We start from the raw sequence: 71,252 nt of genomic DNA on the forward strand, positions 1-71,252 counted from the left end.
ACTCATTATATATTGCCAGAGATCAGAGATCGATCTACCCCCCCACGTACGCACAGTCGACCTAGCCAAAATTGTTGATCCACGGAGAGGGCTATTCGATTGACGATGGGTGATCCGTCGGCGGTCCACCTTCCCGACCTCGTGCTCGCGGAGATCTTCGTGCGGCTGCCGTCCAAGGACTTCCACCGGTGCCGCTGCCTCTCCCGCGCCTGGGCAGCCGCCCTCTCCTCCGACGACCTCATCGACCGTCACCTCTCGGTGCACGGCAAGATCCGGCTGCACTACGACGACGTCATGACACACCTGGTCTTCGAGTGCTCCATTCGCCGTCGCATAGTGACAGAGCTCGAGAGCTTGGGCGACGGCGAGACGTCTTCCGAGGAGAAAGAGAGCAGCGAGCGCGACTGTGAGGCGCCAGAAGAGAACGAGAACGGTCAGGAGACTCCCAAGGAAGACGATAATGAAACAGATGATGATGATGATTTTAATTTCGAAGAAGAGTGTTGGCGAGAGGAATACCGGACCAAAGGCTATGTGGAGGCATACGAGGACTACTATACTGCGATGCCATATTTCAATGCATTGTGGGAAAAGGCAAAGGAGGAAATTCTTGGGATCAAGGCTACCGACTCCAATGACTATGACGAAGCCAGCGCCATCGAGGCCACCGACTCCAATGACTACGACGAAGCCAGCGCCATGCTCCTTAAAGCATGCACCGTTCCATACGGTGCTCTCCATCCCCGCATCCGGCAACCGTTCTTGGAAGAGGACCCTTCCATGCACCCCTTGAGCGGCCAAGGAAAATCAAAAGGGCATATTGACGCCAGGAGTATTCGTGGCCGCGAGAGGACGGAAGAGGAGGTCGACCAAGAAATCATTGCTTTTCTCAGGAGATTACGTGATATGGACCCACAAGCACCAGTAAGTGACCGATCAACTTTCTGATAGAACATCCGTTGATGTCTAAGTAGCTAATTGTATGTGGTTAGTTAAATAATTCAAATATCTACATGTATGTTGATGCAGCTTTTGAGGGAGTTTGATACCTACCAGTTGCCACCCATACCTCCGCAAGGGCAAGACGGGATGGTTTCTTTTGAGGAAGGGGTTGTGCAAGAAGATGGCTCCGACTACTCGGATAATGGGGATGTTTGCCAGCACTCTGTCGTCGACGACTCTTAGATTCAAACACAGTAATATATATGACAAGTCAATCTACCAGCCGATTTAATTTCATGATAGATGATACATTTGTGTTTTCAAAGCTATATGCCTTAGCGGGTGACATATATCTATTAATTATTTGTTATCTCAGAAATCTTGCAGTTTATATGAGTTTCGTTCTTGCCAAGACTGAACACACAAGCTATACGCCTATTCACTAGTGGTGTAATCTTATCTATGTTCCATATTTTTTTAGGTGACAAATAAAATAAGGGTTGTGCCACGAAATTAAATTCCCCACAAAATAACCGTGCAAGCTGTGCTATAGCTGCCCCGGAGCCTCTCCGCTATGCCATGGCTGCTGCTGCGAAATCCTCGACAATGCTTTCTAAATGCATGGCTCCGAGATCAGCAAAAACCTCAAGAAATCATCTCTCCCACCTGAAAAATTGCTGCGGTTGCCGCTATGACGTCGGCTATAGCTGCTGCAAAGGCAGCAATGAAATTGTTTCTCCCGGGATTTTAATCTTGCTAACAAATACTAGCAAAACTCTGTTGTTAGCTAAATTGCCTCACGAATCCTCTTGACAGAAGAGTCATCGTTGTGATCGGTGGAGCGTCGCTTATTCCCTGATTGTTGGTGGCTCCGCAGAGCATCTACGAAGGCGTGCTCGAAGTCTTGCAGCGTCGAGGGCAAAAAGGAGGCAAAGGCAACTCGGGGTGAGAGCAAGCTGGGACGGTAGCCGCTATAGACGTCCCACCGATTCTCCTCAGTTTTTTTCCAGTCGAATTCCGACTGTGCTAGGGTTGCTGGCAGCTGGATCCGATGGTCCCATTCCGAGAAACCGCCCGCTATGGCTTTATTCCCATTTGCCTTGATCTTGTACTGGTGGAGAATATCACCTAACCTATAACACAGCATGCCGTCGCCGACGTCGAACCAGGCGCCGCTCTGCGGGTCGTTGCCGTCGTCAAACCAGGCGCCGCTTGGCGGGTCGTTGCTGTCGTCGTTCACATGGAAGGTGTAGCGCAGCTCCCAGCCATGCAGCCGTTCGCCGTCGTCCCTGTGATCCTTAGGCGGCACGACAGCAGCAGCTACTGGAGCAGAGCAGCGGGTGGTGGTGCGGCATGGAGGCCGTTCGATATATTGCTCGTGGCCTCCGCTAGCTCCGTCGCTAGCTGCTACCTCTATGCCATTTCTTCTGCTCCTTGACTGCAAGTTGCCTCTGCCCCGCCGCTAGCAAGCTGGTTCTTTCCTCTGAGCTGATTCCTCTCGCTGTAGACTTCCTCCTCTAAACCAACTACTGCTGTCGCATGAAGGCATCTACTATTCAGTTTTTTCTCCTCTGATTTTCCAATCGAATCTTGGTGTTGTAGCTTCTATGGATTTGTGCGCACGAGGAAGAAAATAGAAGATAAGAGAGTAAGCACATACGGTGGTGGAAGGATAACAAGTTTGTCCTGAAGCTAGCTATGGTTGCATGGTGAAATGAAACTACACGTGGAGTGGAAAGTAAAGCATGTGTCAGTGCTCACGGATGAAAGTGCCTGAGTGGCATTTTAATTTGAGTTAAAAAATTGTTGGGGGAAATTAGTCTCGCGGTTGAAAATCTTGAGTGCCGTGCAGTTTGCTATGTGATGTTCTTACACTTCAGTTAACCTGTTTCTTTTTGTTAGAAAATAAATTAAAGAAAACAGTTCTTTTCCTGATGTGGGTAGTTTACTTGTGCATTGCCCTTGTAATTCTGCACTTAGTTGCCATGGCCTACTTGACGAGGAGGTCGATGTTGGGCGGAGGCGAGATCTTTAGCATCCCGCCGGTGACGGGGTTGCAGACGAAGACCGGCCAATCCGTGTACTTGCCCCCGGGCGCGGCGAGGAGGAGGTAGCCATTGCAGGCGTTGACGGGGCTGTAGGCGGGGGCTAGATCGGTGATGCGGCCCATGACCTTGGCCGTGGTGGGGTTGAGGACGACCATGTCCAGGCCGATGCCCCTGACGCGGATCTCCAACACCGCCAACGCCTCCGCTGGGGTGCTGCCGTGGGTGGACACGACGTGGGCGGCATGGCTGTGGAGGTAGACGAAGGATGGGTTGGTGAGGATACGGCGCCATTGCCATGAGACGCAGCGGCCTCGGGCGACGTCTCTCGTCGGCAGCCTAAAAAGGATGTCACGCAAAGTCTCCTCGGCTATAGACTCCATCGATCGTGTCGTGGAACCAACACAACGATCGACTCATACCCAGGCATGGCATATATATAGCTAGCCTCGCGTCTTGAAACGGGGTCAAAAACGAGTCGCACAGTGAACCAATCCGATTTGGACACTGAACAGTTAAGCAATCCGATTTGGTGCACCCGTCTCGTCATCATCGTGTCTATTTTCCTTCGTTAGCTAGCAAAGCAAGCACCCACGGGGGAAAAGGAATAAATTTATCTTTTAAATTTGACGGCACTTTTTGGAAAACTACAGCGTAGTGAATTTGAGTAATCTTTACCTTATTTAAATTTTCTCACATTCTTTGACCTGAACTTGTTACATTGTTTACTCCATTTATATAAATAGTTTCCCCGATTCTTTTTCCCAAATTATAAGTGCCGCACGTTAGGAATGTCGAATTTCAGCCCGAGCGCCCCCCCCCCCCCTCCCCCCCGGCCGTTGGATTGTCACACAAATCTTCCACACCGAAATCAGCCACGTCAGCGCTAAAATCCGGTCGGGTTGAATGAAAACCGTCACGAATGCCTCCCACTCACCTCATGACACCACCTCACTCCTCCCGTTCCCCATTTCCATCCCACGAACTCCACTCACCCATCACTAGACGATGAGGCAAGCGGCCGCCCACGATACCTAGCAGGTCGCTGGTGTGGGGGTTGGTGTGTGGCATGGCTGGGCCCTAGGGACGCCCGATGCCCACCTCTTCGGCCGCACGTCGTCTCCTCCAGCATCCGTCGGGATTTTCCAGCAGGTGACTCCGCTGTATCTTCCCGCCGGCAACATCCGCTCTCCCGGAAGCCTCCCTCCTTATCCGCGGTGGTGGCCGCGCTCAAGTACCAGGGGCGATGCCAAAATGGAGCACTACATCAGGTGGATCCCAGCCGACGCCGAGTGGTGGCCGGCAAGGGCCGCGACGGCGGTAAACATCAAGTGGATCAGGCCGGCAGTGAGGGATATGGCTTCCTCCGGTGACCCCCTGCGCACATCAGCACCATTTCATTCCCACGTGCAGCTACCCCATGGCCCATGAAACCTCCCCCCCCCCCCCCCCCCCGCCATACTCTTCTCTTGGATGTCGCTGCTGTAGCGCTGTCGGCATAGACGGCGCCGCCATGGAGATCGTCGGCTATCTACCCGGCTGCAACCTGCTCGCCCGCTTGTCACCTTCCAGCCCCAGGTCCTGCCCCCTCCTTCCCCATGCATTTTTGTTTCCGGCCCATTGTTTACCATTTCCTACACATTTTTAGTTCCTGCCTTGGTGTGGAAATTGTTTTTGCCAAATTTTGTAGCGAAAATGGCTAATTTTAGGCATTATCTTTTCATATGTATGTATATTTACAGAATTTTTGTAGTTGAAATGTTGTGGAAATTGGGTATTTTCTACACATTTGGCGTCTCTAAATGCATGGTAACTGAAATGTGGCGCCCCCGTTTATAATCGTGCACTAATCATACACCCAGCATGCACGATCACGAACGATGAATCACGTCAACATCACAACACAACTCCATGACAGAGATTTAAACATAAATCTTTATATTACAAGCCAGGGACACGAGGACCCATAATACATCAGTAATCAAATTAAATATTATCTAAGTACAGACATAGTTAGACAGGTTTTGCCTTAAGAAGGCTGAGCAAAACAATGACACTAGATCGAAAGGCAAGGCCTCTTGCCTGGGACCTCCGAACTACTCCTGGTCATCGATCTCCACATAGTAGGCAACATCGGGATAACCTACATCCCCGTTGCTACCAGCTGTTGTAGCAACCGGGTCGAATGATAAGGATAGCAAAGCAACGATGAGTACTCATCCAAAGTACTCGCAAGACTTACATAAGATTTGTACTACATATGCATCAGTATCAAAGGAATGTGGTAGTATTTGTGGACTAAACTGCAGAAATGTCAGAATAAGTGAGAGAAACTCATCCTATGGAAGACTACCATCATCTGCGGCCATCATCTTGCAGCAGTAGAAGAGAGTAGCGTAAATGGTATCATTGTACACATACGTATGGCAATAACCTGCCCAGAGGTCCTCTTCTCCTCTCTCCAGGGAAAGCGGTCTCCAGGGGTATCTGTCTCTTATCTGGGTGTGTTTTAACAAGTATCCAATTTTAGTTGTAAGAGGTCAGGATACTACTCCAAGTCGTCCTGTTGCCGTGGACATAACTATTCAAAAATATTACTTCCCTATAGGATTGCACCACATTACCCGGTACACTCAATTACCTCTGGTCGGACACACTTTTCTCAGTAATGCCTGGCCTCAAATCATTGACAAGCCATAGACCAACCTAGGCTCTCCAGAGAGGTCAAGACGCCGGTCTAAATCCTAAGTGCGAAAGCGTCATGGGATCATCACCCAAAGCACTACTGCACGTTGCGAGACTAGCCGGGGCCAAGGCGCACCTCTGTATATACAAGCAGGCATAACCATCCCACCCCAACATTTAGCCCGCGTCTCTGAACTATGACATCTGGATTACTTTCGGAGGGAATGTACGACACTGAGGCCCCATGAACCATTATCCCGTGCCGTGGTTAGTGCATATATGCCAAATGGCAGTCCTAGATCAAATAAAACAAACTCGTTAAGCGTGTTATTGTTATGTAACCGCGGACACTGACCAGGGACCAGGCCCACCTTTCTCCTAGGTGGTCTCTACCTGCCTTGTCGTTCCGCCAGAACGAATATCTCGTGTCGGTTGTCGGGAAGGTCCCGAGCTACCACCACATCCTGGGTGATACTGCTAACAACCAGCCGCCACAGTGAATCACTTGCGGGTGCTCTCTAAGCCGATCCGACTTCAATATGAACATGTTTCATGTATAGTGTGTGTAATATAAAGTAGCAATAGTCTTCCTCTTCATTGGCATCTCATTGCAGTCCATCTCACTCCATGCCATAGGCCACCGAAGTCCGGGGTCCATCGAAGTAACATATATGGTATGCAGTATAGGGCATATTCATGATCATCACCCAAAGGGATCGCGGTCCGATAGTATAGCATAGCAGACGGATAAGGATGTAGGGCACTGATGGGACTCTAGCATATCTATACTAAGAATATAGGATAACATGTATGGTATCAACAGTAGTAGCATAGACAAGCTATGCAACAGTATAGGATGTACCGATAAAGCAGTAACAATATCATAACTCTAATGCAAGCAATAGAGAGAAGTAATAGGTGATATCAGAATGATCAATGGGGGTTTTGCTTGCCTGGAAGCTCTATCGAGAAGGGAAGGTCGTCGTCGATGTAGTCGTACTCGGGGCCAACAACAATCTCGGAGTCTACCGGAGAAGGAGGGGGAAGAAACAATAAATATAAAACATACAAATGCATCACAAAGCATGACATGAAAAAATGTTATGCTAGGGGTGCTCTAATGCATTACTGCACAATTTAAAAGAAGTGGATAAATAATTGGTAATATTTTCCCAGCTCCCGGCATTTTCTGATAAATTGATCCACATGCAAATGTTCAAGGTTCATTATGTTAGAGGGGTCTGACAGGTATTTGGATGGCATATTTAGATTCTTTATAGTTTTCTGATTAGTGTTCATATATAAAGTATTTTCATCTGACTTATGGTTTATTTTATGAATTTCTAAAGTTTAATTTTCTGAATTTTCTGAACTTATTTTATAACTCAAATTAAATAGCAAAATGGCTATGGGTACCCAAAAGTGTACCCAGCTAGAGTGTGTATGAGGCTGACAGGTCAGGCTGGTCAACTGCTGACACAACAGTTGACTGGTCAATGTGTTGACGGGTCAAAGTGGTGACTAGGTCCACCTGTCATTGACTCATGCTTAATTAAAAGGTAAGTTACATTGTGGGTCGCGCATGTCATTTGAACAACTCCGTGTCATCATTTCACAATGAGGGGATCCTCGTGTATGTGCCAAATTAACTAGAAATTCACTATAATTCTAGTTAATTTGTACCATTAAATGCATGGCAACTAAAATCATATGTTAGACATGATGTGTTGCCATGGCAACTACTTTAGATGTCAACTCTTTTTACTGTGTTTTTTGGTCCTCGAAACTTGTTAGTTTTTGTAGCATCTTAGAGATGCCAATTTTTCATTTGAGCAACTTTCTGTCATCATTCCATCAATGAGTTGATCCTCATGTATGTGCCAAATTTTTTTCATTCCTTTTTGCTTAATAAACATGAATTTTTAGACTAGCTGCATTTTCATGATCTATATAATGGGCATGGCAACTTTGTATGTGCATAGGTGACCTTTTTTATTTTGAAAAACATGGCAATTTGTGTGCACATGAATTTGGTTTTGACCCTATATGCATATTGTCCCCATTAGTTTAGTTCAATATTTTGACATGCAAACATAGATATGTTTTTTTGCCATGACAACTACTACTTTGCTATGTTGAAAAGAAGTTTTGTAATTTTATGTTTAATGTGGATTAGATCATGTTGGCACATTCAATTTTGATAGTACCGTGGATTAGATCTGGAGTAGTTTTTTGCCATGACAACTACTATTTTGCTATGTTGAAGAGAACTTTTATAATTTTATGCTTAATGTGGGTTAGATCATGTTGACACATTCTGTTCCGACAGTAGTGTGGCATCGCAAAATTCTGGAGTAGTTGCCAGTTGCCATGGCAAAATTCTGGAGTGGTTGCCATGGCAGAATTTTTATGAGTAGTTTTCATTGATAGAATTGCTATGACTAGTTGCCATGGAAAAAGTCTAGAGTAGTTTACATGGCAAAATTCTGGAGTAGTTGCCATGAGAAAATTCATATGATTTTTTATATACCATGGGAATTTGTGTATGAAAAGTTGCCATGATAGCTTTCGTTCTACTATTTTTTTGCCATGCCAAAGTTTTATTCATTCTTTCGTAGATCACCTTGGTCTTTTTGTCAATCCACTATCTTGTCTATTTTTTCCCCATGTATTAGACTTATGTAAAAAATTTGGTGTGACAAATGTTGTATACTCTTTTTATCCTACATTTCATGAATTGGACATCATTTAGTTTCTTATACCATGGGAAATCACTATGAGTTTAAAGATCATTTTCCATGGAAAATTATCATAGATTGACATGAAAAATTTGCAATCCTTTCATAGCTACCATCTTTTCGTTTAGTAAATAGCTACCATAGCATTTTTTATATGGATTTTCCATGTTTTTCTTAAACGATGGCAAATTTCTATTCATTTTCAGAGATCGTTTTTGCCATGTCAATGTACCATGGAAAATATATCACATCGACCATGGCAAAAACAATTAGAAACCCACAACAAAATCATACTCCACATACATTGGAATTTTGTTTTATACACAATTGCCATGACCTAGAGAGCGTCTTCTGCCATGCTTTACACATAGCATGGAAATTTTTTATCATTTGTTTTCTTTCTAAATGTTCTAAAAAGTGCCATCAGATGACTATTGGCAAATTATTATTTTTTGGCAAGTTTTGCCATGGCAAGTTATGATGACAAAGAGCCAAATTCTATTGACAATGTTGTCAAAGTTGTCATTGACAAATTATTCTATTAAGCATAAGTTGACTTGGCAAAGTATTTTATAAAGTGGCAAAAAAAGATGAACAATATTTCTTTTTATTTCCATGGCAATTTTTTCCTATATTGACATAGCAAATTTACATATAACGCCCTAGCAAATTCCTTTAACTTCATCTATTTCTTTGAGTTTTTTCTTTTTGTTTTGTCATGGCAATTTGACCTTTTTAACATGGAAAAGTTACTTATATTGCCATCGTAATTTTTAACCTTTTAAAAGGCAAAAAGAAGATGCTAAATACTATGCGTCATCCAGCTGATCCTATGCATGGATCAGCTGGGTCGATGGCCATTGGACGCTATGCTTCTGGTGCTATGATCCCTGAATTACGATTCGTAAGGATTCCAAGCCACGTGGGTAGAACCCGCCCAACAAATTCGTGGACAGAAATCTCTTGCTCTTTGGTGGCTGGTTGGCTACTCACGTGCGGTAGCTGAGTGCATGGAGCCCCAGCAAAAAGTGTTTATGAGTACTAGTTCTCCTCCTACTAAATGCTACACATCCACCTCCAAGAGAAACTATCAACAAATTATATGCATATGTAACATTGTCACTCATTCTTTTATGCTATATATGTCAAAGATCTAAAATATAGAGTAAATTTTTTTAGCGTATATATTTGCAATCCTCATTAGTCGCAAAAAAATCCTTTCAAATAAATCATCGCAAAATACATGCAAACTATAAGAATAAAACCGGTTGCAACACTAAGCTAGTCCTACTACTGTGTGGGTTTATTAGTCCTATCATATTTTGAGTCAAAGTTTAACCACATATTTTACTAATAAAATGTTAGTGCATGTCATAAAAAACTATCTTTGTGTATTTTTATTTGTATGTTGTTTCAATAATATCGTGTTTGCATGTATAACTTATATATTTTTAGTTAAAATCATGATTAAAATATGACCCAATATAGGAGGCAGACTAGTAACCAATTCGTAGGTAGTATGAGGAGCAGCAAATATTTAATGGATAACGTTTCTTCATAGCAGCATTGGCCTCCGTTAGAGCACCGTGCGACTGATTTTGCAACACGATGGTCTGGATTAAAAAAAACACTATGTAATTATGTGCCTGTTACGACTCATTCAAAAGAAGAGAGTGCAGCGAACCAACCTATAATTGGATGGTTAGGAGGACAACGGTATCCCAGCCCTCCAGGGTTCAAATCCTAGACTTGACAGAGGTTCTAACATTTTCCTAGATTTATTTCAGCCTTTTCCGGCGATGTGCTATCAGTGGGAGTAGACTTTCCCAGCAGTGACATTGTCAATCTCAAGATGATGCGCCTGCTCAGTCTCTTGAAAGTGCTCATAGGGGTAGGATAGAAAAAAATAAAAATATATGTTTGTTCAATCAAAACATGTTGGCATTGAAAAAATAAACTTAAAAACATCCACAATAAGAGGATACAAAAAGCCGATGAAAAGGCCACTCCCTCCCTCGCCAAACAGGCAAACTACAACAAAAATAAAAGATAGAGAAAGCCCACCAAGCCATTACTTAGCAACCATCGCGAATAACACAGACGGCTCACCAAGCGTGAGCGGTAGATTCAATTTGCCGCCTATGAGCATCAAACTGCCGCGGCTTTCCAAAACCTGCTTTTTTGTTTGTTATCTTCTACACATTTTTCCATTTTCTTCATGTTTTTTGTTTTCCATGTTCTTTTTATTTCTCTTTTTTCTTTGCACTCTTCCTTTTCATTTCTCTGTTTAATTTTGTTTCTATTTTCATAATTTGTGAATTCATAAAAAAGTCATAATCACAAAAATTCTTTCAATTATCAAAAAATAAACTTCCATTTTTTTCATATTTTCCCTGTTCCTTGTATTTTCTTCAAATTTTCAAAAACAAATCATGATTTGATGAAACTTGAAAAAAATTAAACGCTTTGCGCTTGCGGAGATTTCGCCAGACGGTCTTTCCATTCAACAAATATTCAAATTTTAAAGTAATGTCATAAATTTTGAAAAAATGTATGTGTTTTCAAAAATACACGTTGTTCAACAATGGTTCTTGTTTTCATTAATTGTTTACAAATTCTAAAATGTGCGTGGTTTCAAATTTTCGTGGAATTTCCTCCCATTTTCAAAATATTCACATTTTTCAAAAATTCTTCATATTTTTGAAAAAATAGAAATTCGAATTAAGGCATTTTTATATTTGTTCCCTACTTAATAAAATCATTTCGAAAATTTCCTTGAGTTTTGAATATTATTAAAACAGTTTGAGTTTTTTTAAACATAAATATTTTTAAAATGATCAAATTAGACCAACCAAAAAAACTGGTTTCCAATAGTGAACTGGGAACTAACGTGCTTACCGGTCACTACAATGATTGAAATATTGTTTGAAGTTCTTCCCATTTTAAAAAATGTTCACGATTTTTTATAGATTGTTCATTTTTCAAAAAATATTGAAAATAAAAAATACATATTTTTTTAATATTTGTTCAATATTGTGAAAAAATCATGTTGAAAATTTTCTCGAGTTTCGAATTTTGTTCACCTTTAAAAAAGACAGCTCTAGTGTTTTGAAAATGCATACTTTTAGAAATGATCGAAATAAATCAACCAAGAATTCGGTTTTCAACAGTGAACTGGGACTACAGTGCCAACCATGCTGGCTTCGCTTATTTCGCTATGTCCAAAATTGGCTGGCTCAGTAGGACCGATTTTCTGTGCCAAGTGTTGTCAAATTGATGCCTGCAGGTGTCATACAGGATTTCTCGCCATGAGTGTGGTGCACGAATCTAAGTGCTGATCGATCTAAGTGCCAATTGCAATATCTGGTCTGCTATCTTTTATACAAATTTCCATATATATTTTTTTTCATTTTCTTTTTTCTTCTCTTTTTTTCCTTAGCTTTTGTTCTCTTCATTTTTCTTTTCCTGTTTAATTTTGTTTCTATTTTCATAATTTCCAATTTTTATAAAACAAATCATAGTGACAAAATTTATTTCAATTACAAAAAGTTTTAACTTCCAAATTTTCTCATATTTTTCCTAATTTTTTTATTCTTTGTATTCTTTTAAGAACTTTCAAAAAAAATAATCACTTGATCAAACCTCAAAAAATGTAAATCTCTACAAATGTTAAAATTTAAAGTAATTACATAAAGTTTCAAAAAACGTTTCTGTTTCAAAAATACGCGTTGTTTAAACAAATGTTCTGTTTTAATTGTTCAAAAATTCGAAAATGCGTTTGTTTTAAAATTTGCTTGGAAGTTTCTCCCATTTTCAAAAATGCTACCAGTTTTTTTTAAATACCTTTTTTTGAAAAAAACATAAATTCAAAGAAATGCATTTTTAAATATTAGTTCATTATTCAAAGAAATCCATGTTGAAAATTTCCTCGAATTTTGAGTATTGTTCAGTTTTTAAAACATTTTGAGTTTTTCCAAAATACATATTTTAAAAAATGATTAAATTAAACCAACCAAAAAAACTGGTTTCGAACATTGAACTGGGAATGACCGTGCTTACCGATCGCTACAGTGACTATTATATCATTGGAAGTTCTTCCCATCTTAAAAAATATTCATGTTTTCGAAAAAATTGTTCGAAAAATAAAAAAAGACATGTTTTTTTAAATATTTGTTCACTATTTAAAGAAAATCAGGTCAAAATTTTGCTTGAGTTTCAAAAAAAATTCTCCTTTAAAAAGACAGTTTGAGTGTTTCAAAAATACATATTTTTTGAAATGAGGGAATAAACCAACCAAGAAACTAGTTTCCAACAAAGAACTAAGAACTACAGTGCCTGACAGTCACTATAGTGCCAACCATGCTGGCTTCGCTTATTTCACTAAGTCCCTGTGCCAAGTTTCAACAAATTGACGCCTGCAGGTGTCATACAGGAGGTCTCGCCATGAGCGTAAGAGAATAATCTCAATAGAAAACCATATTCCAAGTTCTCTTACCCCTCTCCAAAAGATTTTTTTATGCAGTTGATCATGCAAAGAAAAAAGCTTCACTGGATCAATCACCATAAAATTCGACGGACCAATTCAATTTCTGGTTTGTTATATTTTACACATATTTCCATTTTAATCATGGTTTTTGTTTTTCATGTTCGTTTTCTTTCTCATTTTTTCTTTGCTTTCTTCCTTCTCATTTTTCTATTTTCTATTGAATTCATTTCTATTTTCAGAATGTCATAATTTTATAAAAAATTCACAATTACAAAATTTATTTCAATTATCAAATTAAGTTGAACTTCCAAATTTTGTCATATTTTCCTATTATTTTTATTATTTTTATTTTCCCAATTTTTTTAAAAAAACATGATTTGATGAAACTTCAAAAAATATAAATCTCCATAAATTTTCGTATTTTAAAGTAATTTCATAAAATTTGAAAAATAGTTTGTGTTTAGGAAAATATATGTTGTTTCAACGAATGTTCTTGTTTTCAGTAATTGTTCACAGATTCAAAAATGTGTGTGGTTTCAAATTTTTCTGGAAGTTTCTCTAATTTTCAGACATGTTCCCATTAAAAAAAATCACTTTTTGGGAAAATCGTAAATTAAAATAGTCTTTTTTCATATTTGTTCACTATTTAAAGAAAATCATGTTGAAATTTTGCTTTAATTTTGAATAATGTTCCCATTTAAAAACTATTTTACTTTTTTGAAAATACATATTTGAAAAAAAAGATCAAATAAAAGCAACCAAGAAAATTGGTTTTGAACATTGAACTGGGAACTACTGTGCTTACCGCTCACTACAGTGACTGAAATATTGTTGAAAGTTCTTCCCATTTTGAAAAATGTTCACGTTTTTCAAAAAATGGTCACTATTTCAAACAATGTTCGGAAATTGAAAAAAGGACATGTTTTAAAATATTTTTTCACTATTTAAAGAAAATCATTCCAAAATTTGGCTTGAATTTTGAATTTTGCTCACCTTTTAAAAAAGGCAGTTTGAGTTTTTTGAGAATGCATATTTTTAGAAATGTTCTATATAAACCACCTAAAAACCCGATTTCCAACAGTGAACTGGGAACTATAATCCCTATCAGTCAATACAGTACCAACCATGCTTGCTCCTTGTACCAAGTGTTGTCAAATTGACACAGGTGTCATATAGGAGGTCTCACCATGAGCGTGGTGCTCGAATCTAAGTGCTGATTGATCTAATGGTGGACAACTCCACTAAAACTTTTGCTAAATCTTAGTCGACTGAAATTTAGCAAAGCCCAATTAAGAGAATAATCTCAATAGAAAACCATATTCCAAGTTCTTTTACCCCACTCCAAAAGTTTTTTTATGCAGTTGATCATTCAAACAAAAAAGCTTCAGTGGATCAATCACCATAAAATTCGACGGACCAATTCAATTTCTGGTTTGTTATATTTTGCTCATATTTCCATTTTAATCATGGTTTTTGTTTTTCATGTTCGTTTTCTTTCTCTTTTTTTCTTTGCTTTCTTCCTTCTCATTTTTCTATTTTCTATTGAATTTCGTTTCTATTTTTAGAATGTCATAATTTTATAAAAAAATCACAATTACAAAATTTATTTCAATTATCAAATTAAGTTGAACTTCCAAATTTTGTCATATTTTCCTATTATTTTTCTTCTTTGTATTTTCCCAATTTTTTTAAAAAAACATGATTTGATGAAATTTCAAAAAATGTAAATCTCCATAAATGTTCGTATTTTAAAGCAATTTCATAAAATTTGAAAAATTGTTTGTGTTTAGGAAAATATATGTTTTTTCAATGAATGTTCTTGTTTTCAATAATTGTTCACAGATTCAAAAATGTGCGTGGTTTCAAGTTTTGTTGGAAGTTTCTCTAATTTTCAAACATGTTCCCATTTTTAAAAAAAAATCACTTTTTGGGAAAATCGTAAATTAAAATAAAGTCTTTTTTCATATTTGTTCACTATTTAAAGAAAATCATGTTGAAATTTTGCTTTAATTTTGAATAATGTTCCCATTTAAAAACTATTTGACTTTTTTGAAAATACATATTTAAAAGAAGATCAAATAAAACCAACCAAAAACATTGGTTTTGAACATTGAACTGGGAACTACTATGCTTACTGGTCGCTACAGGGACTGAAATATTGTTGGAAGTTCTTCCCATTTTGAAAATTGTTCACATTTTTCAAAAAACTGGTCACTATTTCAAACAATGTTCGGAAATTCAAAAAAGGACATGTTTTAAAGTATTTGTTCACTATTTAAAGAAAACCATTTCAAAAATTTGCTTCAATTTTGTTCACCTTTTAAAAAAGACAGTTTGAGTTTGTTGAGAATGCATATTTTCAGAAATGATCGATATAAACTGACTAAAAAAACCGGTTTGCAACAGTGAAGTGGGAACTATAATCCCTATCAGTCACTACAATACTAACCATGATGTTTCCCTGTACCAAGTGTTAAATTGACACCTGCAGGTGTCATGTAGGAGGTCTCACCATGAGTGTGGTGCTCGAATCTAAGTGCCGATTGATCTAATGGTGGACAACTCCACTAAAACTTTTGTTAAATCTCAGTCGACTGAAATTTAGCAAAGCCCAATTAAGAGAATAATCTCAATAGAAAACCACATATTCCAAGTTCTTTTACCCCACCCCAAAAGAACTTTTGATGCGGTTGATCATGCGAACCATAACATTCGACGGAGCAATTCAATTTCACACATCTCACGAATTACATTAAACACTAAGTGACCTCTCCAACATTTGAATAATATGCAGCTTCAGTTAGTAACTAAGATCGTAATCGAATCATTCATTACGTCACGTTCATGGCGTCACGAACAAGCAGTGTGGGTGGAAAGGAGTGGATCGGCGATCAGCCTGTGGTGGTGGTGTTGGTGGCGGCGCACGGGGTGAAGTCGCATGGCAGCTTGGTCCGGCCGGCAGGTCCCCCGCCGCCGGTGTTGGCGCGGCGGAAGCGGGCGCCCTCGATGAGCACGCGCTGGGCGGAGCTGAGGAGCGCGCCGTTGAGGTGGTCGAGGACGCTGGCGGTGGTGGGGTAGAGGAAGGGCGACCCCGGCGCGTTGTAGTAGGCGTTGAGCAGCGCCGCCGTGGCCTCCCGGAGCAGCGTGCGGTAGGGGTCGCCGCGGCCGTCGAGCGCCTCCCGCAGCGTCATGTCCGGCCCGTACCGCTGCGCCGCCAGCGGGCCGAACGCCATGGCCACCGTCGTGTTGGGCGTCACCACCTTCCAGTGGCACCGGTGCTCCGGCAACGTCCACTGGTCGTACGCGCACGCGGAGCCGGAGCTTGAGCCGGAGCCCGAGCCATCGGCCGGCGTTTCGCTTGAGGAAGGCGCGGGCGGCGAGGGGATAGCCTCCGGCTCTGGCTGCTGCGGCACCGTCGGCGGGCGGCGCCAGACGGGAGGCAGGAGCCGCGGCCTGCGGCGCCAGAAGATCGGCACCGGGGAATACACCGGGCCCGGCGCCACCGTCAGGGGAGGCGATGGCGTAGCAGCCGCGGCCGCCGGGTCGTGCGGAGGAACGAGGCCGGCACGGGGGCAGAAGTCCATGGGCTGCTCCGGCTGCGAGAGCAGCGGCAGCACGGTGTAGAGGGCGAGGCCGAGCATGCGGAAGGCGAGCGTGAGCTCGCGCGGCTCGGCGGTGGCGGCGGCGGAGCAGTGGCCGGTGGCGTGGACGACGCGCGCCGTGCAGCGGTTCATGTCCGGCGACCCCTCCATGCGCACGGAGAAGCCGCCGAACCAGTTGGTGTTGCACTCCCGCACCGTGATCGGCGTGTCGCCGCCGCCGCACTGGATGGACACCCGCGCCCCTGCACCCATCCGACCGCCATGCACGCACGTACACGCATGCGCGTTGCATGTTGGGTTGGTTAGTAGGTGGGCGGCCATGGAGGCGTGCGTGCGTGAGTAGGAGCGAGGTGGGTTACGTACCGTAGAGCGGGTAGTCGAAGAGGCCGCGGGCGCCGTCCCTGCACTGGTCGCAGAACACCATGCCGGCGACCACCGTGCTGCTGGTCGCCGCGTCCGCCGCGGACGCGGCCAGCAGCAGCAGCAGCGCGGCCACCGCCGCCACGCTCCTCGCGGCGCTGTTGACAGGACCCGCCATGGCGTAGCGATGCGCGCTCTGACGGTGGATGGTGGAGGTTAGGGATGTGCAGCGCGCCGGCGGCGATGGATTTATAGCCGGCCAGCTGCCGCGTGCGCCGGCCCCCGCGTGGGTACTACGTGCAGCTTTGTGTGATGGGTGTGCAGCTAGCTAGAAGCAAATGGGCTTTGCGTGCCCACCGGTTAAAAACCTAGCTTTTAGCTACCAATTATAAATATCTACACTTGGATGAATGTACGTACGAAGCACATCGGAGCAAAAGGTTGTGAGCTGAGCGATCGGTCTTCACTCCGATGCCATTCCTAATTGTTTGTGCACGTTCTCCTGCTAGTTATTTTTAATATTCTTGTTCGCTCTTTTTGGAAAAAATAATATATATCTGAATTCTTAGCGAAAAGACTATTAGCACAAGACCAATCTTACATACATTTTAAATTTCAGTGTTTCAATCATATCTCAGTAAACTAAAACATGTGTTTAGTGTTTCATAAAATAACTGAAATATGTGATGCTCACTCCATTCCAGTAACATTTCGAGCATTCCAGTAACATTTCAGAAGTATGGTTTCATGAATTTCATTCGCAGGATAAACAATGTATTTACCACCACACACAATTTATGTAACATGGTTATGTTTTTATCACAATTTCATTCGCGGGATAGACAATATATTTACCACCACATACAATTAATGTAACCTGGCTAGATTCTTTCACAACTTTTATAAATCCTAATAGCACGTCAGTCCCAATTCACAAGTATAGTTTCACAAATAACATTTTCCGCCAGAACAAAGTGTAACATTTCACACAAATGGGATAACATTTGTTTTCACTTTTCAGTTACAATTCAGAAGTATCACACATAAATTTAAATTATTATTTCTAATATTTCACTCTTATTAATTAACACACATTTGACTTCGGACTTTATAAACTTCTCTACAAGTTTTATAAAAAGAAACATTGTTGAAATATTGATATTGGTGTGAAATGTTTCTAAAATTGATTCACAAATGACTGGAATAATTGTTTTCTCTGTTGTTTTATGAATATTATTTGTAAACTTTTTGAAACACTAAAATGTACAAAACAGTAAAAGTGAAATGAATATGAAACAATTGTCATAGGTGGCAATGCTACAATTGAAGTAACTAGAATATTTGAGAAAATTGTTAACATAAGTGAAATAAAACAACAAAAGTACCTTAAACCAAAAAGGCTAAAATCTGATTTGTCAACATATATTCAGGTTTGGTCTTATTTTTAAGGTCTTGGTTCAACACCAATCAGATTAATGGTTCAAAAGATGTGAATATAAAAAAATAACTGATAATGTTTTAGCACACATTTAGGGATGTCAAAGAATGAAAGTTGTACATCAGCATTCAAATAAGGGCATCTTTATCCAATCCCCTTAATTTTAGAGGTGTAAACGGCCGAGTAAACCTTAGTAGAGTATTTTTACTCCTTTATGTTTTGATTATTTCCAACCGATCCCCTAAATTTTGCAGGGTAAAACTTTGTTTTTGCTAACTTATTCCAATTCTAGTTATATTGTACACATACAAAAACCAAACATAATAATTAAGGTTCACACAATTCATGAATATTACAAATTAATTGTTTACAAACCAAATCATTCATATTCAAACACACCATATGGTTCAATAGCATGATAAAAACACACTACGAAGTGCTATGGCGATGCCACTGATGCTCAGCAAGATCATCTTGGAGCTGGGTATGAACTTCTCGGTTCTCGATCCTGCGATGCGCTTTGAAAATCTCTGGATCCTATTTGCATCATGCTTTGGCTCAAATTGATTACCATTGGTGATGTACCAAAATTTCTCAGACATGTTTTTCACCTCTTCAATGGTCATGTTATGCAAGATGATGCAGTAAGTCATGATTTGCAATGGAACTTTGGAGTTTCAATACACGATAGGGCCACGAGCGACTATAAAACTATTCTAAAGCACACTGAAAGCTCTCTCCACATCCTTCCTAGTCTACCCTTGACGTGTTGCAAGTGAGATTGTTTGTTACATTCCTACGAGGCTTTCCGGCAATGTTCCTTCCATGGAATGAGACATTCCCGTTGACTACGAGGCGCCTGGGATGACTTTGTCAATCTACATAGGTTTCGCAAGCTCACTATCTCAGGGGTACTCATAGGGTAGGGGTGTGTTCGTGCGTCCATACGGGGTATTGTATGTCCATGTATGTGAGCATCTGCAACTGTACAATATTTTTCGATAAAGGGTGGATTTTATTGACTCAAAATGAAGCATAAATAAGATACAAGCACTATGAGCACACACCCGGCCACTGCATAACTAGGAAGACAACAATATATTTATATCCGACATGGTCCACCGTTATGGTGTTCCCCATAGTATAATAACAGATAACAGATCCAACTTCATGACCCAGGAAGTAAAGGACTGGTGCGCTAACTTGGGCATTAAGCTCGACTATGCCTCCGTATATCACCCACAGTCCAAATGGACAAGTCAAATGAGCTAATGGATTAATCCTAAGTGGCATTAAGACCCGACTGGTTCGTTCCTTGAAAGAGGCTGATTGCCACTGGGTGGAGGAGCTCGACTCCATATTATGGGGCCTACGCACCACCCCTAATCGATCCACGGGATATACATTGTTCTTTATGGTGTATGGGGTGGAGGCGGTCCTCTCCAGCGACCTTATCCATGATGCACCTAGATGACCTAGACGCCTTGGAACAGGAGCGTGACATACTTCGGGCTCGCGCTACCTTTTACCAACAGCAGGCCCTGCGCTACCGGAGTAGGGAGGTTCGAGCGAAAGCATATAATATGGGCGAACTCGTCGTATGCCTTCTAGGGAAGCAGGAGAATAAGCTCTCACCCAAGTGGGAGGGTCCCTTCATAATCGATCAGGTGCTTATAGGAGGAGCGTACCATCTCCGCAACCCAACGGACAATCGCCTCGAACCAAACCCATGGAACGCAACTCAACTTCGGTGCTTCTACGGCTAGACCAGTGTCATCACCCTCCCTAGTCTTTCCTTCTTGCATTTATCTTCTTCTTTCTTATTCGGCCAAGTTTTCTCAGGTTGTGTTCGGTTAAGCTGGGTTACATTAAAGTTATTCGGCCAGGGGCTTCTTTTACGAAGCCGATAAATATATCTTCTGTGCACTCATTAAGATTTATCATGTTTTGCACCCTTTCAGTATCGTTTTAAAGCCACTATATGCATCAATTTGACTTAGGATTTTGCCAAGCTGGGTTGCCTTGCTCCTGTGCTTAACCCCTACATTCCCGATTGTTCGGCTAGTGAGTAAAGCTTGCACCTCTGGGATACGACTGGGTTACCCGAGTATGCACCTCAGACGGTTGTAGGCGAAGGCTAGCGTTCTTTAGAACATAATTGGTTGGCCACGATGGAAGTGAAAATAATTGGTAGTTATCACCAAATTCCGGGGTTATTTTCCCGAAGTAACCATTGCCCGTACCTTTCGCGTATTCGGTTTAAACACCAATGGTTAACATGACAACCCGAGGAAAGGAACCCATTGAGGAACTATTTTCTTCGGAAGACGTTTCTTACATTAAAAAGTAATATAACATAATTCCCCGAGCGTATTTTGTCTGTTTGCACTACATGAACGGATTGCCTAGTTCTTTGAACTGATTTTCCATTGAATTCGGATCACATAGTAGGAAAACAATCCCTGGCCGATTGTGAGGGAGGCCAAAGCCGATGGCCGGTCAAGACAACGTTTACAGCATAGTTCGGAGAAAGTTTGATGTAAAGTACATAGCTACATAGAATCAAACACCATGCTCTCGGTCCAATCCATCTATTATGGTATTCAGGGAACAATCTTCTTGGGAAATCCGAGCAGCATACGCCAGTTGGTCATACACAAAATGTAGTGACACTTCCTGCCCATCTGGCCCTATAGGCCCAATCCGAGGTAAACGCTCCGGATTAAGCTTGGTAAAGTGGGTCTTCACCATTGCCCAAGCCTCCCGGGCTCCCTTTCGACAGGCTGATGATATCTTCCACAACCCAAAGCGGCGTCGAGCTCCTTTAAAATGGTTAGCCAGCTCGACCATTCCTTTTGGAGCCGCCTCGTCTAGCCATAACACCTTGACCACGCTATACATGGCTTTGCGAGCTCGCTCATGTATGACGGATAGTTTCTTTAGTAGGTTCCCGCCAAATGAACCGATCTCCTCTTCGGGACGCCGATAAGGAGAACTAACAAGAGATGCGGCACTGTTAATTCATTTGCACGATGTGTTGCAACGGAAGTGAAACTGGCGTGTCCATTGAAACAACCATCAACATCGTGACGATAGCATCCAAAAGGTGCCACCCGGCTGTGACGAGGATACATACATCAACGTATAGAATAAATGCATATCTGTCGCACAATAAACATGAAATGATTCGTAACACGGGCGGTAAGGAACACCGATGATCATCCTAAATGGGCCGGCCGATGGAGAATACCTGTATATATGGAGTCTTTCTCCAAACTATTATTAAACGTTGCATGTGGACTGACTACTGCGGATAGCTCTCGCACAACGGTCCTGTGTTGACTAGGATTTTTCATGCCTTGTCTTGTACTCCAAGTTGATAATGTACTCATATATATATGCCCACAAGGCTCAAGCAATATAACAACGATTCCACCAATCATCTCTCTCCCTTCTAACAAATAGGCCCCCAAAGAGCATAAACTAATCAGTTTGTTCGATATATATATTCGTGGACGGACGAAAATTATATGTGAAAGGACTAGAAAAACAGAGAACCTAAGCGGGACGAAATCAAGAATATCATCTTACTTTTATAGTAGATACAGATATAGATCTTTATTACTGACAAAAGACAATGTTTATTTCCCTGATAACAAAAAATTATGAATTGTGTTACCAAATAGCAGTAGAACTGTCCTGGTTTGTTGGCCGATCATATGTTGTCGGCTGGCAATTCCTCGTGGTGAAGTTGTTGCTGCGTTTGTTGTTGGCATCGCAGAGCACATAGCAAGGCATGGTTCAATTGTCCTCGACCACTATCATCTTGCTGCAGTGACGGAGCGGTGTTGAAGGCGAGGCGAGGCGAGAGTAGGCTGGGACGGTAGCCACCGTAGACGTTCCACCGATGTTTGTAATAGTCGATTTCCTCCCAACAAGATTCCGGTGGCGCCATAGTTGCCGACAGGTGGATCTGATGGTCCCACTCCAAGACACTATCGGCGGTCAATTGTTGAACCTTCTTACTGGTGTCGTACTTGTAGAGATCGTCGCCCGACCAGTAGTGTTAGGCCTAAAACCTTTCAGATTAACATTATTTGATATTAATCTCGTGATTAGAACACCTACATGAGCGGAAGCGTGAGTACTTACAGGAGCGAAGTCCCCGTGCCTGCTAGATGGCGTGTAGCCCGTGGCTGCTTCCTTGATCCTCCGGCACCGATGAGATGGCCGAGGAAGAAGTACAGCAGCAATCGACTAGCGCCGCTGGCTTGACCATCATGGCATCCGTTGCAGACGCAACAGTTGGTCAGAGTAGACACGCCACCGGCACTGCCCTAGTGGTGGCCGACGGAGGTAGTCGGTCTTCGTCTCCTTGAGCACCTCTTTTGGATCGGTTGTTGAAGAGAGGACGTGGCCTACCCCTATGTAAGACCGTTAGTTTTCAACGGGAGGGGCCCTTTCCTTTTGGTATTAGGTGCCAGGAGGTGGGACCGAGACCAAGTCGTTGGTTTGATGCCCCCGATCAAGGCATGTACATGGGAGGTTTAGCTCCCCCTTATCTCTCAGTTTGTTACAATTGAAGATTAATTCCAACATTCTCCCCCTTAATCGTAAGGTTAACAAACATCATAAGCCCACACTCGATAGAAATAACACACCAAAATAAAGTGTTACAATGGCCAATGAGATGCCACTGAACCTCATTACCTATAGTACATCATTCTATCACGAAATGGAAAACATAATACTTTATGGGAGTTGGTTTATAAGATGGTCCTAATTTCCAGGATAAAAAAGCTTTCCTAACCCATGCCGGCAACATAATCATAAATATGGGTGGTGAGCCTTTGGTAAACGGATCTGTAATACATACAAATCATTTTTATATGCTTAACATCATTAGCTTGATCCTGGATTCTATCTTTCACAACATGAAATGTATTGTCAATGGCCTTGGCACACCATTTGACTTGCTGTTACTCGCATAGAAAATTGCGTGTTCATAATGCAGTAGGTGGTTTTTTTATAAATGTTGTCTACCACCTTAATTTCGGGAATAGAACTTCTTTGACATACAACCTGCCCAATAGCCTCTTAACAGGCCACATCGTAAATTGCATTATTTCTAATGCAATCAATGTCATTATGGAGCTTTTCCACGATGTAGCTCCATATGCGAGAGTGAGGATGTAACATAACGTGGAAACTTTAATATCCACACACCTCGTAGAAACAATGTCTAAATAACCGAGGATATCGAGGTTATCAGACTTCTTATCAGTGAGCATGTAAACTTCTATTGCCTCGCATATCTACAAGACTTTTCGTGGCTTCTCTAGTGGTCCATTTCTGGACTTGTATATTTGCCAATTATCCCGATCATAAATAGGCCAAGTTCATATTTGAATACTTACATTGCTTCTGACAGCTGAAGCATAAGGAACTAACATTACCTGATCAGTTCATAATGGTTCCTTGGACACTAAACTGTCTACCTTTATTGCCTTGGACTTTAGTAGCAGGTGCGATAGAGTACTACCATGTAATATTTTCTTCCGTACTCTATCAACGCATGTCATCATAAACTTATACTCCTTTTGGACCTATATCTTGGCGAAACTCCATACAAGCAAAGTATAAGGCATCACCAAGATCCTTCATATTACAAATAGAAGATAGAAATTACTTGGCTCGCCAAAATATTCTATCTCCACAAGGTAGTGACCTTACTCCCCCTCGTATTATAGTATGAGTGTCACAACGCTTGTATTATCTCATAATTGTATTTCTTTAGATAACATGACTTATGTCAACTTCACCCATGACAAAACCGTACAGTTGAGTCATACATACATTATCAACTAAGTCAACACAAGAGCATGTCATAGTAATAACACAAACGTCACAACAACTCACCGATGAAATTCTATGGAGTTACATACCTCATTAAAGCTCATAATATTCACCCTATATGGCAACAAGCCACTAAGATGAACATTCACACACATTATTGATCATAGGGAAATTGTTGAGTCTCAACAATAAGTGTTGCATTAGAGATAAATAAATTCCCCTCAATTTACCTGATGCATATGAACAAAGATCTAATGGAGTTATCCTTAAGATTAATGTTCATACGCTCCAGGTTCCCTGATGATCGCTTTACTTAGAAAATGGAAAATATATCCAAAATTTTTGATGACAATCATCTCAGCTCTAAACCACAACACCGTTGGGCCGAAGATGGAAAAGAACTTAATGAACTGTGACAAATGATTATAAACAACGTTAGTCAGAAATATAACCACAAGCCACATGATACTGACAAACTTGCCACTTGAGTGAAGTGTCACATGTGATTATAGACGACGTTGGTCCTATATAATCAACATGTTACATCATGATGGTCATTAGACTAGCAAGCTTGCCACTTTAGCATTCATGCGTGCTTTGTAATGCTCATAAGGGACTAAGTACACACTAACATGATAAAGGAGTCATTTTTCCTTCATTCTACTAAATAAGACTTGTTGCATCTTAATTAGAGAACCAACATTAGAATGTGCTTTTCATACATTCTCCAACCAAGACTTCTCGTTGGTTCCATCTTAATTAGAGAATTGAAATACATAGTTTACTTAATTGTACATGCTATGATCTAAGTAGGAGAAGTGAACGCGATATCTCATATTAAATGAGACTTCCATTCTCCCCCTCGAAATGTGGTCTAAAAACACAATTTTGATGAGGTCTCATTAATCACACTTCTATTAATTACATCTTCAATGGTAACATAGCATATAATCTTTACAAAAGATTCATTTAGTGAAAACATAACTCGTCTCACCATAGGTGGGACTAACATTACATAATTTGAGTTGACTTACTAACATATAAAATCACGTAATCTATTCGAGAGACGAAATTAAGGTTGTCCAATAACTAGGAGCGTGAACAAAACATCATCAATAAGCTGAATAATTAAGTCGTCTCCAAAAGCTAGTGGAATAAATCCAATAGTTTTGACTTTAATATCCTTTGCATTAGTGATGTGCATGATGGCACATGCGTCCTCTCCCAATGTCTGCCTTATCATCATAATTAACATCCTTCAACCTTAGTGGCAGAAAAACGTTCGGAGATTCCTTACATGAGACAATGATCTCCACTCTCCATGTGGGAAAGTTATTTACATAAGGTTCTTCTATGCCAAACAAAAGTTTGACATCATTATTATTGCTGGAAAGAGGAGACAACTTTATGATCATCATAACAAAAAAAACAAGCATGAACTAACCATGCAATGCCATGAAAAAGGTGCTTAATGTTTATTCTAATCCGTATCACCGTTAGGCAGATAACGAAAAAGATCCTTACTCATTCGTAAATGACACATGAAAAACATAATCAATGTTAGTCAGAATATCATCATATGCCATTAGAACATTTGCTCATTAATTTCTCTAATCAAAACTTCTCGTTGGTTCCATTTTGACAGAGATATGTAAAATCTCGTAATGACCAGCAAGAACTACGACTAAATTAATTGCCATCATTAACATAAAGCAACATCATAATATAATCATGTGTGCCATGAGGCACAGTAATGCCTTTTGACACTAAATCTCACAACGATAATACAAAATATTGAACTTAAGTGTCAAAATTATCATTAGAATTCTCAATGACATACAATGAAAATGACATTGGAATTAACATATAACTATAAATGCCACTCCCACCGAGTATATATTAAAGAGGACATTCAAAGAGAAAATGCATTAATATGATCGTCAGGATATCATAACATGTCCCAAAATTTTAAATTGGGACATGATTTTTTTATAAGGATTCACAAAATAACAATATTTGGCAAATGAGAGTTGTCAACCAAATGACAACATGTACTTTCAAAAGCAAATTTTGTTTAGGGGATTGATCATAACTTCATAAATATTATTTTGAGTCTTTATGCATATTTCAGTGGTGTATATCATAATAAAATGACACAAAAGCACCAACCAAAAACTTTATTTTTCCCAATAGACGTATTGCCCCAATATTATTATGACGCATAGTGCGACGCGGAAGACCGAACAATGCAACCATCACATTCTCCTTGAACTGGCCTCAGCCCATTAGAAATGATCACATCATAAAGAAATGCCATTAGGATGGCATCACCATAAACCTAAAACTCAAATAAAGTTTCCATATAAAATATTTGAAACATTAGGGAATGAAACATTATAGATTGTGATCAAGATAATTACCATTTTACAATGTTAACATTTAAACTTTAAAACGATACAATTAAAATATCACCGCTAAAAATGCCATCAATGGCATTTACATTATACCACATTAATATTTTCCAAGAAAAATTTCTTATCGGTCCATTTTACTCAAAAAATTCAAACATTATGTTTAGCATAATTTTAGGTAATCAAGACATATTGACGGTGCATAAACATTATCACCAATATTAACAACATGAATCAAATGCACCAAAAACAATTGCCTAAAATACATAATTTGGCCGTTAGGAAACCACAACAACCCATTAAAAACATTATCATTATTAACATTACGTCTTACACCTTTTTTTGGCATATTGTTTCTTAATAAAACAGTGCATAACTCGTTATCAGAAAACTTGAAACACCCCCCTTTTTTTAGTCTACTTGGAACAAATCAAATGCACTGAAAATAAACAAAAACGATTCAATACTTATTTTAGGCCTAAAACCAATGGCAAACCATAAAAAGAACGATCCTGCAGCTAAAAACGTTAAAATAAGAAAACATTTACTCGGCCAACACAACCTGGGCCTCAACCCACGGCTGAAAGTGGCTCGTTATTTGCCCAAGGCCCAGCAGCAGGTCACGGGCTGATTTCAGCCCTTTGATTCAACTGACGGTCAGGATCGACCGCAGGCTGAACAAAACTGTCGCTGGTGAAACCCTAAGCCTCATGTGCCCCCGGCGCCTCCCGATTCTCCCGGAGCGGCGATGCAGAGGCGCCCGCGTCGGCAGCCCAAGGCACGTAGGCCATGGCGGCGCGGTGGCTGCCCTCGCCGGAAGAGCGTGCAGTGGACCAAGTCTGGCGCGCTCCTCCGTCGAGAGTAGCTTCCAGCGACGCGCACATTGCCCGTTAAGCGGCGTCGTATGGGGAGGCATTTCGCCGGCGGCTACCGGCGCAAACATTGGCGGCGACGCGCGCATACATTAGCACAGCAGTGGCGGCTGCTTCCTTTCACCGCGATGTCCCAAGAGACGGCGGCGTTCCGGCCACGGAGTGCACGCACGGCGGCGGCCGTGCGAACCGCGAAGGCCGGCGTCATCTAGGTGAGCCCCAAATCAATTCCTTTTCTAAACTCGCTTTCAACATTTTGGGCTTGAAAATTTTGGGGATTTGAATTTGGGGCCAAACTTTGGGAAAAAATTGCCATTAGGATTATTCTTTTGACTTTCAATTCCCCTCCTAATTGCTGAACGTGACTTGATTACCACTTGAACTTTGAGGAGGTTGGTTGGCATACGACCGAAAGGCATTAGGAGGTGAGAAGACAAGATCACGGGGTGTGCATAACAACGTCAGATCTTAAAGATGAATAATTAAGACCAGAACAAGAGCAACTAGACCAGGAACTGAGTGATTAACAGTAAAACGGGGTCTAATTGGGGTTCCAAACGAGATTAACCTTGCTCTAGATACCAATGTTAGGCCTAAAACCTTTCGGATTAACATTATTTGATATTAATCTCGTGATTAGAACACTTACATGAGCGGAAGCGTGAGTACTTACAGGAGCGAAGTCCCCGTGCCTGCTAGATGGCGTGTAGCCCGTGGCTGCTTCCTTGATCCTCCGGCACCGATGAGATGGCCGGGGAAGAAGTACAGCAGCAATCGAGTAGCGCCGCTGGCTTGACCATCGTGGCATCCGTTGCAGACGCAACAGTTGGTCAGAGTAGACACGCCACCGGCACTGCCCTGGTGGTGGCCGGCGGAGGTAGTCGGTCTTCGTCTCCTTGAGCACCTCTTTTGGATCGGTTGTTGAAGAGAGGACGTGGCCTACCCCTATGTAAGATCGTTAGTTTTCAACGGGAGGGGCCCTTTCCTTTTGGTATTAGGTGCCAGGAGGCGGGACCGAGACCAAGTCGTTAGTTTGATGCCCCCGATCAGGGCATGTACGTGGGAGGTTTAGCTCCCCCTTATCTCTCAGTTTGTTACAACTGAAGATTAATTCCAACAAGTAGCACAACATCCCATTACTGTTGTCATGCCAGACACCCCTTAGCTCATCGAGGTCGCCGTTATCCACGTAGAAGGTGTAGTGCAGTTCCCACATGGCCAGGTGATCATCAAAGTCGGTGAGCAGATTGCTTTGCATCGGCACCGGCCGCATGAACCAGAAATAGAGCCGTTGGTCGCCGAGTCCGCGCACGGCGACGCAGAGCCGCCTGCGCATCTCGAAGGGGTACACTTCCTTAGGGTAGTGCTCAGGGGGGACGGGATATGTGCAGTATTCCTCGGTGGCGACGTCGATCGCTAGCATCATATTACGCTTGGGCGCCACCACATACAACTTGCCATCCATGAGCACCGGCGGCGACGAGTGGAGGCTGTCCCCCATGTGGTACGAGATGGCATGCGGGTGCTGGCGCCACGCATTGCCATCGCCCAACGTGAGCACGTGCATGTCACTCTCGAACGCCGTCGACCACTCATTAGGCTGCGAAAAGGAGAAGCAAAAGAGTTTGTAATGGTGGGAGGACGGGCTGAACCCCATGGCATACATGCGCCGGTATTGGGAGTGACATGGCGGTGCCCGGACCTTGAGGTTCTCACCGGCACCAGAGATAGGATTGCACACAAAGACAGGCCAACCGTCCTTCATGCGGGAGTGGGGTGCGAGGAGGAGGAAGCCGTTACAGGCGGCCAGGTCGGATACCTTGCACATGGGGTTCACCGAGGCAAGGTTGAGAACGACCATCTCGAGGCCGATTCCCCGCCTGCGAGTCTCCGAGACGGCCAACGCCTCTGTTGCAGCTCCGTCAGCGCCGGGCGTGTCATGGTTGGCGTGGGCATTGTTAGAATTAATCTTGATATTATTGTATCAACATTTAGTTTGTTTTTTGTTATGCATGTAACTTAGAGGGTCTAGGAGTAGCTAGTCGTCGAAACTTTGGTTGAGCGTGCGAAGAAGGCGAGATGCCGGGATGCCATGCAATGCGGCGAGTATGGTGAGATGCCGAGGCGGCGTGAAACCGTGGTGCTGCGTGAAGTGGCAAGGCAAGGCTGAAGTGTGATGGGCTAAAGTATGACCAAGTAAGCCAGGTGATCTGGCAAGTTCTCGGCTGCTGTGTTGATCAAGTGGCCGATGCATGCATAGGTGATTAGCTGCATGGTGAGTGAAGTCTGAAATAAACCTTGAATTTGTATGCCTCGTCCAAATTGAACCCTCGCATTCGAATCCCTGAAATCTGTACCCTGTACTCTTTAATCCTGGTCACTTCTAACCCTGTACCCGTTTGGCGCACCGGGAAAAGGTCATTCCCGACCAGAATCACATGATTCTCTCACTGACATGCATACCCCACTGTCATATTCATTTTCATCCTTTTTTTAGTTGTATTCATCTTCATCCTTAGTCCATACTAGAGTTTCGCTGACCTTAAAAAAAGGAAAAATCTTTTGAAATATTTTATGGATTTGCTCCTGTATATAGCTTTAGCCGGGACACACGTAGTAACCAGGGACGGAGCTGCTTGGTAAGCATTGGGGTCAATTGACCCCAATGAAATTAGGCAATCCTTCATTAGTTTAGTACTAATGACTATTCATTTATGGAAGATGACCCCACTGTCATAGACATGACCCCAGTAGACTTTTTTTCTAACTTCGTCCCTGGTAGTAACAAAGAAAACGTAAAAAAAATAATTCAGGCATGCTTTCTTCTTCCTCTGGTTTCCTCTGTCAGCCTTCCCTACCCAATACTGAATATCTGATCCATCAAATCCATGGTCAAAGACGGTGGATCTGTATGCTGCTTGGCAAAAATGAGATCTCCATACTCTCTTGTGATCATACATCCCGTTTTCCCCTTCGAGTAGGTCTTCTAATGTTCCAATTTCTAAGCTCAGATCTTGATGGGTAAGATAAAAGGAGAGACAAGAATCGTGGAGTCCACTTTGCCTTCAGCTTGCAGGGGATGGAACTCTCACCCGTCTACCCAGGGCGCCGGCACCGCAAAGAACAAATGGTCATCCCGGTGGGGATTGGCTTTTCCCCGTGCAACAGACTGGTCTAAACTGCTATAGGTTTGAGCTTGACCGGGATCAGAGAGCACAGGGTATGAATTTCAGAGATTCAAAGATGAGGGTTTAATTTCGACAGGTAGTATGAGTTTAGGGTTTATTTTAGACTTCACTCGCTGCATGGTAGTGGTAGGCCACGTTGAGACGTGGAATTGGTTTTAGATATGGCCGAGTCTTGTGGCTGCTGGAGTGATTCTAGCTAGGAGTAGAATAAGGCAGTTAGTACGTGCATGTAGATAGGACTAGTTGGTGCATGGAGGACGTGCTGTTAGTGGCCGATTATAATGACCGGTTAATTAGTGTCGGATGTGATGGCTGGCTGTTATATATATATATATATATATATATATATATATATATATATATATATATATTTCTTCCTTGGCTGTGTGCGTGTGTGTTTTCTGAGTTTCATCATGTGGGTGTGTGTTCTTGTGTGAGACAAAGAGAATTGAGCTGTGTGAGTCAGCAAGAGGTAGAAGAAGAAGCGGCGCTGCAAGGAGGCGGCGAGCGCTGCGAGAGGGCGGCGCCAACAGGCATGGAGGTCGACGAAAGATGGGTCACTGAGGAGGCCACACCATTGCCGGCAGACGCTGCGGCCGCATACGACGCCCCTCGTCGGCAGCCTCAGGAGGATTTCACGCAGAATCTCCTCCGCTATAGACTCCATTATTTGGTCGTATTGATTGGTTTCAAACATCACGTGCAAATTAATCTCCGGGTCGGACAGCAACCAATCGAACTGAGGACCAATCTGAATCGAGTTCTATATCACCACAGGTCTACGACGTGCGGACGAGGGACTCTTGCTGTCCGGATTTTACCGCCAAAATCCTTATTGGTCTGGGTTCGTGGAGACAGACGTGCAAGGTATAGTTTTTTCCTTAATATAAAGGGGACTTCTATGCGTCCACCGACTGATCTTTTTAAAAGATCGGCCGGCTCCCGAGCCGTGAGATCTGGCGCATTGGCGCCGTCCATCATTGCAACATAAGTCTAGTTGCGGAAAATTTATACAACAGAGGTCTTGTTGCATTTTTTTTGCAACAGTGGTTTTATTGCAGTTTTTTTTGCAACACAGGCTTCGTTGCAGAATTTCTTTTTTTTGTCTTCATCTTTTTGCAAATTTTTTTGTAACTGATGTTTTGTTGCAAATTTGTTTTGCAACATAGGCTTTGTTGTACGACTTTTTTCCGTCTTCATCTTTTTTGCAACATAGCTAATGTTACAAAAGAAACTTATGCAACATTGGTGACGGGATTGCGAAAGGACTTCTGTAACATCAATGATGTTGCACAAATTAAAGGTAGAACGTCGTGTAGAACGGGAGTTTGGGACGAACAGGGGAGGCGACTGCCCACAAAGGAGCCAGATCCAGATCCTGCAAACATACGAGTTGTTGCGGCAGGCAAACCGCAACAAGCATTCAGTTGCAAAACTGTAAGTGATAATGTTAGGTGGTCCCTCGCACGGACGATGCGGCGGAGGTCCGCGTGCGATGCACCGGCTGAAGCTGAGCGTTTCCCTAATATAAATGCTTGACTTACGAAATTGTTTCCCAAATAGTTTCTAATTAAGGACTTGTTAACAAGCGTACTAATGTCAAATAGTTTCCCACTGATTTTTGAATAACTTATATTTCTGGAGCAAAGACATTAATCATTACGAAATATGTATCTGGCACACGGAAGATTTTCTGCAAAACTACCTACCGCATCCAGCGCCGTACGATTTGCATCAAGCGATCAACGCTTTTTTTTTCCGCAAACGCCCGCGCGTGGGCTGCGCGCTGCTCCTTCCCCTTCCGCACAAGACGCGCGTGGACTTTTCTGCTGCTGCTCCATGTGCAGCTCCTCCCGTGCATGGGCTCCATGCGCTTGGCTTTTTTTTAGGGTGCTCCATGCGCTTGCTGCTATTTGTTGTTCCTGCCATTGTTCCATATGCGATCTGCTGCTGTTTACTAGCTAGGTTAGGCTAGCTAGGCTAGCTGTTGTCTGCTAATTAGGCTAGTTACTAGGTAGCAGCGAGTGCTGCTGCTATTTCATGCTAGTAGCCGATGCATTCTACTAGCTTCTATGCACTTTTCTTCCATTTTTTGTGGTAAATTAAAAGAAAAAAAGCTACAAAAAGAATGATGTTTTTGTCAGATACACATCTCTCTTGCAGTAAACTGTCTTTCGACGATGTTTTCTACTTTGATCCTGACAACTTCGATACCACCAAGGTATTAATTTTGACCCAGAAAAAAGGTTGTTTGATCTAGAGAAAAAAGTTTTTGAAACATACTTCGATAAATTTTGTGTAAACAACATGGTATTTTAAGCACCGCGGACCTGATGACTTACCTACAAACACACATATTAAGTTTCTCAAAAAGATACCCCGGTAACTTTATGTGAAAATAACAAGGTGATATACAAAACGCATATCCGATAATTTACATACAAACATTGCGGTAAGATTTACCGGGGGAGGGGGGCTGTTCAAACATACCCCCGATAATTCTGTTTAAATAACATGGTAATAAGCACCATACAAACATCATGGCAACTTTTGCACCGGAAACAAAAGTTATTGAAAATATATCATCGATATATTATGTGAAAATAGCACGGTAATATATGAACCATATACCCGATAACTTCTGTACAAACACCATGGTAACTTTAACTAAGGGGGCAATTTTTTGAAAAACATACCCTCTCGGTCATGGTAATATATGTATCACATACCAGATAATTTACCACGCGGTAACTTTTCACTAAGGGGAGAAAGTTGTTGAAGAACATACCCCGGTAACTTATGTGAAAATAACACGGTAATATGTGAACCGCATACCCGATAATTTATGTACAAACGCCGCGATAACTTTCACCAAAGAGGGGACAAAGTCATTGAAAAGTATACCCTCGATAACTTATGTGAAAATAGCACAGTAATATATGAATCACATACTCGATAACTTACGTACAAACACCGCGGTAACTTTGACAAGGCAGAAAAATATATTGAAAACTATACCACCGGTAACTTATGTGAAACGAATAATGTATGGGCACACCAAATGGTTTTTGCAAAATGACCAAACGCACTGGCTGTTGGCTGATTGACGATCGTACATACAACAATCCCCGTTGCTAATTTCGACGGCTCGCCCTCACGAATCCATAAATACGGCAAAAAACGAGCAAAACAGGAGTCAAACCCCGCACTCACGGGTTGTGGGCTAACTGAGACAACCATCTAGGCATGCACTATGTTGTGATTGGGTATTGTTTTATGTAGTTTTTGTAAGTAAGGACCGAGAGCCTGAGATGGTAATATACGCACCATGGTAACTTTGACTAAGGAATAAAAGTTGTTGAAATACCCCCAATAACTTCTGTGTCAATAGTATGGTAATATACGCATCACACACATGATAACTTAGGTACAAAACACGTGGTAACATTTGACCCTGGGGAAAAAATGTGGAAAATATTCATCGGTTATTCTTGTGTAGATGACATGATAATATATGCACCGGAGACCTGATAATTTACATGTGGTAACTTTTTAACATAGAAAAAAAATTGTTGGAAGCAAACCCTTGAACAACTACTGTGTAAATGTCATGATAATAATATGCACCAGCGGTGAAGTAGTATAATTCTTTAGAATGTGAACAGAAACTATGTGTTGGCTAGTTGGTTATTGGGCTTTGTGTAAGCCCGGCGGCATCAAACAAGGAGGGCTTGAGTACGAACCTAATCAGCATCCTTTTCCCTCAATTTTTTACCCTACTTTTGTTTCTGAAAAAAAGGTAAGAAAAAACTAACTGGGAAAAACATGGGGAAGTGGGAGGCTAATGGGACGAGAGAGAAAAAATTGGGAACGCGAAAAAAACGGGGGAAAAAAAATACTGGCCGAGAGAACGTGCGAGGGCAACGAGGACGAGAGAAAATTTTGAATCGAACGCACTCGGGCCTCCTTAGACGGATCGAGCGAGCTGGGCCTCGCTGGCAGGATCGGTTGGTATTTTTACAATCTGTCACACAGTTGACAAATATCACAGTCCTAATCATTATTTCTTTAAAAAGAGTTTTGCTTAATACGGCAATATTTTTTTATTAAAAAATCTAATATATATTTGAGTGAAAATATTTACAGCAATAAGAGAAATTCATTCCAACATATATCCACCATCATGGAACCCATTGTCACGTAAAAATTATTGTCCAAAAAATTCAAATAAAAATTGTTTTACTTTGCGTGTGCAAAGCATAAGCCTCAAGACTTCCAGGATGTAGTGAGTTGATTTAGTATTATTTGCCAATGTGTGACTTTTTCATGTATGAGGTATACACATCTTTGCATAATAAAGAGAACATTGGAGCTTGGGCGACCATGGGGCGATCACATCCAGCCGCCGCAGGAGCCCCGATCAACTTCTTTCCTCCTCGCTGCTGCATGAGGCTAGCATCGGGCAAGCCCGAGAGGCAGCCAGGAATTGCGGCGATGGGGCCCTGTGGTGGCAGATGGCCATGGATCCGGGGCAAGCCCAAGACGTAGCCAACGCTCAGGTCAGGGTGGCGGGTCCGCACCGGCTGGATCTACGGCAGTGGCGCGGGGCGGCGGTGACTAGGTTTGGCAAGCAGGCGGCGGCTTACGGTGAGATGTCCAGTGGCGACGGCTAGGGCGCCCGCTCTTGTCCTAGATGGGCTTCGGCGAGCTACGCATGCTATTGTCCTGTATCTTTCCTGCTCCGTCAACGGCATAATGTTTCTTGGCTCGACCCGCAACGCGAGGACGTTCGGGGCTCTGGCCCTAGGCGCAGTGGTGTCCACCTTCTTGGCTGGAGGTGGTCGGCCTGAATCTGGGTGGTTGGATCTTGAGATCCGTCATCTAGTCCTGGCTGCGAGTTAGGGAGACATAATTGCAGGTAAAACCGAGCCGGCGGCGGGCGGTAGCGGCGTTCTGTGTTGCTACTTTGATGAAGGCATCGTCGTGTAACTACTGTGGACCCACTCATGCTGCTCTAGGGAAACCCTTGGATTTGGTCTTCCAAATCGGACGATGGCGACACTGCACTGTCGTTTCTCTTCTGGGAGCATCGTTTGTGGAGCAACGCTGGATGACGGAGGCAGGAGGTGGAGCGGTAATACGTCTCCAAGTATCTATAAATTTTTATTTTTCCATGCTATTATATTATTCATCTTGGAAGTTTTATATGCAATATTATGTTATTTTATACTCCCTCTGTTCATTTTTGTAAGACCGTTTAGACATTTAAGACAACATTCAAAACAGTTTAATTTCTGCTGTCTAAAACGTCTTATAAAAATGAACAGAGGGAGTATTATTTTTTGGAACTAACCTACTAATCTTGTGCCCAGTGCCAGTTTGGTTTTTTTTTATTGTTTTTGTCTTTTACAGAAAATCAATACCAAAGGAGTCAAAACGGAACAGCATTTTTAATGATTTTTCTTGGACTAGAAGACACCTAGGAACCTTTGGAAGGGTGTCAGAGGGTCACCAGTTTTCATGCTTTTAGTTTTCAGTCACCACTTGGTCTGGTATGGGAGCGACAAAAGCGGTGCATCGGCTCCTTCTGGGAGCGCTAGTTGATTTTATAGTTTAAGAATGTTGATGTAAGTTGCAGTATGCTCATATTGTTTTGTACTTCATCTGTCCCAAAATTCTTATCTTAAATTTTTCTAAATACGGATGTATCAAGTCACGTTTTAGTATTAGATACATTCATATCTAGACTAATTTAAAACAAGAATTTTGGGACGGAGGTAGTACTTGGGTTCAACTCTTATTCTCCCTCCTATCCATATATATTACTTGTTGCCCATTTAGTACAACTGTGTATTAGAGTCATACTAAATGAGCGGCAAGTAATATTGATGGCAGGTAGTAATAGAATTGAGTCCTTTTAAAAAAACGACATACGCATTTGTGCTCGGCCAAGAAAAAGGTGCATCACATGGAAGGGGCGGTCATCCTTGGGAAGTGATGGTCCATCTTGGCGAAAGGAAAACATAAGTTGGGCAGACTTGGCTGAGGAGGAGGAGAAGGGTCAGGAGGTCACCAGCCCGTTGAAGAAGAAGGAGAGTAAGAGAACCGGAAGCAACCCGAAGCAGCTTGTGTTTCCATCGGAGGGGATCACTAAGGCGAAGGTGGATGGTAAACCACAGGAGGGGAATGGGGATGGGGCGGTACCCGCCCACGGAGACGCCAAAAATGGCTCAGTGCATGTGGAGGCTCGATCACCAATCTTGTCATGCAAATCAGCAGAGGGAAGCACACCCGCAGAGGGAGGCCAGGGTGGTGGTGCAGCCCGGGTGACTTCCGAGGCCATGCAAACTGATCCCATGCAGATGCATGTGAACGGGACGAAGGAGGCCCCTTCGAGTCAACTGAAACTTGCAAACGACAGTTAGAAGCAAGGGAAGGCTACAGGCACATTCAAGCGTCTGAAGGGGAGAGACAAGAAGGAAAGGGATAGTTCGGGCAGCACATCACAGGCTGAGCCAACAACGGGGGGCAAGAGAGGTTGGGAGGATGTGGAAATGACTGGAGAGGGAGTACAGAAAAAGCTGTGCGTTGAGCGGAAGGAGGAACAGGCGACAGGGTTTTCAGAAAAAGCGGGGCTGCCGGTACAGCCCTGCGTCCCCCAATGAAGATTGTTGCATGGAACTGCCGGGGTATGGGGAACGGGCCGGCAGTTCGTGGCCTTCTGGATATCCAGAAGAAGGAGGTCCCCGACATTCTCTTCTTGTCTTAGACCAAGCTCACCGAGAAGGGTTTAGAAAAGTTCAGAATAAAACTTGGTTTGATGCATATGGTGGCGAGGGATTGTGATGGCAAGAGTGGTGGTATTGCTCTTTTTTGGCCGGCGCGGGATAGATCTGAGTCTGCGGTGGAAGGGAAGGATGCATATTGATGCTACCGTAACTGAGGAGGATGGCTTCATTTGGAGACTGACAGGGATCTATGGGGACCCGAAGAAGAAAACGGAAACATGGCGCCTGCTGCGGACCCTCCATAACCAAGTAAAGCTCTCGTGGCTGTGTATCGGAGACTTCAATGAGATTATGTTTAATTATGAAAAGGAGGGTGGTGTACCCCGTAGTCATTCATGTATGCAGCAATTTCGTGATGCTTTAGCTTTTTGTGACCTAAAAGACCTTGGTTTTGAGGGAGATGTTTTCACTTGGAGGAATAACAACTACCGAGTTGAGGGTTACATTTGTGAGCGGCTCGATCGAGCTGTGGCTACACCTGAATGGCGTGAACGGTTCCCGGGTTACAAAGTGGTAAACGGCGACCCGCGTAAGTCCGATCATAGGCCGATCTGTCTGGACCTCGTCGGGCGAACACCAGGTCAACAACAGAAGAATTTTAACGTCTTCAAACGATTTGAAGCACGCTAGCTTTTGGAGGATGAGTGCGATATCCGTGTGCATAATGCTTGGGACCTGGCCAAGGCATCTGGTAATGGGACGGTCCAAAACTGTCTGAAATCGGTCATGTCAGACCTAAGCGACTGGAGCAGGAACATTTTGGGAGACTTGGCGTAACGGATAAAGAAAATCAAGGGCGAGCTTGAGGCGTGCAGAAGGCGTGCGCTCTCCCAAGCGTTTGTGCACCAAGAGCAGGTTTTACGGTTCAAGCTTGAAAGGTTGGAGGAACAGCATGACTTGATGTTTAGACAGAGAGCTCATGTGGATTGGATGACCTATGGGGACCGAAACACAAAATTCTTCCAAGCTTATGCAAGTGAAAGGAAACGAATCAACGCAATCTCACAGTTGAAAAAGGATAATGGTGAAGTGGTACAAGGAGAAGAGGGCTTAAGGACCATGGTTGCAGACTATTTCTCATCCCTTTTTACCTCTCTGACAGGTCCCCCGGCTGGTGATTTCCTCAATAACATTAACCCGAAGGTTACAGCGCAAATGAATTCGTTTCTCATGGCTGAGTTCACGGCCGACGAGGTGAAGAAGGCTTTGGACAACATCGGTGACTTGAAAGCGCCTGGTGCAGATGGCATGCCGGCGATCTTCTATAAGAAATATTGGCAGCTAGTTGGTGACAGCGTGGTACAGGAGGTGTTACACGTGTTGCAGGGCGGCAGTGTTCCTGAGGGATGGAATGATACCCTTGTGGTACTTATCCCAAAAGTGAAGAATCCAGAACGGCTAAAAGACCTACGCCCTATTAGCCTCTGCAACATTGTGTACAAACTCGTGTCGAAGGTCATCGCCAATAGGCTCAAATGCATATTGGGGGAGATCATTTCTGACAATCAAAGTGCTTTCGTCCCGGGCAGGCTGATCTCAGATAACACGCTGTTGGCCTACGAGATGTCACACTTTCTGAAGCGTAAGAGGTCTGGAGCTACTGGTTTTGCGGCTCTAAAGCCGGACATGAGCAAAGCTTACAACCGGGTTGACTGGAATTTTCTGGAGAGAATCATGGACCGGCTAGGCTTCTGTGAGGGTTTCGTTCAGCTCATATCAAAGTGCATCAGATCCGTCTCGTACAAAATTAAGATAAACTCGTCATACACCGACACCATTGTCCCAGGCAAAGGGCTCCGGCAAGGAGACCCCATCTCCCCCTACCTTTTCCTCATTTGTGCGGAGGGCTTCTCGGCGTTGCTCCAACAGGCCGAGAGGGCTGGTAGGCTGAAAGGTATCCAGGTGGCACCGGGGGCTCCAACTGTGTCACACTTACTATTTGCAGATGATTCCCTTCTCCTCTTCGAGGCCACTGAGGATGGGGCGCCGGAGATAAACCGGATTCTGCAGGTCTACGAGGCTGGGTCGGGTCAAATGGTTAACCGGGAGAAATCTTCCATCATGTTCAGCCGGAATACAAAAGCATCGGTCAAGGGTGCGCTGATGAATATCTTGGGTCTGCAACAAGAAACAACGAACGGCAAGTATCTGGGTCTCCCACTATATGTTGGTCGGTCAGTAAAGCAATGTTTTGAATATATAAAGGACCGGCTATGGGCTAGGATCCAGGGGTGGCTGGAACGTTTCCTCTCAATGCAAGGAAAGGAAATACTAGTGAAAGCGGTGGCCCATGCGATCCCAACGTATGCTATGGGCTGCTTCGATCTGACCAAAGGACTATGCGAAGAACTGAGTAACATGATCTGCAAGTACTGGTGGTCGCAGCAGAAGGATGAGAGGAAGATGCACTGGGTGAGTTGGGAGAAGATTAAGCTACCCAAGGAGGATGGAGAACTGGCTTTAAAGACCTACACTCTTTCAACCTGGCAATGCTCTCACGACAAGCTTGGCGTCTTCTCCAAGCCCCAGACTCCCTGTGTGCCCGAGTGCTGCAAGCAAAGTACTACCCCGACGGAAACATTCTTTCTGCTGTGCCAACGACGGGTATGAGCTATACTTGGCGCAGTATTCTCAAGGGTTTGGAAATCATAAAAGAAGGGTATATCTGGCGGGTGGGTTCGGGGGAAAATATCAGGATATGGGACGACCCGTGGCTCCCTCGTGATCTGGCAAGATACCCAAGCACTGGGCAAGGGCAAAATATACTCACCAAGGTTTGCGAGTTGATCGACCCGGCGCTGAACTCATGGGACGAGGCGCTCGTGCGACAGACTTTCAACCAAGAAGATGCAGAATCTATACTTTCCGTACCAGTCTTTGATCAGCACGAAGATTTCATTGCTTGGCACTTTGATGCAAAGGGCCTTTTCTCTGTCAAATCGGCCTACAGAGTGCATGTAAGCATGGTGAATGACGAGAATCAGATGCAACATGGTGAGGGTTCATCAAACGCAGGCTGGCGGAAGGCGGTATGGAGAGCCGTTTGGAAAATCAGCTGTCCGGGGAAGGTCCACCACTTCCTTTGGCGGTTTGGGCACAACAGCCACCCCCTACACATGAACATCGCGAGACGAGGAATTGAACTAGATACACGTTGTGCGGTATGTGGACGGCTGTTTGAAGACGTAGGGCACTTTTTCTTTCGATGCAAAGGGGTCAAGCAAGTTTGGACGGCGGCTGGTCTCGACAATGTCAGACAGGAACTAATGGCAGCTTCTTCACCTTTAGAAGTATTGGAGAAGGTTTTTGGCCTGCCAAATATGACGAAGCTCAGGGTTATCTGCCTGCTGTGGAGATGGTGGAGTGAAAGGAACATGATTCGCCACGGTGAACGGAGGACTCCTCGGAAGTGTTTGCCAGCCAAATGATGATCATTACCGCGGAATGGAACGAGTTCCATGTGAGTCCACCAAAGGCGTCGTCTCTGGACCAAGGTAGATGGAAGCCGCCACCTCAGGACTGGATTATGATCAACCTGGATGCCTCTTTTCTAGCCGTTAACGGACAGGGGGGTTGGGGCTGCATAGCCAGGGACATGCTTGGGGATGTCCTGTTCGCTGCAGCGGGACATCTTGCTAACCTATCCACGGCTACACATGCTGAAGCTTTGGCCCTCATGAAAGCCATTAACTTGGCAGAAAGCTTTGGTATGGGATGGGTAATTTTCATGACGGACTGTCTCCCCCTGAAGCAAGCGATGGAAGCCAACTTGTCTGATCGAAGCAACCTCGGGTGCCTCTTCCGTGAGCCCAAGTATCTACTGCAGATGGGTTTTATTGAGTATAAGATCTTGTTCGAAGGTCGCTCGTGTAATAAGCCAGCCCATCTGTTGGCTGGCCGTGGTGGTAGCATGGGCATTGGTAGTGACCAAGTGTGGCTCACGAACCTCCCCTCTGATGTAATGTGTGCTATGGCCGACGATTTGGTCGAGCCCACTAGCTAATGGAATGCATGGTGTTCCAGCTCAAAAAAAAGGTGCATCACTTTTAGCGATCGCTTGTCTCTTTTTTTTTTTGAGGCAACATCACGAAGCTTTTATTAAGTCGTCATAATGTTTACAGGGACGGATGGTAAATTCCCGGGATGACCTAACCAAACATGGCGGCCACCACCGAGAGATAAAGCATGCTTCGCTAAGTTGTGAGCTTCAAAATTCGAGCTCCTAAACTCATGACTGAAATCACAGAAATCAAAAGCTAAAGAATGTTCAACTATCTCATGAATGACTGCTCCGTAGCTTGCCAAATTCTCCTTGTGTATGTCCTGCACCACCGTTTTGCAGTCCGACGCTGCGATCGCTTGTCTCTTATCCTTTCGCCACGTACGCATACCAACAGAGATATTTTTCTTCCGGTAGTAGTAGGTTTTTTAAGGAATTCCGGCAAAGTTCCTCACGGACTGGGCTAGTTTTCTGCGCTCAAGGCCCACGAGCTCCTCTCGAACCCTAACCCTAAGCGATACATAGGAGTCGTATCATGCAAGATGAACAGCGCCGACAGGCCTGGTATAGAATATTTTGTTATTGTAGTCTCGGACTTGTGCTCCTGTGCTACTACTAGATCGGATCACGGTGCTATTCGAATCTTGACATGGCCCATCTTCTTGTGAGACAGTTCTATCTAGGTAGGATGGTTCCGAAAAAGAGAAAAAGCAAAACCCTAACCTGCCCGACCGCGCCTTCGTCTTCGCGCCGTCGCCGCGACGAGGACCGTGTTACCTCGCCGGACGAGTGGAGGGACTGGGCGTCGTTGCCCGGCGACGTCCTATGCATCATCCTCAGCCAACTCCAGCAGACCGACGTCCTCCGCTGCACAGCGCTCACGTGCTCACCCTGGAGGCGGCTAGCCCTGAACGAGCTCCTGCTGTGGCGGAGCATCAATCTTGTTGATAGGCGGCGGGACGAACGACCTCCGGCTGGATGGAAGGCCATGGCGCATGCCGCAGTGGAGCGCAGCGCCGGCCGGTGCGAGTCATTCACCGGCCACGTCGACGTCGATGTCCTAGTCCACCTCGCTAACAGGCACATACTACTCTCCAACCTCCCCATCTCGTGGCGTTCCTTTCATGCGTCAGTTCTTGACTGCCTCTCCTAATCGGCCTGCATGCAGAGCGCCTTTGCTGAGGAACCATGTTGTCGCATACTGGCCCAACATTCATGAAGAAAATCTCATCACAAGGATGATCAAGAAGCTCCCCTTGCTGGAGCGCCTCGAGCTGGGGAGCGGCTTTTTCCAGGAAGAGCTACTTGTCGCCCTCCTCGACCACTGCCCACGCCTTGAGCTGCTCCATGCCACTCAGTGTCAGCCCACGTTCAGGGTCTACGGAAATCGCCCGCGCCTCGGTGATGAGCATATTAGCAAGAGGATAGAGAGATGCACCATCAAAGACCTGCGGCTACCCATCATACGTTTGAAGTAGTGCAATGCATGACAGAGACAGCGCTTGACCTGCTCATACAGGTGACACTGGATGCTTTTCTAGCATTCACTGGAATTCTAAATTCATGTTTCGATTGCTCAGTACTGTTCTTCGAGAAAATGATAATCTTGACGACCCGCTACTAAAATCATGCAGTTAAATTCTGAATTCAAGCTATCTGGGATGACAGAACGGAATAACAAGAGAGTTTTTCATATATATGCTGTATAGTTTTTTTTGTGTGTACTTGTCTAGATGCCCAGTGTTCTTCATCTCTTTCTGGGTTGCCTTCCGTGTGGGTGTGTGCGCCCGAGCACACGACTCAGGGTGTCAGTGTTGCATTGCCGGCCATGCCTTTTCATGTGGGTGTGTGCTAGGGGCATTTCTGGTTGGCCTTGCTTGCGTGCTTTTCTTGCCTACACGATTCGTCACGTGAAGTTCCTTCCATCCACGTCCTACATGTTGTTCTCTTAGCAATTTTGCTGAGTTTTTAATGTTTTTATATCCGGTACAGCTAAAATTGTCTCATCGAAAAAGCACACCCGGCCGACGGGTTTCTCATGATAAGACTTCTCGTGATTAAAAGTATCTACAGTCAGAATCCCCAAATGCTTCATATACATCCGAGCAGACGGCCCGGTCAGTGACCGTTCATAAAATCGCGACCCATCTGAACTCCTCAAACCAGTTCAATACGTCCCGGCTGACCGGCACCTCTCATATCGAGCACATATCTGGGACGGATATGAGAAGGTTCGAGCGCATCCGCCACATGGGGCCAACAAGCGGGACCCACATGAACACACCTGTGAACACAGCGGTCCGGTGAGGACGCACTCATGCCGTCACTCCTGCACACCTGCCGAGGTACCAACTCCGGCTATTTAAGCCGGACGGTGACCCCTCTACCCTAGCCGCGAGTATTCAAATCGAAGCCTTTGGAGAACCGAGGATCCGGGACTTGTACTTCATCGTTTTGGAAAAACAATTACACTGCTTAATTTCTGAAACTCCCTAAAACTTGGTGTACTGCTATTATTGCAGAACACCATTGTTCTACATTTATTTTGATACAGTTGTAAAAAACATGGCTCTGAGTACAATTACTACTAATTGAAACGATACATATAACTTTTACTATTGCAGGATGCCAGGATCATGTATTATACCAGCTTGTTTATTCAACAATGTTCTGAATTTCTTGAGTCGAGACTTCTCTTTCTGCTCCACACTCCCCTATAAACTTGAGGTATGCATCTCTGATTGCGTGCATTTCTGTCGCTGCATCTCTCGTCAATGCCCGGTCCCGAGGCTGTTGCTTTGAGCAGGATATGCCAAGTCTGAATACTGAAGCCAATAACTCATGGATTCTAATACTTGTAGTGTCATCATGTTGTCCTCTGTGCAGCCACATTGTCGGATCAGCTATCTCTAGGGCTCTATCCGGAAGAGCATCCTCGGCAAACTTATGCAGATCCAACGAATCCCTGAAAGTGACTTCTGTTGGGCTCCTCCCGGTAAACATCTCAAGCAACAATATGCCAAGACTATAAATGTCACTGGCTGCTGAAACCGCGGAGCCTTCTCCGTACTCTGCAATTATGCAAAGTTTCTTGGTTAGCATGTCATATTCAAGCGAAGAGTGAAATATAAAATTAGAAGAGTTTCGTTCACCTGGAGCAACATAGCCTATGGTTCCTCTAATTCGAGTTGAGCTATATGAAGTTTGCATCCCCTTGCTTGTCTTTTCTTCAAAGATCCTTGATATGCCAAAGTCTCCAACTCGTGCGCTCATGTCTTCCGCAAGAAGAATGTTGCTAGGCTTAAGATCGCAATGGATTACCAATGGTTGGCAGTAGTTGTGCAGATATTCTATTGCGTCCACAATATCTACAGCAATATCAAGCCTCTGGGAAAGGTTGAGTGTGTTGTTTCTTGTGGGCTCTTGCGATTTTTTATGAAGCCATCCATCCAAGTTACCATTGGGCATGAACTCAAAAACCAATGCCTTGAACTCTTGACCTTGGTGATTGACGCTCGAACAAGAAGTAATGATCTTAATGATACAACGGTGTCGTATCCTTCTCATGGCCTCACATTCAGCCTCAAAACTCTTGGAATACCTAGCAAATACTTTGACAGCAAATGTTCTTTCTTCAGTGTCCAAAACACACTTATAAACCACACCATAACTTCCTCTGCCAAGCAAGTTAACTTCTGAAAATCCGTTAGTTCCTCTCATTAATGCCTGATAGGGGATTCTCTCATAATGGTCATCAGCAATTGAATTGTGTGCTAATGTATTCTGGCTTGGTTTGAGCTTCTTGGAAAGTATCCAAACAATAAGAATAACTGAAAATAAGAACAAGATTGCTCCAGCTATAGCTAGGAAAATTACAAGAGACATTGGCATCTTTTTTTTTTGTTCTTGCTTAAGGGGCTTTTGGAGCATGGAGCCAAATAAAGTTGAGGTGTACCACCACACAAATTGATATTCCCAACAACCGCTAAGTAGGTGATGTTTCTAAAAACACCTTCACTTGGCACCTCACCTTGCAAATTATTGAAGGATATATCCAGTTCAGACAATCTTGTCAAATCCTGTAGAACTGATGTTATTGACCCTGACAAGTTGTTGTGTGCTAGGTACAGTTCTTGCAGGTTTCCAATACTGCCAAGGGCCTCAGGAATATTACCAGAGAAATTATTCATGGTCAGGTTCAGTGTACGGAGCCCCTTTATATTCTTCAATGACTTAGGTATGCTTCCCTCAAATGAATTACTGTCTAATAATAAGCATTCCAATACCACACAATTCTGAATACTGTCAGGTATCTTTCCAGACAACTGGTTTCCTGATAGAACTAATTCGTTAAGATTTGCTAAACTACCAACTTCATTAGGAATGGGTCCAGAAAGGGAATTGTATGACAAGTTCAAATACCAAGAAAGGCCGGGTAATTTGAAAATCTCTCTGGGTACCGAACCGTTAAGATGGTAATTGTTGGACAAATCTAGTACAAAGAGGTTTTTCAACTCCCCTAGGCTTACCGGAATTGGCCCCTCCAAGTTGCCTTCACTTGCATCAAGCTTATTCAACCGCGAAAGGTTTCCTAGCGATGATGGTATGAGCCCAGACAAGCTATTGTTGCACAAGACAAGCTCGATCAAGTTCGCTAGCTTGCCAATGCTCTCTGGAATCACTCCGTACATGCCAGTATATCCTATCGCAAGTCTTTCCAGCCCAATCAAATTACCGATATCTGCAGGGATACTCCCAGAGATCCTATTATCCATCAAGTTTAACTGCTGGAGAGTTGTTGAGAGGTTCACAATTGAACCCGGTAGTTGTCCTCCGAAAGAATTCGTGTAGAATACCAAAAAACGCAGTTGGCTGCAGTTTGCCAAAGATGCGACGAATTCCCAACCCCTGTTGTCATTCGCTTCAAGATTATTCTCACCCAAGTTGATAGATTGGAGAGCTTTGAGCCCCCCCAATGTGGGAGGCACATACCCACTAAATCTGTTGTCCACGAGGTCAAGTAATATGAGGGAAGATATGTTGGATATTGAGGAAGGGATGATTCCTGTGAAGTGATTACTACCCAAAGCAAGATATTTCAACTTGGGAAACTTGCTTGCAATGTCATCCGGAATGCTTCCGTCTAGCATATTCCCCCCTACACTAAATACTTCCAGCGATGACCAATTGTAGAGAGAATGTGGAATCATACCAGTAACGAGGTTAACTGCGACACTGAAATATATCATGCTCTGGATGCTTCCGAGGCCTGATGGGATTGAGCCCACGAGCTGGTTGGTGGTGAGATCGAGGAGTTGTAGATGGGACATATTGCCAAGTGACGCGGGGATGAGCCCTGTGAAGCTGTTCTGTCTCAGTGAGAGGTACGTGAGCTTCTCGCCGAGCTCAGCCGGGATGCGCCCGCCAAGGGTGTTGTTGTCCAGATTCATTTCGGTGATGCTAACGCAGGAGCTCAGGTTCACTGGCAATGTGCCTGAGAAGGAGTTGTCGTATAAGATGAGCTTCTGCAGGCGCCGGAGGCGGCCGAGGCTCGCTGGAATGTCCCCGTGGAAAGAGTTGGAGCTCAGATCGAGCGTCCGCAGGAACGAGAGGTTCCCGATGGCTGGGGAGAGCGTTCCAGCGAGACCGGTGCTGGACAATCTCAGTGCCACCACCCGTGCTGGCGTGCGGTGGCACGTCACGCCTTCCCAGCTGCAGAAGCCGGCGGTGCTGTTCCAGGAGGCCAGCGAGCCGCCATGGCTGAGCTGAGCTTTGAAAGCAAGCAACACGGCCTCATCGTCCGCGCTCACAGCTACGATCAGCAGGAGGGTGACAAGTGAGCATAGGAAGCTCATGGCGATGCGATGACCCCTATTGTTGTGTCCCTCTTGCCCTCTTGGTTTGGTTTCCAAGTAGCATTTGCCTGTCCCATTCCATATATATACTAGCTGAGCTTAGTTTGTCATGTGGGTGTTGCAAGTGCTGTGCTAATACTATTTCCATCGGTCGTCATCACAGCACTCAAAATCTTCACCTTGATGCAGAGTCTTCGACCATCTGTCAGCCAAGCAAAGCAAACAGGCTGTTAATTACAATGGTTCAGCAAAGACTTGATCCCTTCAAAAAGGTCGGTATGACCATAAGTCAGGTCTAATCTTCCAGTTTCGGATCTTATAATTAACCTTGGACATATTGGATCATGCAAGTCCCTGATGGACATGTTTCCGGCAGAGTCTGGGTGAAATAAAATAATGGCCGGCGCTGATGGGCATGTTGCACTTGATAAACGGAGGTGAAGAGCATGTTGCCAGCCGCGCTCGTCGCGACTGCAAGCATCTCATCTTCGCCGTGCATCAACTTGTACAAAAATAATGGTGCAAGAAAATAAACAAGCAACAGATGGATGCATGCGTTAACAACAACGCTACAAGCATCAAACTGTATGTACTCCCTCCGTAAACTAATATAAGAGCATTCAGAATATTAAAGTAGTGATCTAAACGTTTTTATATTAGTTTACAGAGGGAATAGAAAATAAAGTCTCCACCTCTCCGGACTTAATCGCTTCGAAAAGTTAGTGCGGCCATAAGTCAGTAAGTGTAACCTTCCAGCCTCTGATGGCTTATACGTAGTTTACATTGGGTCACAGGAGGCCGGCACCGTTGCAGTGTGGGATAAAATACAAAATAAGAATAATGGCTGTGTGGCCGGCCCTGATGGGCATGTTGCACTTGATAGACGAAGGAGGCTGTGAAGATCAGGCTGCCGGCCGCGCATCTCGTCATCGCCGTGCATCAACTTGTATACAAAATAATGATGTTGCATGCAAACAAAGAAGCAAGAGCTGGATGCAGAAATTAACAAGAACGCTAAAAGCATCAACCTGCAGGCCGGAGACGACGCACATAAGAAAAGTTCATGCATTTACTTGCAGAGGCTTGCTTCGGTAGACCCCCCCTCCCAACAAAACGTAGAAGGGCAGATTGGTCATACGAAAAAAAGGTATGCCCATCTCGTATTATACGGATGTAACTGGCGTACGTAGACCGCGCGCATGAAAAAAAAACAAAAAAACTGCCCGCACGATCTACCCGCCCACCCCATCTACTCGCCCGTCCACCCCGTCTACTCGGCCGCCCCATACGATCGCCGCCGCCGCGGATCACCGCCCTCCGACCCCGTCCGACGCCGCCGTCCGAGCCCGTCCGACGCCGCCGTGGCCGTCCCAACGGCGTGCGTCCAAGCACCCCGTCTACTCGCCCGCCCACCTCGTGTACTCACCCGCCACATCCGATCGCCGGCCCCGCGGATCGCCGCCCTCCCACCCCGTCCGACGCCGCCGTCCGACCCCGTCAGACACCGCCGTCGCCGTCCCAACGGCGTGCGTCGCCGCATCTCACCGTCATCATCCACCCCCCGGACGTGAAGGGCCTGACGTGCCACGCCGCCTCCGCACCACTCTCCCCACCCCCCGTCGCGGATCCTGCCAAACATCCGGCCGGTGGCTCGTCGTGCACGTCGCCGGCTGCTAGATTCAAGGTGGGGACAGCTGCCGTCGTCGAACGCCGGCGACGCCTACACCGCGGGGCAAGGTTTGTCATCTAAACCTAGCGGGCATGATGGATATAAGTTAGGGCTAGTTAAGTGATGAATCTAGAATGTAAATGGAGGCCAGACTTAATTTAAGGAACGCTTATTTATGTCATGACGACATCACACAATATGCACACACCGATGGGCAACCTCAACTATTTGTTTCACACAAGACAAAAAAGTGTTGTTTGAACCATTGCTTTAAGAAAAAATTCATGGTAGCTGCTGGGTTCATGGATTACACGTCTTTCTATTTTTTTGCAAACCAACATGAGTTTTTGTCCTTGTTGTAATCAACACTTCAAATGGTTTGCAGTTCTGTGAGTTTGGCGTGTTGACATGGACGAAGAATCCGCATTCGGGAGGGACGAGAATGGTACTGATAAGGTGACTAAGACCGATAACGATAATTTGAACGAAGATGATGACAGCAGCGACAACGATTCCGTCTCGTCATATGATATCTTACCTCCGGAGGATTTTGATAATAATGAACATGGCGCAAATAGCGAGAACGTAAGTGGCGTATATTTTGTTTTTATTTTTGAATTTGCAAAGTATGGCATGGCTAACTATATATCTTTGTGTACAAATTTACAGGAAGATATGGATGTTGACAATGTGCAACATAGTTGGCAGGAATCATTTGCAGATAACTTGAGCCAGGTTAGTTGTTAGATGTTGTACGTCGATCAATAGTATGATTTAAATGATAGTAATTGACATATATATTTTCAAATGAATGTTGTAGGAGGAGTCAGATGGTCTTGTACTTGATCACGATGAGGGAGAGATTGATATTGAGGAGGCTCAAAGGGAGCAGAAGATGCTTGAGACACATTGGAAGGTTATGGCTATGACCTTTCGGTCGCAAGGGGATGCATACATATTCTACAACAATCACGCCAGAGAGCACGGGTTTAGTATCAGGAAACAGAAGGTGAAACGAGGTGCTTCGGGAATGATACGGTACCGGCGGTTTCTTTGCTCCAGGGCAGGGAGAAGGCAGAGCAAGTTCATAACCATGGAGGGCCGCAAGCGCAGGCTTAGACCAGAGACCGTTGTGACTGCGGTGCACATATGGTGGTGAAGCTGGACAGAGAACGTGGCGTTTGGTTCGTCGCATCATTCGTGGATGATCACAACCACGCGATGGCTCGGCCCGACGAGGTTTGTTTTTTGTGGTCACACAGACGGATTGGAGATGGCCAGAGGGCGGAGATATTGGCGATGGAAGCGGCCGGGATAAGAAAGCATATTATAATGGACAACTTCATCAGCAGATACGGTTCGTACGATAAGTGCGGGCTTATCAGGAGGGACATTTACAATCTTTGTTGCAGAGAAAAAACGAAGCTCATTGCAAAGGGAGATGCAGAGACGGCAGTTGGCATTATGAGGAGCAGGAAGGAGAAGGACCCTGAGTTTTTTTTTGAGTATGTGCGTGACAAGGAAGGGCGATTGAAGAGTATGTTCTGGTGCGATGCACAGTCGCGGAGGGACTATCAGGACTACGGAGATGTGGTCGTGTTTGATAGCACGTATAAGATGAACAGATACGGTATGCCGTTCGTCCCCTTTGTCGGAGTTAACAACCACCGTTGCACCACAGTGTTTGGTTGTGCCATCATTGCTGACGAGACGGAAGGGACATACGTGTGGCTGCTGCAGACATTTATGAAGGCAAACTGTCAGGTGAAGCCAAAGTCAATAATCACAGACGGTGACGCTGCAATGATCCGGGCTATTCGGACTGTCCTTTCAGATGTTTTCCATCGTCTTTACTCCTGGCATATCGAGAAAAATATGCAAAGGCACCTGCATTACAAGTCACTGGATGAGTTCAGATCGCTCCTGTACTATGCCACCTCTCAAGCGAACTTTGAGAAGAGATGGAAAGCTTTCTATGATAAGTGGAAGACGGATAGAACCGAAGAGTGGCTTGACAGGATGTACAGGAAGAGGAGACTTTGGGCAGCTTCATATCTTTCTGATGGTTTTTTCCTTGGTATGCGAAGTAACCAGAGGAGTGAAAGCCTCAACTCCTGCCTTCACCTTCACCTGGACTACGGTATGACAATTGTTGATTTGGTGGTGCATTATGAGAATTGTATAGTTCGCCTGCGTGAGAACGAGGCGTACGATGACTGCGAGGCATTCCAGAAGGAACCACCGTCGGTTACTGAATATAAGGCCCTTGAGGAGCATGCCGCCAAAGTATTCACACCTGCTAATTTCTACATCCTGCAAGATGATTTGCATAAGATGGGTCAGCTGGAGATATTTGAGACGCTCGTGGGAATTGGGCGTCAAACATTCATGGTGACATGGAAGGATAACCACAAGTTCACGTACAATGTTGTTTATGAACCAGGTAACTCAGAACAAACTATTACATGCAGTTGTCTTAGGATGGTTCGGAAAGGGCTGCCATGCAAACACATTCTGTTTGTTCTCCATCATCTGAACTTAACTGAAATACCAAAGTGTTGTGTCATGCATCGGTTGTCCAAACATGCGAGAGATGGGTTGCCTGTGCAGCGGAAGAGTGATATGTTTGGATGGGGTTGGTCAGGGCCATTGGAGAGAGAACGGTATAGTGCAATAACCATTAAAACCGCAGAAGCTGCTCATGTTGCAGCAAATGATCCCTTCTTGTACGACGAGTTGATGAAATGTCTGGACAACATAATAGCGCAGAAAAAGATTTCAGAGGAGGAACTTGTAGGAAGTAGAAGGTATGCTATGCTGAAGAAGGAGGCAAGTCAAGCGCAACAAGTTGAGCCTGGTATTGGTGATCCTCAGAAAGTTTCGACGAAGGGTGCACCTAAGAAGGGGCGATCGAAGGGGGGCCCCGACGTTACAAAGAATGATAGGCCAAAAGATTTTACAGAGAAGAAAAGTGGTCCTTTGTGCAGTCTGTGTGGTCTCCCAGGTCATAACAAGGCTACATGCAGTAAGAACGAGAAGTGAGTTGCAACCTTTTTATTTTTGTTATGTTGCTACTTTGATTTTACCAACTATATTTGCTCATCCATTTCTCTATGTTTTGTTCAGGAACTGGGCGTAGAGACGCAGCTTGGTTTGTAGGAAGAATAAAAGTGATCGCACGAGTCATGTCTGGATAACGCTATTTTTATTCGCACGTGTGTGCCAGAAAACTTGATTTGTACTGTTACGTGATGATTTGTACTGTTATGTCTGAATAACCTATGCTATTTTTATTTGCACATGTGTGCCAGAAAACTTGATTTGTACTGTTACGTGATGATTTGTACTATTTCTATATGAAGTTTCGAAATTCTGTTTATTTATACTGTTTCAAAATTCTGTTTATTTGTACTGCCAGAAAAAAAATATGCCTACTGTTTCAAAATTCTGTTTATTTGTACTGCCAGAAAAAAAATATGCCCAACCACCGCAGCCGGGCCCATAGTGGGGAACAAATCATACACCCAAATCAAGCCCGAAAGGGGCGACTCGGGCGGCTGATAGAGCCCACTAATGGGCCCGGCAACGGGGTCCAACGGGGCTGCGGGCAGTGTGATAAGAGAGGAGTTCGAAAGAGGGGGCGGAGGCAGCTATTTAAGTCGCTCCTCGCGCCCCTCCGCTTCCGAGGTGGGACTAAACTGGCGTGAGGCAGCGCGCGGGGGAGGGGCGTCGGCCGTGGGCCGTGGGAGGGGGCGAGTGGCGCCATGCCTCTATGGGCCGAACTGGGCCGGCCGATGACAGCGCCGAAAACGGCCTCATGAGCCCTGCGGCGCGTGCACTGAGGGAGGGGAGTGTGCGTGGGCCGGGGGAGGGGCCGAGTGGCGGCGTGCTTTCATTGGGCTGAACTGGGCCGGCCCGAGACAATAGGCCTCCTGAGCCTTGCGGCGACCACGTGCAGTGTGGGGCGCGACGGGGACGCTATTTTTAGTCCCACCTCGGAAGCCGGGGGGCGCGAGGAGCGGCTTAAATAGCTGCCTCCGCCCCCTCCACCGAGCTCCCCTCTTATCACATTGCCCGCAGCCCCGTTGGACCCCGTTGCCGGGCCCATTAGTGGGCTCTATCAGCCGCTCGAGTCGCCCCCTTTGGGCTTGATTTGGGTATGATCTGTTCCCCATTATGGGCCCAGCTGCGGTGGTTGGGCATTTTTTTTCTGAATATTTTTAAAAAATATTATATTACTATTACGAAAGTGCAGAACAAATATACTCATTTAAAAAAATAACATCACCCACAATGATGCAAATAAGAGTGTCACCGACAATGATGCAAATAAAAGTGACATTGAAAAATAGATATTGTAGCAAATACCGACCACGGCACATTTTAGTTGCGGAACATGCTAAACCATGCCACATTACAATATAGAGGTGATGTCTTAATATGAAAATTGTATCAAGTACCGACAACGACACATTTATTTAGTGGAGATAATAGCCAACACCCCATCCTCCGACTCATTTCTTCTCCATGATCTTGAGGATCTTCTCTTTCACTTCTTCCTTCGTGTTGCATTCTGAAAAAAGTATTTCAGCTAGAATGCGTCCCCTTGAAGCATTAACCTCATCTTGATCGAACTCAAATGTCCAATCATCTCCGTCCCAGCTTTGAACGCATTTCACCACGAAAAGACCACAAGAGACTCTGCAAGAAACCACAAGTCAATTATTGATGGATCATACAAGTACATACTAATTCAACATTTGCAACATACCCGTCTGTTTGTGATGGCATATCATACTCCCTTATTGGCCAGGAAGATACGCCAGGATGTTTCGTTCCAATAAGAGCATTCACCTCGTTTGTATCATTAGCTATTTCTGCCCTCTGAAATAAAAATGAAAAATCCATATGAAGTACGTTTCGAATAACTATATATTGTTTTATGTATCGTTGTAAGCTTACCAGATTAGCAATCTTTGCAAGAACTCTTTTGTTGCATTTACCAGTAGAGTTTAAAACTTGAAACTCTTTTTTCTTGTTGTGCATAAGAACTGTTACCCAATGACTTTCGTCCACATGAAAAGGAAAGTATGCCTACAACAAAGTTTATTCATGTTGGTGTACACACAGATATACTACGAATGATCATACTAAACTGAAGTACCTTATCTTTGATGAAATACTCTTCAGTAACTCTAGACACCATTTTAGTTTGGTTTGTGAAATGATCCATAAAATGCCTCTTTGAGTTGTTAACCTTTCCATCACCACGAAGAATAAGCCAGTGGGACACCCAAGATGATAATATGTGACGGTCAGCACGAGGATTATGGGTCTGCATATGGTTGCAATAACTATTGATGACCTACAAAATAACATAACAGCAATACGCCTATTAGATAATTTATGTAAATGACATGTACAACTTAATAACTTAGTGCTAATACTTACACCGCCATGCAACCACTTTTTTGAAATGATGGCTTCAAGCATATCAGGTGTACATGTTTCCCCACCAATTCCCGTCATGTGCACAACAGTTTTTCTGCAAAGCTTCTCCGACTCTGCCAGTGTCCGGATATAAACCTTCGCGGCCTCTATGTGAACCTCATTAATGTAATCAGTACTAATCATAGCAGCTCTTATACCAAATAGACCTAAAATAGTAAGAAACAATGAGTTAATAAAGTGTGCATGCAAGGACAGAAGTATGTTGCAAGAATAAATTACCTAGCACTTACTTTTCTTTGCACGTTTACGTCCACCGTTCTGAAGAAAAGGTGAAAGACAATATTTTGACCGTTTCCTCTTGCGTTTCCCATCATTCTCCTTCCCATCATTCTCCTTTTCATCATTCTCCTTTTCATCATTCTCCTTTTCATCATTCTCCTTTTCATCATTCTCCTTCCCATCATTCTCCTTAGTGCCATTTTCTTTCGCATTTTTAATACGGGTGTTCAGACTATCCATACTAAATTCCTCAGATTTATCGGTGCTAGACCCGTCTGACACTTCATTCATATTCTTGGGGGTTGAAGTAATAGCTGGAAAGTCATTCGTGTCTACCGTCGCAAGAGATGGGTTGGGAGAATTACCATTATCCTCAATAACGAAGGGGTCGCCTTCATCTCCTGTACCAGGTGTGTTGTGATGCACACCTTTCTCACGCGCCAATTTATTCCCGTTCCCAGTGGTGAAGGATGCGTCCACCCTGTTGTCCATATCTTCTTTTGCGGGAGTTGATTGTACATCTGGCCAATATTTTGATGGACCATACTTCCCCACCCAGTCTTCACTATGCTCCACATACTCAATGTCATCATCAGACCCCTTGTTTGGCTTGAAGACAAGACCTTTCTTCTCCAGCTTCTCCACTACTATCTGCAATGACACATTAATTGCATTAACTACATGCATAAATTATGAATAATCCAATGTAAACTGAAGTACACATCACTCATATTACCTCAGCGCATTTTTGAGGGAGAAGTCTAATTTCTTTTTGCATATCTTTGATGCATTTCATCACCTGATCTAATGTACTATCCCTGCTCGATGAAGCCTCATCTCTATTATCTTTCTTTTTTTGGACACGATCTTCCTGCTCTAATTCTTGCTGTAATTCTTCCTCCGCCTTTCTTCCTTGTTGAGCAATTAATGTCTGCATGTACTTCTCACTTATCACGTCATCAATCTGTAACAGGTAAAATCAATTAAAATTTCTCAACATATAAATAGTAACTTAAGTGCATGTAGTACGAAATAGTAACACATAAATAGTAACTTACCGTCCCATTACCACGGCCGTATGCCGTGTCGTATGCGTCACGCTTCTTAGCCTCATCTTCTGACCAATTAAGCATCATGGATACTCATTAGCTAATGGATCAAATGCCTCATCATCCAGTGGCTGCACTTTCTCCCAAAACATGTACTGCATGAACAGGAAGTATATTAGCAAACAAAATTCACAAACTATAGTTCGAAAGAAACATATATAACATAAGATTTACCTGTAGGAGCGCAAGGTTTCGGATCGGCCAAGTAAATTTTGTAAGATCTGATAAGGTCTTTGTGATGCCTTCCACGCAAACGCGTAACGTAAACGCATTCTAATTATATGCTTTGATGGCCTCCACATCGTGCACTAACTTGTAATAAGCATTAGGAACTTCTATCGTGGACTGCGGTGCAAGAACCGTGCCTAGAAGAAGCAGAACAATTCTACGGAGGAAATCATCATCGTATGTGCCACTGGCAACGATGTTCTCAATCAGGTCGTCTATCATCATTTCCCCCGTATTGGAATCTAAAAAGCGACTAGGCACCTTCACCTTCGCCTTTAACCCCCCTTTTCCTAGCGCTTTCATGACATCTTTGCCCTTGTTCTGTAGCCCGAAAATGTCAAACACATCTTCGGTGCGCAATGATATCGCACCATTTTTTGATGGCATGATGAACCTTTTTCTGTCCAACGAATACGATTTAATAATGAACTGGAGCAAACATTTGCGAGCACACGAGGTATCATCAGCATTTTTCCAAGACTAGTGCTTGCAAAACGCTTTTTCTGCCTAGAGTTTAGTTTGTTGACCAACAGACACCACTTCTCAACCGAACAAAAAATCTCTCCATACTCCACCGTCGCTAGGAATAGGAGCAAAAGAAATATTAGCTACTTTATATGGGCACATGATAAACATGATGAATGAATAGTACCTCGTGCCATGGGATCAGGGCCGGCCCTGGGGACGACGGCGCGGTGGCGTTGGTGGCAGATGGCGTCGGTCTCCACCTGTAAATAATTTTAAAGTTTTTTTAAAAACACTATGATTTCTGAAAAAATCTTTGGTATGTATTTACGCAGTACTTAGATCGTGGCAACGGGGGCGATGGCGTCAGCCGCAGATGGCGTCGGTGGAAGATGGCCTCAGGGCCGTCGCGGGCGTTGGGGCGGCGTCGGCGTGAGCTGGCGTCGGTGGCAGATGGCCTCAGGGCCGTCGCGCGTGTTGGGGCGGCGTCGGCGTGACTTGGCGTCGGGGGCGGCGGTGGCCGCAGATGGCGTCGGGGGAGGCGATCGTGGAGGCGGTGTGAGGTGGCGTCGGGGCTGCGTTTGCCCTAGATGGCGTCGCGAGAGGCGCTCGTGGAGGCGGCATGGACTGGCCAACATCGTGGAGGCGTGGAGGGCCTTTGACCCCCGATGGATATGCATGTACGCGGGCTTTATTAGTTGCGTCTGTTTTTTGTAAGAACCCATTTATTAGTTTTTTTGTAAGAACCTATTTATTAGTTTTTTCCCAATCATTAGTTGCGTCTGTTTTTTAAAACAACCATTATCGAAAATACATTGATTGATAGATAATTTTTTTTGGACTCCGCCAAATGGCACGAAACTTTTTCCACACGTTGGCATCACCCTCGACAGCACCCACGCCAGTTTGCATATTTTTCCGACGCTCGATGCATTTCCTAGGATTTTCCCCGTGAAAATGCCGTAAAACACTGGCCGGACGTGACGCAACGTTTGTTTTGTGTCCGTTTTCGTTCCAACCTTGCGTGGGGCCCTATGTAGGCCGAGCCCGCATGTACGCACACTTTGATGCAATTGCATGCATGCGATCACGTAACCCCAGTGCAACCAGCTACTTCTCGGTCTGCCGGGGAGGGGGTTCCCAACTACGGTTTTTTTCTGCTCCGTCAAACGTCACGACACTTTTTCCACATGTTGCCATCACCATCCACAGCACACACGCCAATTCTCGTATTTTTCTGGCGCTCGGCGCATTTTCTAGGGTTTTCCAGGTCGAAAATCGCAAAAACACTGCCCGGAAGTGATGCAACGTCCGTTTTGTGTCCGTTTTCGTTCCAACCTTGAATGGGGGGCTACGTTGGCCGTGCCCACCTGTACGCCCACTTTGGTGCAATTGCATGCATGCGATCACGTAGCCCCAGTGCAACCAGCTACTTCTCGGTCTGCCGGGGAGGGGGTTCCCAACTACGGTTTTTTTCTGCTCCGTCAAACGTGACGACACTTTTTCCACATGTTGCCATCACCATCCACAGCACATACGCCAATTCTCGTATTTTTCTGGCACTCGGCGCATTTTCTAGGGTTTTCCAGGTCGAAAATCGCAAAAACACTGCCCGGAAGTGATGCAACGTCCGTTTTGTGTCCGTTTTTGTTCCAACCTTGCGTGGGGGCCTACGTTGGCCGTGCCCACATGTACGCACACTTTGTTGCAATTGCATGCATGCGATCACGTAGCCCCAGTGCAACCAGCTACTTCTCGGTCTGCCGGGGAGGGGGTTCCCAACTACGGTTTTTTTTCTGCTCCGTCAAACGTCACGACACTTTTTCCACATGTTGCCATCACCATCCACAGCACATACGCCAATTCTCGTATTTTTCTGGCGCTCGGCGCATTTTCTAGGGTTTTCCAGGTCGAAAATCGCAAAAACACTGCCCGGAAGTGATGCAACGTCCGTTTTGTGTCCGTTTTCGTTCCAACCTTGCGTGGGGCCTACGTTGGCCGTGCCCACATGTACGCACACTTTGGTGCAATTGCATGCATGCGATCACGTAGCCCCAGTGCAACCAGCTACTTCTCGTTCTGCCGGGGAGGGGGTTCCCAACTACGGTTTTTTTTCTACTCCGTCAAACGTCACGACACTTTTTACATACGTTGTCATCACCATCCAAAGCACACACGCCAATTTTTGTATTTTTCTGGCGCTCGGCGCATTTTCTAGGGTTTTCTAGGTCGAAAATCGCAAAAACACTGCTCGGACGTGACGCAACGTCTGTTTTGTGTCCGTTTTCGTTCCAACCTTGCATGGGGGGCTACGTTGGCCGTGCCCACCTGTACGCACACTTTGGTGCAATTGCATGCATGCGATCACGTAGCCCCAGTGCAACCAGCTACTTCTCGGTCTGCCGGGGAGGGGGTTCCCAACTACGGGTTTTTTTCTACTCTGTCAAACGTCACGACACTTTTTTCACACGTTGCCATCACCATCCACAGCACCCACGCCAATTCTCGCAAATTTTTAACCCTCGACGCATTTTCTAGGGTTTCCTAGGCTAAAGTACCCTACACCGATGTCCGGACACACACTGAGCTACGTGTGTTTCCTGTCTGATTTCGTTCATATCGTGCGTGTAGGACTACATTCGGGATGCACACACACTCGCAAAATTTTGTTCTGTTACATGCATGCAATCACGTACTTTAGCGTCCTTACTATTTTATTATGTTTTACCATATTTTCGTGTACAAATTCATCATCAAATCAAAACTCTTGAATGAAAAGGACAAAAGAAATTTCACTTAAATTTCATTCAACATAGATAAAATATTTTACATAGTCGAGCGAACTCGATGATTACAAGTTCATACATAAAGTCTACTACTTAGGCTTACAACGACATAACCAAATTAAATAAAAAACACAGTAAAAAAACTACTCGTTGTCGCTATCAACGAGGTCAATCACGGCCGGGCCGTCGCCGCCGTCATCATCGCTGCTGGACCGGTTGGCGAGGTTGTCCCAGTCCACCGGATCGTCGTCGGAATCCTCCTCCTCCGCCGGCGCCTGCTGCCACTCTACCGGTGCCTGCTCCCACTCCTGCTGCCACTCCGGCAGCACCTGCTGCCACTCCGGCGCCGCCATCGCCGCCTGCTGCGCCGCCATCGCCGCCTGCTGTGCCGCCTCGGCCGCCTGGATTGCGGCTGTGATCTCGGCGGCCTCCATCGCCTCCGCCGCCGCCGCTGCAGCCTCCGACGCCCGTACGGCCACGTGGTACCCCGGCGTGTCATCCGGGTCGCCGTCCTCGCGGAGGATGACCTGCTCCGGCGGCAAGTCTATCCCCGGCGGCGAGGGAGCGGCGGCCGGCGCGGGCGCCGGTGCCGGGTGCACACCGTGGCCGCCACCATGTCTGTGGCGATCGTGCAGTGGAGGCGGTGCGCGAAGACGGCCGCTGCGGCCCGTCAGGTCGGGGATCTCGCCGGCCGCCGCAAGGCGGAAGGCGGCCATGACCTCCCAATAGTCCTTCCCGCACCAAAACCGCTTCCGGCCTTCGATATTGTGCCGGCCGCCGCTGTGGTTGCGGAGCTCCTCCTCCGTCGCGCCGGGACCCGGCGTCGCGTAGCTGTCGGCGTCGATCTTCTAGTTGCGTGGAAGACGGCAGCCCGGCGGCACAAGGAGGCAGTAGCGGTGGAGCTCCACCGTCTCCGGCACACCGATGCTCGTCGGCCATGCGCCGGGGACGTAATCGTCGGCGGCGCCGCCGCCGGTGCTGCTGCTGCCGCGGAAGAACGGCATCGGGTGCGGGCAGGCGGCGACGGGCGTCGGTGGGACGGGTGTGGGCGGGGGCGGGGGAGGAGGCGGGTAGGCGACAGCACGATGGGACGGGCGTCGGCGGGGCGTCGCCGTTTTATAGCGGGGCGGGGCGGGGCGGGGGAGGAGGCGGGCGGGCGGCAGCGCGGCTATTAACGCCGGCGCGTTAATGACCGCGCGGCAGGCGAGGCGATGTTTGACCGTCGGGCGCCGCGAACGGCGCGTCCGGAGGGGGCAGGCCAGGCGGCGGGCCGGTCGGGTGGCAGGCCAGGCGACAGCGGCAGCGGCGGCGCGGCAGGCGAGGAGCCGACAGCGACGGCAGGCGGCAGCGGTGGCGTCCGGCAGGCGCGGCGGCAGGCGGCAGCGGAGGCGTCCGGCAGGCGCGGCGGCAGGCGGCAGCGGAGGCGTCCGGCAGGCGGCACGCGCGTGCAACCGCCTACGTGCAGGCGCGCCTCGGGCGCCGTGATTGGCGGACGGGTGCGGGCTGGCGTGCGGTCGGGGGACGTGGGCGGGTGGGGCCGCGACGGGTGCGGCGCGACGCGTTGACTGCGGGGACTGCCGCCGTGATCGCGGGCGGGCACGTCTGCATGCCTGCCACGTCACCAGGCGCGTGCGGTCGGCCGGTTTAATTTTTTTTCTTTCCCGGGCGGGCGGGCTGTATTCATATACGTATTGTTTCGCCTGTAGTGTTTTTTTTTGCGGGCGCTCGGGCCGGCGGGGGAAGCTTTTTCAAAATATGCCCATCCTGCCCTTTGTTATGAAGGGGTATTGGACAATCTCGGCCGTCCTTGTGTTTACAGGGGTCTACCGAAACGGAAGTGTTACTTGCAATGGGATGCATGGGATAGAGTTTGCCACCCCAACAACTATGTCGGCTATAGCACCCAGTCAAAGAAATCGATCATCGCTTACCAAGCTTGATGGATTTCTCGAAATCCATCATCGCACCCAATCAAGAGATGTTCATCAATCAAAATATGGATCGGGAAAGATGCTAGGCTTGGCTTGGCATCGTTCAACAATCAATAATACATGGATGAATGCATCAACCCATATAGAGGGCGGGGGTTGATCCTCCTTTTTGGAATCTTTTTTATATAAGGGTTAACCGGCTATGCATCCTGCGATCTAATAGCAAGTACCGTGAAGTAGACTGGTACTACAATTTAGCTTTGATTTTTTTTTTTGCGGTGGAAATTTTTCTTTGATTTGTAGCATTTGCTAGACTGATGTACTGCAATTTAGCTAAATTCTTGTGTACACCATGAGAAATTAATCACAGGTAGATTGTATTACCTGTATTCTACTAGTATCTGTATTAGTTCTTGTGTCAGATACATATTATCCCTCCGTCCCGAAATTCTTTTCGCACTGGCGTTTTTGTAATTTAGTCCTCGTCATTTTCCTGACCAAACTCGCGGTCCTCGTCGTTCTCCTTACTCTCCTCTGACGCCGGCCGATTTGCTCCCCCCCCCCCCCCCCCCTCCCTCAGCGCCGCCCCCACCGCCTTGCTCCCCAACCCACGCAGCCGCCGACCCACACCGTCGCCGCCTTGCTTCCGCCCCACTTTGTGGAGGCGACCGCCCTACGCCCGTTCTCTTTCCGCATGTGCCCGTCGTCGACCACGAATGCCGTCGACATGAGCACTGGGAAGCACGGGTGCCCCTTTTCCACTCCCAAGGTGAAGCACGGGTGCCGCTTTTCATCTAGCCGGACCACTACATGGCTGCACCAAGAAACCCGCCTAAGTCAAAGGTCTCCTTTTCCCCCTTCTCATCCCTTCGATCTCTTGCAATTTCTTCTTCATCTTCTTGGATTGGTCAACTAGAAATAGAACACAACCAAACGGTAGGTGATTTCTATCAAATCCCCATTTATTGACAATTTCTTCTTCACTGATTTCAATCTAGGGTTGCATGGTGGCGTTCGAGGCGAGGGACAAGTCATCAGGTTAGAGTGTCTCTATTCTCTAGGAGGGCCTGCACCATGTTAAACCTCAACTTGCAGACTTGTTTCCAGTTAACTGAGATTTCATCAAAGAATTTCAGTCAAAAGATGTCCTCTTGCCTGAAACTGAACTGAAGCTGTCCCGCTAAAGATGTTTTACCATACTCTAAACCTAAACTGATCCTGAACGAAAACTGATGAATGTTTAGCATTTTCTGCTGCATGATTGGCTAAAATAGTGCTGAGATGGATGGAAGAACCCTTAAGTTTGTTGTTCCTCTTTTATTAAAGAAAAAGATTGTTCCTGCACACAACGGCTAGGCAGGGTCAGGGTGTGATAAATCCCTTTGTCAATTCCACGTGTTCATCAAGTATGGATGGATGGATAGATTGTGTGAGATGATGAATACCGACGATTGCGCGTGTGTGGTGGCCGTGTTTGTGCTCGGAAAGGCGGACAGTTCAAGGACTGGCCCTTCAAGGATCAAGTGGACACTTGCCTGTTTGTGTTGCAATCATTTTAAAATAGACTATCATTTTAAACTGAATGTTCAATCATCTCTGAATGTTGAATATTTTGGTCAATGTCATGCTGCTCCATTTCTTGATTTACATTGACAGAGTAGAGTGGATCTTTGAGCATATTTTAACTGAATTTTGACAGTGGACATAGACAGTTACAAAATCTGACCATTTACAAAATCTAACTGAACTTTCCTCTAACTGAACCAGATCATATTCTCAAACTGTAGTCCATTAATTTACACAATACTCCAGTGAACCAGATATGATTCCTCTTGATACATTTTTCTTTTGCGGAAGTTGCTTTCGTAATTTGCTTTCATAAGTTGCAAACAGTACTCCAAACTGGCGGTACCAAACTGAATTATGTTCATTCACTATCATAATTTGTGGAGTACTCCAAACTAGGGTAATTCCACCAGTATTCCAAACTGAAGTACTACAAACTGGACATGTTCAGTGACTTAACAATTTGACGGTCAGCAAAGTACAATGATTGCATATGTTCAAAATTGGATGATTTGCTCTAATTCCACAATGTTAGCAATAATTGATCTAGACAAACATTCAATTTCACCATATGAAATTCAAACTTTCAGTACCTATCCCAGTAGCAGCGGGAAAGGCGGGGCTCTAGAGGAAACCAAGGTCGCCGGTCTGGCAGACAGAAGCAGACGCGGATGAAGACAACAGCAGCGGAAGACGCGGGAGCCGCCGGAATTATCCACGGCACCGGCGGCCGTAGCGGACGAAGTGTCTACGGCGGTCGTGGTCGCCTCCGTGGGCGCAGGTGGGCCGCGGCCGCCGCCTCCGTGGCAGTGCCGCAGGTGGGACGTGGCGTTGGGCCGTACGGTGGATGAGCTGGTCGCATCAGTGGGCGGCTGTGGGCGATGTGGGGTGGCGGCGGTCGAGCTGCACAAGTGGGCAGAGATGGCTGCCTCCTTGGCAGCGGCGCAGCTGGGCGTCGGCGGCGGACATCTCAGGTGGTGCGCGGTGCAGGTGGCTCGCGACGGTGGCTCGTGCCGGCGTCTCGCGTGGGAGGAAGGAAGGAGAAGGGGTTGTGTGCAACGGATTTAAACGCATAGGGTTTTTTTGCAAAAAAAATTGAACTAGCTCACGACATGAATTTCAGGACGGAGGGAGTATGCATTTGATATGGATTTAACACATGTGTAATACTTCCTATGTAAACAAATATAAGAGCGTTTAGATCACTACTTTAGTTACCTAAATGCTCTTATATTTCTTTACGGAGGGAGTAATGTTTATACCTACATACCTAATTATGGTGCGTGCAGAGTATGGTCAGTTCCCGAAAGAAAAAGGCAAGCAACCCGTGACATGAAAGAGGGCTTCCAGCATAACCTGATGTGGAAACTCTATATGAATGCCTCTGACAGTGTACCAGGATGTGGAATGATCTAGTGTAGCATATATGAAAACATATATCGGTGGTTGTGCCACATGAATATCATTCCAGCTTTATATGGTCATGTAAAGCAAAATGACAGTGAAGGATCACATCTCTAGTCATGAAAATGTAATGTAAATGATGATGGAAGTTGCATGAAAATATATCTTAGAATGACTATGAGAATGCCATGATAGGTAGAACCATGGAATCAAGTACCCCTCAGGAAGATTTATGAAAACATGTGTAGGGAGATATATGAAAACTAATATCGGTGACTGTTTGAGGAAGATATATGTGCTTGCGTGTAGACGAACATGAGGAAGTCCTCCCACGAAATTTGGATGTTTCGGCGAAGTATGCACCAAGTACCAATGTGAGAGCGAGCAATACAAGATACCGAAGAGGCTATCAATAAAGATGAAATGAAAGTGTAGAAAGCTTTCAAACTTACATTAATAAAAAAGAACTTAAGATACAACAAGTGCTTTGTGGCATTAACACGGAACCATGAAATCAAGTACCCCGAGGGGTAGTTCGATAGGAGTTAGCCACCTTGCATCCCGGCCTAAACCAAAGTCATTTGTTTACTTACAACGCCGGTTCAGCACTTTGATCTACTCTAGTTTTCACTTAAGTTCCCTAGTTTTAGTTCATTAGTTGAAAGAAAGGCTCAGCTTTAATCAACTTTAACACAGTAACCACTTCTATTGCGAGTTCATCCATCATAATGCACATATATTATTATCTAATTATCTCAAAATAATTTTCTCGAGTTTATAACTTCCAGAGATTGTTCATGCAAATTTTTGTTTATACCACCCATATATACATATCATTTCATACCAACATATTAATGTCATGCCAACTACCAAATGCAATTTCAACTCTTGAACAAATATAAGTGAAGCATGAAGATTTTTCTGATTTTCTGCCGACCACAAGTATCCAATATGATTGGTGGTTCTTGCTGCATAGTATTGTTGCTACTCCTGTTAATGGACATGTATCTGACAAAAAACCTGCAAAGTGCTTGAAACACGCCTGTTGAGTAAATGCATCCACAGTCATGCCATGTGCTCCCTACTCAATCGGCCGAACATGTATTATATTTTTCACCATTGTTTAGCTTTAAAGATTACTTTACGGAACTCACCATCCTTTTACCATATAAGCATGGATGACTAGCATAGTTGATTGTTAGTTACTTATTTTTCATACGAAAAGGAGCATCAATGGCTTTACGCATGCTTCCCGTTGCTTGGGCACTTAGAGCCTAATTGGTTTGGTGCCAATAATTGGCATGCCAATTGTTGGCAAGTCTAAAAATTTAGCGCTCAATTGGTTGGCTACCAATTGGATCTTGCCCGCCTCTCAAAAAGTTGCCAATTTTTGGCAACATTTGGTTTTGCTAAATGCTGGCTTGCCAAATGTTGGCAATGCCAAACTTTGGCAGTGAACCAATTAGCCTCTTATGTCTCTGGTATTATTCTTCCAGATAAGCTTCATCCAAGTTGCTACTCATGTCACACTGTCTATAATACAGAACACATAAGTTAAATCACACTTAAATCCATTGATTTTCTTCTTTTGGCCAGAGTCAAGACATCAAGATTTTTCCACTTCTTAATCTTCCGCAAATTTACCGAACAGCTAACGGATACTTGCACCGGTGCAAGGGAGAATCAACAATGTCCATGTATAACGATGCAAACTTTATTGGATTTCCTGGCATACATTATTTGAACACTTTAATAAATAGTCTATAATTATCTCATTTTGTTGCTACTGTTCTTCTCAACTCTGGGTGCATCTGCATTGTCACAGTTTTCCTATGCTATTGCTGATAGCTTATACACTGTTGTTTAGTTTCGTGGGAAGTAAAGGATGCCAATTGGAAAAGTTATTCGCTATTCTTTGTCTATTTCCCGTTTGCTCATAAACCATTTACTTGCAATTTATGTTTAGTTGATTGCTACATTTTGAATCAAAGGAGTAACATCCCACAATTAACTACTTCATCTCATTCAAGCCTTAGTGATGTTTACAATTGAGATACCCAGTCTGTTGATGCAGCGGAGTGGAAGGTGTAATGATGGCAGTTCCAATTAGATTGGGCGGCCTCCTTCGTCCATGAGGCAGCCAAGCGACATGGCACACTGTTGGCACATCTCTCCCATCCTCGAAATTCTTCATCAGTTGCTCATAAACCCACTAAATAGGAAGGTACTATATATCTTAGAATTCCCCGCCTCACATGATGTATATCCATGCATCATCTCTAATACCCTGTCCCAATGAGATAGCCACACCCGCATTGGGTATTGGGCAGTTTTCCAGAAACATAATTTTAACATGGCATCAGACTAGGGTTACGGTCGTACGCTTCGGCCTCGTCCCTCGTTCTGATCGCAGCCATGGCCTCTGCCCCGGCGGCTGCTGTCCTCGCCGGCGCCACCCCGACCGCTGTCGCCCAGCGCACCGCTGCCTCCCCGTATCTGGCGTTCCATCCGCTTGCCTCGATGGCTGGCGCATCCATGGCTGCGGCCATCGCTGCCGCAGCGCTGGCCACTGCCACCCAGGGCGTTGCTCCTCTGTCGCCTGCTGGTTTACATGACGCCACACAACGCTGCATGCCCCCGATACATTGATGCATGTAGTCGACGCCAACCCATCTGTTGGCGTAGCCCCAACTAGCTCTCTCTTTCTCTCACGTAGCTGGAGGTAGAAAAAAGAGGAGCACAATACACCGGAGTTTCACCCGGCTGCACACACAGCTTCGTTACTATTCTAAAAACACCAAACTCATACAACTGACACATGCATCGCACTCCAAACACGAGCACACCAGCCTGCTTTGTAGCCGGCAGAGACGCAGCGCCCACACTTCCATCACGCATGCATCCACGTCCACGTTCGGCTCTGCAATGGCCACTTGACCCGATCATGCATGCAGCTAACAACCTGATGCAAACTAACTCCTCTAGACTCGGCTAGCACACCGGTCACCGAACGCTCCGACGTCCACTGCTGCTTATATGACCTAGACTCTAGACTACAGGGTGGACACCAACGTGAGTACGGACTCGCACGCCACCGGGACACACACGCTACACACATGCACACTCGCCATGCTTCCGCTGCGTCCCGTACGTTCCACGCGCACCCGACGTACATGACGAGCATGATCATACCACACGCCGTGGCTTATTTCAACACACACCCCCTAAGCCACGGCCTAGAGGAGTCCATCGTCGTCAACGTTGGCGTCAGCCAGGAGAGCCTGCTCCGCCGCCGGTCATTTCTGCAGCTGCGGGCACTCGCGCCGGAAGTGCCCGTGCTCCCCGCATTTGTAGCCGCGTCCACGGTGTTTCCCTCCGTTGCCCGACGATGTGCTTGCCACGCTGTCGTTGTCGTGGTCGCCGAAGCCACGTCCGCCTTCCCGTCGCTCCCGAGCCACCCACTGTGTCGCCGTCATCATCAGCTGCCCGTCCGCGCACTTGCCGCCGGCCCGTGCGCGCCGCCGCGTCCTCTCCTCGAACGCCTTGAGCTGCCCGAACGCCTCCTCGAACGCCATCTCCTCCACGTTGCAGAATTGCTCGATTCCAGCCACCGCGGCGTACAAGCAGTCCGGCACGGTGTCGAGCAACTTCTTCACCATGGCGCTGTCGTCAAGCGTCGACCCGAGCATCGCGTACCTTGCCGCCATGCCGCTGACCTTCCTGGCGTACTCGTCTAGCTCATCGTCGCCTTCCATTTCGTAGGCGCTCGAACTCGTCGTGCAGCGTCCCGAGCCTCGCAACCCGCACATGATTGGCGCCGACGAAGCGAACCTTGAGGGAGTCTCATACCTCCGTCGCAGTTGGCTTCATCGCCACCTACATCAGCAAGTCCTCCGAAAGCGCGCCCAGCATCACCGCCCGCACCGTCTTGCTCTTCCTGGCGTCGACCGCCGCACCCTCCGTCGGAGCCACCGCACTCCACAGCCCCTGGGCGTCAAGGATAGCCTCCGCCTTGATCGCCCAAGCGGTGTAGTTCATCGTCGTCAGTGGCTGTAGCTGCAACGCCATCACCCCGCCACCACCACCGTGAGGGACAAGCGACATGGCCATCGGCAAGATAGCACCGAAGCTCTGATATCAAATGTTGGCGCAGCCCCAACTAGCTCTCTCTCTCAAATAGCTGGAGATAGAAGAAAGAGGAGCACAATACAGTGGAGTTTCACCCGACTGTACACACAACCCCGTTACTATTTCAAGAGCACCAAACTCATACAACTGGCACACGCATCGCACTCCAAACACGAGCACACCAGCCTGCTTTGTAGCCGGCAGAGACACATCGCCCACGCTTCCATCACACATGCATCCACGCCCACGTTCGGCTCTGCAACGACCACTTGACCCGATCATGCATGCAGCTAACAACCAGCTAACAACCTGACGCACACTAACTCCTGTAGACTCGGCTAGCACACCGGTCACTGGACGCTCCGACGTCCACTGCTACTAGCTACGTATATGACCTAGACTCTAAACACGGTGGACACCAACGTGAGTACGGACTCATGCGCCACCGGGACACACACGCTACACACATGCACACTCTCCACGCTTTCACTGCGTCCCGACGAGCCCGACCGCACCAGTGCATCCCGCACGTCCCGCGCGCACCTGACGTGTCCGACGAGCCCGACCATACCACACGCCGTGGCTTATTCCAATACATGGTATCAACACATGATACCAGATTGTTGGGTTTAGTCCCACAGCGGTTGTGGGAGGAGGCAAAACACGACTTATAAGGGCGGGGGTGTCCCCTCCTAACAGGCTAGTCTTTTGGGAGGAGAGGGTCGAAGGCCTATCATAAGTCGGTGTTGCTCTCTGGTTGGGCCTGGTTGACGCATGTGGGTCGGAAACGCTAGTGATAGCGGACCGGGATTGCGTAACAATTGGTATCAGAGTCCAGGTGCCTGGAATAAATCTCAGTGAATTCACAGGTGGTCGGTCATGGTTGGTGGGCTGGAAACGTTGGTGTTAGCGGGCCCATAATGATTGATGTGTGAGGGGGAGATTGTTGGGTTTAGTTCCACATCGGTTGTGGGAGGAGGCAGAACACAACTTATAAGGGCGGGAGTGTCCCCTGCTAACAGGCTAGTCTTTTGACGGGAGAGGGCCCAAGGCTTGTCATAAGTCGGTATTGCTCTCCGGTTGGGCCTGGTTGACGCATATGGTCGAAAACGCTAGTGATAGCAGAACAGGATTATGTAACACCATCTATGTTGCATGGTATTCCAACTCCACCACAGCCGATCTACGGCGCTGCTGCGTATAGCGCTTCTCCTGCTATCGGGCCGTGCTGGCTTCCCGCGCCATACGGCGGCCAGTCGCCGCTGGTCCACGACGCTCAGCACGCCTCGCCGGCCTACGGCACCCAGCAGCCCCCATCGGCTCACGACGTGCAACCGCTGCCGGTGGCCCACGGTGTTGTTTCCTACGGCGTCTATGTCGCGGCAGCCGATCCCTACAACACCGCCCCAGCTACTCTGTGACTGACTTCGTCTGCGTTGTTGTTGGCCTACGCTTACCCGACAGCCTCGGTGATTGCGCCTCCTTATGACGCGTCCTCTTCGTACGGGGGCGCCCTACGGCGGCCCGGCGGCGGAGTTGGTGGCTTCCTCCGTGCTACCGAGTGGTTCCTCCCATTCGGGGTTTTATGCACCGTCACCGTCTTTGGATCACGGTGTACCTGCTGCGCCGTTCTACTTTGCGCATCTCATCTGATGAAGTTGACGACGGATAACTACCTGTCGTGGCGTGCTCAGGTCTTGCCACTTCTCCGCAGTCGCTATTTGGAAGGCTTTGTTGATGGCACTCTGTCGTGCCCCCGCCATATCACCCGGGGCATCATGCATGGGTGGCCCAAGATCAGGTCATTCTTTCTGCCATCCAGTCTTCTCGTACGGAGGGGGTCTCGTCATTGGTCATCTTCGCCGCTACGTCTCAGAACGCGTGGACGGCTCTTCATACCAGTTTTGCTTCACAGTCTCAGGCGCGGGCTCACGCCATCCGCACTACGCTTGGGGAGGTGAAGCTTCATGAACTCACCGTCACTGACTACTTCAACAAGGTGACGGGTATGGCTGACACTCTTGCCTCCATTGGCAAGGCTCTTGGCCCGGAGGAGTGGACTAGGTGATGATTATGATAATTTGGTGGAGAATATCAATGGTCATGACACTCTCATCCAACCGCGTGAGTTGTACGTGCGTCTTCTCGCTACGAAACAACGCATCCAGGCTCCCCGTTCTACACCGACTTCCCTTCCGCCAACGCTGCAACGCGTGTGATGGGAAAACCCTACAAGCCACCAACTCGTGGCAAACCTCCGCTGACCGTGCTTAATTTGTGGGACACCACGAATTCCACGGGACGTCGAGTCAGTGGCTGCTGCTCTTCATGTGGTGCTCAGGTCCCCTGCCAGCTGTGTGGACTTGATGGTCACCTTGCCTCGCGTTGTCATCGTCGCTTCAAGCAGGATTTCTAGGGGATGGGGAACAATGGCAAGGGTAATGAGAAGCAGGCTAACCTGGCGAGTCATGAGCGGGGGCATAGTCCTTCCTATCCAGTTGATGCATCTTGGTACATGGATAAGGGATCTACCAATCACCTGACGAGTGAGATGGGCTAGCTCTCTACACAGGAGTCGTATCATCGACACGATCAGGTTCGCACTGCTAATGGGGAAGGTATGCACATCTCACATATTGGCCAGGCATCACATCTTACACGTTGATCCACACAATTACGTCTTCTTAATGTCCTTCGTGTTCCCTCTATTTCACATAGTTTGCTTTCAGTTCCTAAACTTACTCGTGATAATAATGTTCTTGATGAATTTCATCCTTTTAATTTTTTTGTTAAGGACCGGGACACGAGGGACGTACACCTTAGAGGTCGACTGCGTCATAATGGTCCCTATGCACTTGATGTGCCACCACTGCTTTCAGTGGCATTCATGTGTCACCATCACATTGGCATGCACGTCTTGGTCATCCTGCCACTCCCATCGTTTGCCTTGTACTTCATCATCATGAGCTT

General features: G+C 45.7%; 5 protein-coding genes and 3 pseudogenes across 5 annotated transcripts; 3 read left to right on the forward strand and 5 right to left on the reverse strand.

Annotated features, from left to right (window-relative positions):
* The first annotated feature begins 105 nt into the window (after positions 1 to 105).
* Positions 106 to 1,185, forward strand: LOC147963026 (uncharacterized). The gene is made up of 3 exons (XM_087527213.1): positions 106 to 621; positions 664 to 924; positions 1,030 to 1,185. Exons 1-3 carry the CDS (start codon positions 106 to 108, stop codon positions 1,183 to 1,185), a joined length of 933 nt encoding a protein of 310 aa, XP_087383339.1.
* Positions 1,186 to 15,667: 14,482 nt separating this feature from the next.
* LOC125516008 (Pollen Ole e 1 allergen and extensin family protein) lies at positions 15,668 to 17,202 on the reverse strand. The gene is made up of 2 exons (XM_048681490.2): positions 16,862 to 17,202; positions 15,668 to 16,740 (listed from the first exon to the last, which is right to left on the reverse strand). Exons 1-2 carry the CDS (start codon positions 17,034 to 17,036, stop codon positions 15,788 to 15,790), a joined length of 1,128 nt encoding a protein of 375 aa, XP_048537447.1. The 5' UTR covers positions 17,037 to 17,202; the 3' UTR covers positions 15,668 to 15,787.
* Positions 17,203 to 25,157: 7,955 nt separating this feature from the next.
* On the reverse strand, positions 25,158 to 30,890 carry LOC147963027 (uncharacterized). The gene is made up of 2 exons (XM_087527822.1): positions 28,109 to 30,890; positions 25,158 to 25,538 (listed from the first exon to the last, which is right to left on the reverse strand). Exon 1 carries the CDS (start codon positions 29,294 to 29,296, stop codon positions 28,430 to 28,432), a length of 867 nt encoding a protein of 288 aa, XP_087383948.1. The 5' UTR covers positions 29,297 to 30,890; the 3' UTR covers positions 25,158 to 25,538; positions 28,109 to 28,429.
* Positions 30,891 to 37,284: 6,394 nt separating this feature from the next.
* Positions 37,285 to 41,414, forward strand: LOC147963028 (uncharacterized; annotated as a pseudogene).
* A 2,652-nt stretch (positions 41,415 to 44,066) lies between these two features.
* LOC125513860 (receptor kinase-like protein Xa21) lies at positions 44,067 to 47,266 on the reverse strand (annotated as a pseudogene).
* Positions 47,267 to 49,343: 2,077 nt separating this feature from the next.
* Positions 49,344 to 52,074, forward strand: LOC147963029 (protein FAR1-RELATED SEQUENCE 5-like). The gene is made up of 5 exons (XM_087529446.1): positions 49,344 to 49,520; positions 49,605 to 49,670; positions 49,756 to 49,933; positions 50,137 to 51,973; positions 52,062 to 52,074. Exons 1-5 carry the CDS (start codon positions 49,344 to 49,346, stop codon positions 52,072 to 52,074), a joined length of 2,271 nt encoding a protein of 756 aa, XP_087385572.1.
* Positions 52,075 to 53,449: 1,375 nt separating this feature from the next.
* Positions 53,450 to 55,186, reverse strand: LOC147963030 (uncharacterized). Its single transcript, XM_087531227.1, has 6 exons — positions 54,677 to 55,186; positions 54,387 to 54,592; positions 54,100 to 54,300; positions 53,898 to 54,029; positions 53,707 to 53,819; positions 53,450 to 53,636 (listed from the first exon to the last, which is right to left on the reverse strand). The coding sequence occupies exons 1-6, from the start codon at positions 55,155 to 55,157 to the stop codon at positions 53,450 to 53,452; spliced, it is 1,320 nt and encodes a 439-aa protein (XP_087387353.1). The 5' UTR covers positions 55,158 to 55,186.
* A 12,264-nt stretch (positions 55,187 to 67,450) lies between these two features.
* LOC147963031 (uncharacterized) lies at positions 67,451 to 68,258 on the reverse strand (annotated as a pseudogene).
* Positions 68,259 to 71,252: the final 2,994 nt, after the last annotated feature.

This window comes from Triticum urartu, chromosome 6A (assembly GCF_056163025.1).
Source record: "Triticum urartu cultivar PI428250 chromosome 6A, HENAU_Tu73, whole genome shotgun sequence".
Classification (NCBI taxonomy): domain Eukaryota; kingdom Viridiplantae; phylum Streptophyta; class Magnoliopsida; order Poales; family Poaceae; genus Triticum; species Triticum urartu.

Coding starts and splice junctions, on each gene's coding strand:
- LOC147963026 (XM_087527213.1), top strand. CDS start 106: ATGGGTGATCCGTCGGCGGTCCACCTTCCCGACCTCGTGCTCGCGGAG. Junction 622..663: donor AGGAAATTCTTGGGATCAAG/GCTACCGACTCC, acceptor AGCGCCATCGAG/GCCACCGACTCCAATGACTA. Junction 925..1,029: donor ATATGGACCCACAAGCACCA/GTAAGTGACCGA, acceptor ATGTTGATGCAG/CTTTTGAGGGAGTTTGATAC.
- LOC125516008 (XM_048681490.2), bottom strand. CDS start 17,036: ATGGCGGGTCCTGTCAACAGCGCCGCGAGGAGCGTGGCGGCGGTGGCC. Junction 16,741..16,861: donor CTTCGACTACCCGCTCTACG/GTACGTAACCCA, acceptor GGATGGGTGCAG/GGGCGCGGGTGTCCATCCAG.
- LOC147963027 (XM_087527822.1), bottom strand. CDS start 29,296: ATGGTCGTTCTCAACCTTGCCTCGGTGAACCCCATGTGCAAGGTATCC.
- LOC147963029 (XM_087529446.1), top strand. CDS start 49,344: ATGGACGAAGAATCCGCATTCGGGAGGGACGAGAATGGTACTGATAAG. Junction 49,521..49,604: donor ATGGCGCAAATAGCGAGAAC/GTAAGTGGCGTA, acceptor ACAAATTTACAG/GAAGATATGGATGTTGACAA. Junction 49,671..49,755: donor TTGCAGATAACTTGAGCCAG/GTTAGTTGTTAG, acceptor TGAATGTTGTAG/GAGGAGTCAGATGGTCTTGT.
- LOC147963030 (XM_087531227.1), bottom strand. CDS start 55,157: ATGGACAACAGGGTGGACGCATCCTTCACCACTGGGAACGGGAATAAA. Junction 53,820..53,897: donor TTGCAAAGATTGCTAATCTG/GTAAGCTTACAA, acceptor TTTTTATTTCAG/AGGGCAGAAATAGCTAATGA. Junction 53,637..53,706: donor ATGCCATCACAAACAGACGG/GTATGTTGCAAA, acceptor GGTTTCTTGCAG/AGTCTCTTGTGGTCTTTTCG.